The sequence below is a fragment of the Lygodium microphyllum genome, chromosome 4, assembly GCF_053477565.2.
Source record: "Lygodium microphyllum isolate KBCC chromosome 4, Lygodium_microphyllum_v1.1.10, whole genome shotgun sequence".
In the NCBI taxonomy this organism is placed as follows: domain Eukaryota; kingdom Viridiplantae; phylum Streptophyta; class Polypodiopsida; order Schizaeales; family Lygodiaceae; genus Lygodium; species Lygodium microphyllum.
The window spans coordinates 178,786,217-178,858,305 of NC_141138.1; the positions used below are offsets into that span (position 1 = coordinate 178,786,217).

The following is a 72,089-nucleotide window of genomic DNA, read 5'->3' on the forward strand; positions in this document are numbered from 1 at the left end:
AGGACATCACTATCAATCCAACTACGGTACTAGACATAAGTAATAAATTTCCAATTTGATAGATGCTTGCTTTGATTCTGTTAAAAAGCTAATTCCCACAGGAAGCCATTAAACTGAAAATACAAGAAATAGACATAAAATGCCAAGAAACCATGGCCAAGGTGGCTAGGCATTAAATGATATTACCAATGTTGGCTGAGAATCAAATGATGAGTGGCTGCAGCATGGTATGCACCCCAAGCTATGGTTGCCAAGAATATTCACCCTCTTCGATGGTGGGAGGTTGAGACCTGAAACATGTAATGTTTGTAAAATGGCAAAAACATGTTCACATGTTACACCTCCACCTTTTATACTTACCCTAGACTAAGGTATTTATGCTTTATTGCAAGCCATCCCGGCCTAAAAGAGCTTTGTCCTCAAAGATAGAATTGGGATAATTTACAAGGAAAGATTACAAGGATATCTTTGTAAGTGATGAATCCATGCTATAATGAAACTCCAAGATAAAGAAGATCTCATACGTCAATGAAGTACAAGTATGAAATTTGAATATACTGTTGGAAACTATCCAAAACAGGCTACTGCGCAAGATTGGCCACAACTTGAAGAAGAAATGTTCAATCACAATGTATGAGCTATAGAAATGTAGAGGACAATCCCTACTATCCAGTCATGCCATAAAAATCCAATTTTGATGACCATAGAACAATTATTTTTATGACATAAATGTAATACAACAAGTATCCTGTTCAAATATTACTCTGTTTCCTGCAAAAGCCATGGGAAAGAATCAAGGTGTGATGATGGTTTCCAAGTAGACTCCTCCATGGGCAAACCTCGCCATTTAATAAGGTATTCCAACAGCAAACAGCTCCTTAAAACCTTTTCTCTTTTGCCAATAACCTTTTTAGGCTCATAAATGATAAGACCATCTTCATCCATTGGAGATAACTCTTCTAAAACCTTTATGGCTCGACCCACATATTTCTTAAGTTGGAAAACATGGAAGGTAGAATGAATCCTTGTTGAAGAAGGAAAATCAATCTTGTATGCAAGTTCACCAACTCCTTTGAGGATTTGATAAGTCCCATAATAACGATGAGGCAACTTATTATGACCACTTTAAGAGAAGCATACCTAGATTTAGGCAATTTGAGAAATACCCAATCTCCTTCTTCAAACTCCTAATGTCTCCTCTTTTTATCAGCATAAGCATTCATAACATCTTGTGCCTTCCTAATGTTTTCCTTGCATCGATGCAAAAGAGCTTCCATTTTCTCAACTTTAGCCTTGGCTTGTGGATTCACATCTTCATGAAAAAAGGCTGAAGGTATTTGCACTTTGTATCCATAAAGCACTTCAAATGGTGACATGCCAATGCTCATATGATGAGTGTTATTATAACAAAACTTAGTAATATATAACCAATGATTCCACAAATCTTGAGTATCATGGCAAAAATGACAAAGATAGACCTCCAACTATTTATTGACACACTCCGTTTTTCCATCGGTTTGGGGATGATATGACGTGCTAGGAGTCAAAATTGTTCCCATAGAAGTGAATAAACTCCTCCAAAAACTTCCCATGAACTTAGTATCACGATCCGATACTATCTTCAATGGCATACCATGAAGCTTAAAAATACATTCCATGATTTGTTAGCCACTTGCTTTGCTGTAAAGTGACCCTTGGGTGGGATGAAATGAGTTGATTTAGTCAACCGGTCCACCACCATATAAATGTTATTCCACCCATTCTTTGTTGTAAGTAATCCCACAATAAAATCCATTGTAATATCAGTCCACTTGCCTTGAGGAATAAGAAGTGTCTGAAGTAAACCACCCGGTAGAAGAGAGGAATCTTTATTTTGTTGACACGGAAGACATTGCACAACATAATCCTTAACATCCCTTCAAATTCCCTTCCAATAGAAAATCTTATGGATATTGTCAAATGTTTTGAACAACCCATGGTGTCCCGCTAAAGGTGAAGAGTGCATCTCGTGCAAGATACGGTCTTTGAAAGAAGATTGTGGTGTCAAGAATACTCTACCACAATACAATAAAAGATTGTTGTGCCATTTGAAACTTGGATACTCTTCTTCTTTGCCTTGCTGAAATTCCTTCATCATCTTTGATGCTTGCTCATCAAGCAAATACTCCTCTTGAATGTCATGGATCCAATCCTTATGCATGATTGAAATGGTAGAGATGGAACATGCCCACATTCTTGATAAGGCATCTGCCACCACATTATCTTTTCCAGCCATATAAGATATCTCAAAGTCATATCCTTGAAGAGTACCTAACCATCTTCATTACTTGGGCGATAAATTTGGCTGTGAAAGGAAGTATTTCAACATATGATAATCATTTTTGACCTTGAAATGGCTGCCATAGATGTAATGATGCAACTTTTTGATAGCATGCAATATTTCTAACATCTCTTGCTCATAAACATGTAATTGATGCTCCTTGTCATCAAGATTTTGGCTCTCATAAGCTATGACTCCATGATCTTAACATAAAACAGTCCCAATTCCTCTTCCACTAGCATCTATACATATGATAGACTCCTTAGAGAAATCCGGGAATACAAGGATGGGTTCCTAAAAGAAACTTTGAAACTTTGATCGGCGATGGAGTCCCAAAAGAAAGCTTCCTTTTTTAAAATATCCGTCAATAGAGCTATCACATGAGCATAATTCTTGATGAACATTCCTATAGAAGGATGATAATCCAAGGAATCCTCTCAAAGAGGTTGTATTCATAGGAGTAGCCCATTCTTTAACACATTTTACCTTATTGGGGTCCACTTCTAATCTCTTGCTTTCCCCCAACAACATGAGCTAAGTATTCAACTTCATATTCCATGAAAGAACACTTCGTCATCTTGGAAAAGAGTGTGTGTCATCGTAATGTGGCAAAGACCTCTCTCATATGCTTCAAATTCTCATCCTTGGATTTGCTATAGATTAGGATATCATCAAAGAAGACAAGGACTAGTTTGAACAAGAAGTACTGCAATATTTTATTCATGAGGGCTTGAAAAGTAGCACATGCATTGGAAAGTCTAAGTGGCAGAACTAAGAAGTGGTATAACCCTCTTTCAATCCTAAAGGCTGTTTTGAACTCATCTCCTTCCTTCATTCGAATTTGATGATAACCCGATCGAAGATCTATTTTGGTGACGACCTTGGCATCTCAAATTTCATCCAAAAGATCATCAATTTGGGGAATAGGATACCTATTCTTGACCGTTGACTTGTTCAAATCCCGATAATCAATACACATGCAAAATGATCCATCCTTCTTTTTGACTAAGAGCATGGGAGAGGCAAATGGTGATTGACTTTGCTGAATTAAACCCATTTGCAGCAATTCTTTGACTTATCACTCCACTTCTTCCCTTTCAAACTTGGACAAGCAATAGGGAGGTTTGTTGATGGGCTTTGTATTTTTAGGCAACAAATCAATAGGATGGTCAACCTCTTGCTTTGGAGGTGAAGATGATGGTGGCTGAAATAAATCCTTGTATTCCTCCAATAGCTCTTCCAATCTTGGATTCCTTTTCTTTGAAGAAGAAGATGGTTGATTTGTTGATTGTCCTTCATCTACTTTTGCAAGAAAAAGAGTAAAGATGCATAACTTTGCATTGATTTCTTTTGGCAATTTCTTCGTGGAGATTAGTTCTATTTGTTTCTAGCCTATGCCTTTCAACTCTATGTGCTGTCCTTGCCAATTAAACTCCATTATCATTTTCTCCAAGTACAAGGTAAATTTTCCAAGTGTTTTCAGCCAATTACAACCAATGACAATGTCAATAGGCCCCATATCCAAAGTGATCAAATTTGCTTTTATTGTGCAAGAGGGAAATAACTCAATTGAAGTACATGGAACACTTCTATACTAGACTCATATGCACCATTGGCAACTTGTATCTGCAAGGAAGAATCCATATCAATGGGTAGCAACTTCAGCCCATTCAAAGATTTGGTGTTGAGGAAGCTATGAGTGCTACCCATATCCACTAGAATATGTGCAACCTTGACATTAATGAAACCTTTGAGTCTAAGTGTATTTTCCCCTTTGCAACCAATCCATGCATCATGTGAGATGGTATATAAGGAAACATGAGAATCATGATTACCACCTAGATCAAAAGGAAATCCATCCATGGAATCATAGAAATCTTCGTTTGTGGCATGCTCTTCTTCATGAATATCTTCAACCATTTGGTATGTATCAACATATAGTAAATTTCTATCTTGATCTTCTTCTTCTTCAACTTCCACTTCTTGAGTGATCACCATGTTGAGTTTTGAGTTCTTAGCTTTACACTTCAGCTTGTGATCTTATGATCACTTCTCCCCATATTTGAAGCATAATCCTTTTGCATGCATTTCCCTAAGCTTGTCATGAGGAAGGTAGTTGATGTTAGAACTATTCTGGGAGAGTTTAGGAGCATTTTCAGCACTTGAGAAAGTACCTCTTGGCTCAGCCACATTTCTGAAAATTTTCCCCTATTTTTGTACAAATTTTCCTTCCTGCCTAAAGACATAAATAGTGGAAAATGTTGGCACTTTGCTGTTATAATTGTTTTGACTATTATAACCTCTGTTTTCTTGCGTAAGAGAGTCTCTTGATTGGCTGAAAACTTGCCCATACTTTGTAGGTTGATTGGAATTAGTTCTTCCCATACTCATTTGCTAGAAATTTCTTGCATCTCTCTTGTACTTCAAGGAGTATCTTTTAGCCAATTGTATGGCCTCACGTAATGTTTTTGGCTGTTGAGCTCCTACCTCTGTTTATTCAGCTTAGCAAAATCTCAACATATATAAAAAGATTCAAGTATGTGTTGGAATAGTCTCTAACGGACATTCCTCTTTGAGTGCATGCATACCATCTTCTTTGAAGCCTTTCTTTTTCCAAAGGGGACACAAAGACATCAATCACTGTTTGCTTGAACTCCTCCCAAGAGTCAAAAGTTTTCCAAATCTTGTGCATGTAATGCCACCAAGTATGGGCGTAACCTTCAAGATGTAGAGCCATGAAATAAATCTTGGCCTCTTCACTTCTAAGATAAAGGGTGAAGTACAATTCAAGCTTATTGATCCACTCCTCCCATTCTGAAGATGAAGCATTATATCCTTTGAAATTAGTGATATTTATCTTTTCCTTATATTCTTTTTCATTGTAAGATGGCTACCCATGAGAGTGTTGTCTCCTTGAATCTTTATTCCGTGAATTTTGTTTAAAAGTAGGTGGTCCAAAACCATGAGATGAGGGTTGTCCATTTGAAACATGCTCTTGGCTTGGAATGTCATGGGTTGATCTTCGCTTATCATGCTCTCCACGTTCATGAACTTGATTGTTGAATGCATTTTCTTTTTGTGCATTTGAGGGCTCATGATAAAAATTCTGATAGAAGGGGTCACATCCATGATAATCATTGTCCCATCGAGTGTTGTCATGTTTCCCTTCATGTCTATGATTATCCTTTGGACTGCTAAACTGAGGCCTTGGGGTATGAATACCATGAATTTGTGAAGGATGATGGTTGCCCCTCACTCTAGATGGCTCTCCCCTTTCAAAATTGTGCATTAATGGCTGAGAATTTTCTTTGCTTGGATGGAAAGGATTACCAACAAAGGGAATTTCATGTAAGTCTTCAATAGTTTGAGGTTCCTTTTGTGACTTGCTTCCAAATTTTTTTATGGCTGAGATGAGTTCTTGGAATAAAGATTTCTTGCTTTGCTACAAATCAGAGATTAATTGATATGTCCCAACTCTTTTGACAATAAAAGATAATCATTCCATGCATGCTCTTCATGTATGTCATGTTGTCCTTGATGTGTGCAGTAATTAATCCCAATGCTTAATTCTTCATCTATTTGATCAAAATTATGGGCTTCATTTGTGTACTTTTTATCCTCTTGAAAGTATCTGACACCATCATTCGATGCCTTAGTAATGGGATCTTTCTTATTATTCCTAGCCATTAGGAGATAGTGATGATGTAGTAGATAGTTTGCCACTTAATCCCCTATTTCTCTCAGAATATAGAACCAATCACAATGATTAATAGCTCTATGGGAATCTTATTATATGAATATGTACCATATTTCAAAAGATATGGACTTGGTTTGGATATTTTGGGTGGAATAACGTGAAACAGTGTCCCCCTATATGTTGTATGGGTGTTGTCTCAACATACCTAGTGTCACAAAATCAGCAATAACTTGATCTCCCAATGTTGGATCACAAATTTTTTTGATTGAAATTGAAGCTTAGATTCTCTCTTCAAATGGAGCTATCAAGTTCCAAATTTGGATGAGGACAGAGTTTGCTGTGATTGAATCTTCAGGTCTAAACAAGAAATTCCAACACCTTATCCACCACCTGTAAGTACCATGTTTGACCCTGTAGGAATACCCTGAGTGGAGAAAACCCTTGTAAACCACTGTAGAAACCAAGAGAGGGTTATGGGGCACCTGTAGGACTCACGAATAACTTGTCGATTGGTATATGGATGCTGTTTGATCTGTAAAAACTCTGTCTAACACCTGTAGGTACCCTGAAAATAAGAGATGCCCTGCACCTCTTCCAATGGTCCTTCAACCACTTATGGAACCCTGGATATAGCTTATCAATGTTGTAGTAATGCCAAAATTTGATAATGGGGAATGTACCTACACCTAAATTTGAAAATTGCATGGGCTCCGAGACAAGAGGGGTGTGCAAAGTTCAACCTCATGCCGGGTTGTACACCCCTTCAGGGTCGGGAAGGGAAGGTCACCTCTCTTTTGTCTTCCTGACTTGCCTGACATCCACTTTTTGTCATGGGAACCAACATGGAAAGTACATTCTAATGGCTAATCACACAAGGATGCTATGCATTAACTGAAAAAGCCTTTAAATTCTTTAATGAAATGCAAGTGGGTATTGGGAAATGACTGAATTGAAAGGGCTATGGATAGGGCATTACCCTTTTGTAGTGTTTCACTACTTTTAGAATATTTCCACTTACCATTTTCATCATTATTTCAATCCTATAGCATCAATGTTCAATCATCCAACAAAAAATCCAAGTCTAGTAGGCAGGGAGTAGTATTTATGCAATCAATTAAGCTTCAACATTTGAATGGGCAGGAAAGAAACTTATCAAGCAATCATAATCAGTCTTGAATTGAATTCTACATGCCTTTCAATAAGAATTAAGAGGTTATATTACACTCAATCTCTCTTATGAACAATGGGACTAGTCAAACTTGAAGAATTTCTTTAATTTAAGCCCAATCTTTGAAGAATACCTTCAATTGAACCTTCTTCGGGTTGTAGACAAAAAAGCCCCATGATTTGAATTTTGTAATATTCCCATTCGAAAAATATTACTAAACCCGACCTCCCACGCACCATGTAAAACTCATGCAAAGGTTATCTTCAGTGCTGCCGACAGTTAATCTGTAACCGCACGCGAGAAATTGAGAACTCCGTCTTGGCAAAGCGAGGATGCGGATTCAAACCCACATAGCCGCGGGGAAAAATCATCATGGGAGGAGGTTAAGAGGATAATGTGCAATTAATTTCAAAATTTTTAATACCTTTATCCCTTTTCCCCCCAACCAATACATGGCTGGAGGAGAAGGAGTGTGGGGGGATGGGCTAGTAGTGGGCTGCATGAGGAGGGGGGGGGGGGGGGGGGGAGAGCCATGCAATGGCCATGTGGGGGAGGTCCCCTCTCCCCCCTTGACCTATAAAAACCACCCTTAGGGGGGGTAAGAAGGGAGAGGGAAGGACTGCGGTAGCTACGTGGAGAGTGAGGACGAGGTTGCTGACGTCGCCGTGCTGAAGGAGCCACCGTCGAAGGAGCTGTTAGCCGCTGGGCTGGGGGGGACGCTGCCGCATGTGGTGTTGACAGTCGCCGCCCAGCCCTCACGCCATCCTTCTCTGCCACGACAATTTCATATTGGCCCTCCCTCTTCCACGCGGTTCTGCCCAACCAAAATCTTCTTAGAAGCTTCTTTAGTAAGCTTCTAAGGGGGCTTTCCTAAGCTCCCTTCCCACTAATCCCCCATAAGCCATTCCTAGCCCGGGATTTGAAAGCCTCCATTCCCACAAGGCCCCTTCACAAGAGCCCTTTCATGAACCCCCTCTTTTTCCAAAAAAGGCCCAAGCTCCAACCCCTAAGGCCTTCCATAAGCCAAATCCTGCAAGCCGGTACCTCTTTCAAGGATCTGTACTTCAAAGGGGATCTCCGCGTACGAGGGAGACAGGAAAATATCTTAAGGATACGTACCAAGGCAAGTAAATTCGTAAACTGCAAAGGCAAACCAGAAGCCGAAATCATGTCTACGATGGCCCCTAAAAAGTCATAAGGCGCGCTTGCAGGAGGTTCATCTCCTACTATTCACGTGGATATTTCCCCGAGCCCACAAGTCCAGGTTTTCTTTCTATTTTTATTTCACGTAGAAGTATTGCATTATGCACGATATTCGCTTGAACTAGGATGCACTTATGCATGTCAAATCCACCTAGCTAAACGCAATTGGAAATAAATTGGCTATTTAGAATTTACTAGAATTAACTCATGATATGAAATTGGTCATTGGTACTTTCAATGGAATGAGTTAACAGGGTATGGCCCTAACCCAAGGACAAAAGGGTTAACAAAAAAACCCTAGGGGATCAAACTTTGAATGGGATTTGGTCACAACTCAAGGTGAGGCTGGAGTGCAAAAATTCAATTGGCCAAAGCATCTCAGATTATAAAGGGAGTCAGAAAAGGACTACCTGTCTACTTAATTAAGCTCAACAAGTTAGATCAGAAGCAAGAGTCTAGTGAAGAACCTTCTTGGCTAAAGGAATATGCTGACGTATTTCCTGAAGAGTTGACAGAACTCCCGCGTCAAAGAGAAGTGGATCATGAGATCAAGCTAGCACCAGGAGCTGCGCCAATTGCAAAGAGACCTTATAGAATGTCTATCCTGGAAGCAATTGAGCTGAAGAAACAACTCAAGCAACTGCTAGATCAGGGCTATATCCGTCCTAACAGTTCACCATGGGGAGCTCCAGTACTGTTCCAGAAAAAGAAAGATGGAACACTTTGACTATGTATTGATTACAGAGGGTTGAATCAATCAACTGTCAAGAACAAGTACCCTATTCCTAGAATAGATGAGCTTCTTAATCGTCTTCAGGGTGCGAAGATCTTCTCCAAGATTGATCTCAGGTCTGATTACTATCAGATAAGGATCAAGGAAGAAGATATCCCAAAGACGGCCTTCAACACAAGATATGGACACTTTGAGTTCCTAGTTATGTCATTCGGGCTTACGAATGTGCCTGCTACCTTCAACAGGCTAATGCAGGATATCTTTAGGCCATATCTTGATGACTTCGTGCTGGTCTTCTTCGACGACACTCTAGTCTATTCTAAACAGAAAGAAGATCATGAACCCCAACTTCGGATTGTCCTTGAGACAATGAGGTCACATAAGCTATATGCTAAGATGAAGAAGTGTGCATTCTTCAAACATCAGATTGAATATCTGGGATTCATCATATCAGCAGACGGAATCTTAGTGGATCCAGCCAAGGTCAGAGATGTGCTAGAATGGCCAATACCAACAACTGTCAAAGAAATATGCAGCTTTCTTGGATTGACAGGATGGTATAGGGTCTTCATAAAAAACTATGCTTTGATTGCAACACCTCTGATGACGGACTTACTGAAGAAGCAAACATCCATTGGATGGTCAACTCCCGAACAAACCAGCTTTGATAGATTGAAGCAAAGTTTGGTATCAGCACCTATCCTAAAACTTCCAGACCTCAATAAGAAGTTCGAGGTAGTAACAGATGCTAGCACGCTTGCCTTAGGTTGTGTGCTCATGCAGGAAGGTCATCCTGTAGCATACTCTTCAAGAAAATTGAAGAGTCATGAGAAGAATTATGCTACGCATGATCTAGAATTGTTAGCTGTCATCCATGCTCTAAAGCTTTGGAGACACTACCTGTTGGGTAACAAGTTTACTCTAGTGACTGATCATAAGAGTCTCAAGTGGATCTTTATCTAGAACGAGCTCAGCATAAGGCAACGTTGGTGGATTGAAGTGTTGTAGGAGTATGATTTTGAAATCAAGTACCGACTAGGAAAAGAGAATGTAGTTGCCGATGCACTTAGTCGTCGCAAGGCATTCCTTAACTCATTAATATTGCAAAATCCATCAACAGCTAGATCTCTAGCTACAAATGTATCTATGCCAAACAATCCAATACTTGAGTTAGCTAGAGAGAAAGCATGCTATGATCCAGTCTATCAAAAGATGCTAAGGGAAATCTCTATCAAGGATCAGGACCAAAAGTTGCATGCTAAGTATCATGAATTCTTTATCAATAGTGGACTTGTCTACTATAGAACGAGGTTGTGTATACCGGCAAGCCAATCACTTAAGCAGAAGATATTGTGGGAAGCTCATGATTCCCCTTTCTCGGGACATCCTGGCTATGCCAGAACTCTCAATGCAGTTAGGAAGAGCTACCATTGGGAGAGGCTTAAAGGTGACATTCTCAAATATGTCACTGAGTGTTTGTCTTGTCAACGTATCAAAGCCAAACATGTCAAGATGCCAGGGAAGTTGCAACCACTTGACATTCCCCAAATGAAATGGGAATTCATCAGTATGGACTTTCTAGTTGGCCTACCCCAAGATCAGGGGGAATACAACTCCATCATGGTTGTGATTGACATGCTTACTAAGGTTGCACACCTTATTCCAGTAAAGACAAACTATAAAACCTCAGACATTGCAAGGTTGTTTATCAAGGAGATATTCAAGCTACATGGGCTACCTAGAAGAATCATTAGTGATCGTGATTCTCTCTTCACATCACACTTCTGGAGAGCTATCTTTGCAGCCATTGGGACTCAACTCTGCTTTAGCACAGCTTACCATCCCCAAACGGATGGCCAAACAGAGTGACTCAATCAAGTTATCGAGGATATGCTTAGGGCACACTGCTGTCGTGAGCCAAAGAGGTGGATTCAATACTTGCCTTTGGTTGAATTTGCCTACAATGCTTCTTACCAACAAAGCGTTCAGATGACCCCTTTCCAAGCATTGTACAGTCATGACTGTCGAAGTCCCCTAAACTTCTCAGATCCAACCTTGAGGGTTGAAGCTTCAAGGCAGATGTTGGAAGAGATGGATGACCAAATAAAGTCAATAAGACAGGACATCCAAGCCGCCAAGGATAGGCAGAAGGCATACGCGGATTTAAAGCGTCAAGATAGAATCTTCGAGGAAGGAGACATGGTCTTCATTTGTGTATATCCAAAGAAGAGTTCCCTATCCTTAGGAGATTGCATGAAGCTAAGTCCAAGGTGTTGTGGACCGTACAGGATCCTCAAGTGCCTAGGACCTAATGCCTATAGGTTGCAACTCCCTAAGAACCTAAAGGTTCATAATGTATTCCATATCAGCCTATTGAAAAAGTATGTACCCAATCCTAACCATGTACTTGATGACCAACAAGTTGTAATGCCTAGTCAAGGAGTCCTTGAACTAAGGCCTGACAGGATCTTAGATGTTAGGGAGAGAAACCTGAGATCCAGAACCTTGAGAGAATACCTCGTCCAGTGGAAAGATTATCCCAAGGAGGATGCCACTTGGATAGATGAAATCTCTCTCAACCATCAATATCCCCAGTTTATCTCGAGATGAGGACATCTCGATTCCTCCAAGGGGGAGAGAATGTAATATTCCGATTTGCTAAAAAACATGCATGAACCGCCTCTAGAAGGCAAGGCCAAAAATGATAAGTCATGAGGATAATTAAATGATTATATGGCAATTTTTTTAAAATAATAATCCCTCTCTCCTCCAACAGACTATCGTGCTGGAGGAGAAGGGAATAGCAAGAGCCACTAAGCTCCTTGCTGGAGCTCGAAAGGGGGGGAGGCCATGCGAAATGGCACATGGAGGGAAGGAGGTTACCTCTCCCTCTCCCATATAAACCCCCTGTGGGGAATAAACGAGAGAAGGAGACGGCTGAATCTCTGTTGTGAGCTGAAGGGCCGTGTGACTGCGTGAGCTAGGAGAGGCTATGGAGGGTTCAGACGGTAAATTGAGAGGCATTGATGCTGGAAATTGAGAAGGCGATCCTGAGAGGAAGTAGGAAGCTAGTCGTCCTGCCATCCAGAGGGGGGCCGTGAGGTAGCTGACTTTGCCACCGAGATTGGAGGGAGGAGTCATCAGGCTGCTGGTCTGCCGTGGAGAAGAAGAAGAATCGTGGAGCCGCCTGCCAATTGTCAGTTCGCTTGCGCCCGTCTCCTAGCCAAAAACGCCATGTGCTTCTTTCCAGAAGCTTCTTGGAAGCTTCCAAGGGTGGGCGTCCTAAGCCCCCTTTCACACTACACCCCCATTCCTCCTTGTGGGCTTCCTCTTAGTCCTTGTCCATGTGGGCTTGGTAAACCCCCCCTCTCGAATCTAAAGCCCTATTGGGGTCCTCATACTCCCTCCCCCCCCCCCCACGCAAAATCCCCTTCAAAGGTCTTATACACCCCCTCTTTTCCCCCCTTTTTCCCCCTTTTGCCCACCTAGGGCATCCTAAAAAAACTACCCCCGTGATCAAATAAAAAGCCCCATTCCCGTGGCTTTAATAAGCCTTAATCTCAAAAGGTTTTCCTACCCACCTTCCCAGGATTTTAAACCCTTCCCGTGCGTTTCCCCCCCTCCACGGAGATATCCCTTTTTAAGGACTTTTATACCCATTGCCCTTTTTTTCAATCTATTAAGTCCAGTTAGTACCCCCTTTCCCATGGGTCCTATCCGAGGCCTTTAAAAAGTCTCATTAAGCTTTTTCCCTTGGATTTCCTTCAATCTCCTAGTTAGCCCGAGTGCTAAACCCCTTTCTGTGTATACAATTTGTACCAAAGTTTCCACGAAAGGAAGAAAAAAATTTCATAAAGGACGGTGGAATTACAAAGGGAGTTTCGCAAAGCCACATCCAAGACGGAAAGGCCGCATTCGCGATGGCTACTAAGAAAGCTCAAGGCGCAACCGTAGGAGGATCGTCTCCTAACAACCATGTGGACATTTCACCATAAGTACATGTTTTTTTTTTCTAATTTTTGATTTACGTCGTTGTAATCCAATCGTGCATGGATCATTTTTAGAGATAGGATGCATCTTTCGATTTAAATACTTTGACTAATTTAAGGGAAAGAGCTTTGCGATGAAAGAATTCGGTCATTAGTATTTTCAATAAAACGAACAAAATAAAGCAAGCAAAGATTTCTATGCATGTCTAGCAAGTGGGTTTATTGCATTAATTAGATTAATTAATACCCATCTTTACTAAACGGAATTATGATAGTACACTTTAGCATGGCAGGAATAAACCGCATATCGCATTATTGAAATTTTTTTTTTGAAAGGATTCTTAAAGAAAGCTATTAGCAACCGTAGCAAATTGCTAGGACTGCATGAAGAAGATTTAACTATAGGCAAGTGACCTAAAAACTCAAAATCAACGAAAGGTGGTGTAAGTTTTGCATACAACAAATTCATTCGGAAATGAAAGTAGAAAAATGCTGCATGTTTTAGCATGAATCTTGTTTGCATGTTATAGGATGATCAATTGGAATTAGGCTATAACTTAACCTATGCTTGACCTTAAACCAAAAAGTTAGGGTTTGCAAATCAACCTACACGTAGACAATGAATCATGTGGTTACGGAAATGGTAGTGTAATTATCTTCAAGAATAGACAGGTTAAATTGGTTTAAACCTAAACATCTAAACCGTGACACATTTAGAAAGAGTTAATTCAATGCAACATATTCCAAAGAACTAACTAGGATTTAACACGTGACCTAGTCGCTCGTATTTCCAAAGCTGAAACTTCTATATCCTAAAGACTTGCCCATATTCACGGAATGTAGGGACCGTAGGACATACTCGCAAGAAAAGATCTAGGGTTTTTACCCTAAGAATCTCTTGCTAAAAAGATGAAACTCGGAACCCTAGGACCAACAATGTCGGCCTAATGCAAATAGGAACAGATTGTCATATCTAATCATGATACCATGATTAGAAGATGCCATTGATGGGTAGAATAGTCCCATGGATTAGGTGTAACACTTGGCAACAAATTGCAGAGACGCATGATCTTGTGATTGGATCACAAGGGAATGGCCAATTCCTTGGAATGAGATTGGCAGATTCTTACGCAAGTTTATCTTGCAAGAGGATGAATAATTGTCCTGATATAGTACCTTTCTTGGGTAAAGTGACCAAGATACAGGGATTAGATATTTGCTTCGAAGCAAAAGACCAATCAATGACTCTGAATAACATATGAACTTAAGGTATTGACTAAGTTGGGTTAATAGGGTACGGCACTAACCCAGGGTATAGGGGATCATGCCAAGTCGCAATTAATCCCGGATGGAATGCTGGATGCATACGGAAAGAAGGATTCACTCCTTAGCAGTTGGCCAAAAATAAATCAACCAATGGAATTGATTGTGCTTGTAATAGTTTTAAGAGCATTGTTTTTCTTTGTTTGCTCAAAGAATTAAAGGATGAAAAGATATCTAATGCTTCAGGTTGAAGGCCTGAAGAGGGAGAGGCAGCTTCAGTTACCCCTGACTGCCTGCTTGACCCTAACCAAAGAAAAAATATGAAGGTAGGAGTTGAAGGTTACCTCTTTGCCAATGATTTTTTTAAAATACATATTTTTGAAAATTGATCATTATTTGGCAACAAGGTCCTCAACTTGAAAGGTAGCTTATCACATATTGCTATATACTTTTTATGGAAGTTTATGGATATCCATAACTTTTCTCTATAGAAATAGGCATTTTAGGTTATCAAAACTCAAATTTTATGCCAAAATGTTTAATTTTAAGTTATCATTATGAATTTAGAGGCTAAAACATAATCCTACTTTTTAGTTGCTTTGTTCAAGGGCTGATATTTTTTGCCTAAAATTGAAATGCCTAAAAGAAAAACATTGCTCTTGGCTTGAGGAAGATATGGCAAAATGAAGTCTTACATGGATGAAAATACCACATCAAGGTAATAAAGGAGAAAAAAAAAGAAATAAAATGAAGAAAATCAACCATAGAAGCTCGCATTCTCTTGAGAAAATGTAGAAGTAAAATGAGAAGAACAAGAAAAATATTGGTTTAGCAAGTTCCTTGCTCAATGTTAAAATAAGCATGATCTTTTCTAAATTATATCGAGTTAGAATTTCTAGTTTAATGGCATCATATGCACATCAAAATTTTACTTTGATTTTACTGACCAGTATTTTGACGTGTATACTAACAATGTAAAAATTTTTATGCTCTTAGAATTTCTCATTAGTATAATGTTCATCCCTTATAATATTAATACCTTAGTATCTTGGTAAATGAGCATTGTAAACATCTCTCTCTCTCTCTCTCTCTCTCTCTCTCTCTATCTCTCTCTCTCTCTCTCTCTCTCTCTCTCTCTCAAAACGTCTCAACATTGTTTTTGCATCTTGGTTAGGTTAAGTTAACTTTAGATAGCACTTCTTCTTCTTCTTCTTCTTCTTCTTCATTTTAACACATCACGGTAAGCCCACTTTGCATCTAGGTCAGGTTATTTCTGAAATTAACATTGAGGAGCTCCTCTTTTTCTTCTTCTTCTTCTTTTCAATGCACTAGTTGAGCCCAACCATGAGTATACTATTAAGTTGTTGAAGCTAGAAGAGGAAAATTATTATTCAAAAACACATGCATATCCAAAATTTGAAGGTTTCAAGAGTAAGGGGAGCTATAGGAGAAGACAATGGTGCACATCTTCCATTTTTTCCCCAAAGAGACATGTGCTTTCAACATCGATACAACTAGGAGCCAGTCTTATTCAAGATACAAGAAAGGGAGAAACTTGTGGGATCAATATTGATTTTTTAACTGAAGAGGTGGTATTATTCAAGGATGCAAAATACTTAGAGAAGTCTACACATGGACCCACATAGTGTCGAACTTCCAGTTATAGAGGATGTAGGTGCCGTCCTCAGTCTCGGGCACACGAGAGGAGAAACCCACATATGACTGCTCAGCCACATAATCAGCCAAGCGGAAAGGGGCATATGAGATGTAGAGCTTGGCCTTGGCTTTATTGGCACCCGTGCCATCTGGAGTGAGCTTCTGGATGCGGACCTGGTATAAGCAATATTTGATATCAAACAAATAGAAGGTTAGTGCCATTTTCCTTGTAAGTGTGGAGTCACTCCATGCACTCAAAGAAAGTCCATATCTAGCAATTTACCTTTCAAAGTAAAGGCTATTGCATTTTTTGTAAATGAGGAGGCAAAAGACCAGGCCATGCCATGCAAACTTGTGGTTATTTGACTTTGAGGAAGTGAGAGAGGCTATGGCATGGCCCTACTTTGGCCTTTAAACTTTCTTAAGTAGACCGAGCCTTAAAATTACATACATATTTTATGTTAATATTGGTATGCATAGTTATATATGGTGCATGTGTGTTTGTGTGCGCTTTATATGTTTGGTCTTAGGGTTGTGTTATGCCTAGCTTAGACCAGATGTTTGGAGGAGTTGGACGAGTAAAATTAACAAGGTGTAACATGTCTTTTTTTCCCCTTTTTAAGCTTTCCCATCGCTTGCTTAAAATATGGTTACCTTTACTTTGAAATATGGTTATCTTAGGGTCACATCATGCCTAGCTCAAACTAGATGTTTGCAAGAGTCTTGTGAGTAAAATTAACATGGGGTGAAATGTTTTCTTGTCCCTTTGAGTTTTTTCCCCTCACTATGCTTAAAACATGATTATCTTTACTTTGAAAGTCTAATCAGGATTCTATGCGTGACATTACTGCCCAGTGCCCTCCCCCCTCTTGGCTTCTCTCTCTCTCTCTCTCTCCACAGCCAAGGTTTGTCATGAACATAGAACTGACCTGGAGCCTCTTGAGAGGGGCGTCGTAATCAATGAAGACAGCCAGCTTCCGATCGACGAACGTCTTGAAATCGCCAGCAGGGCTGGTGACGACAGACTTGACGCTATTGATGTCAAGGCCGACATGCGGGATCTGGGGGTCCGGGAATGTGATCCCCGAGGAGCTGCCCCTCGAGATGTCCAACTCCACCGCCACTGTCTGAGTGCTCTTACCTCGTAGCGACGCCCCCGTCTTCGCGTCGATCTCGAACAGCCCAAAACTCTCAGCCCCGCTCGTACCTACCTTCTAGTCCGGTGTTATGGCGAATGCCCTGTCGGATCAGAAGGTTATTACATAAACTGAGCTGCCATAGCTAGCAAGGTAAGGCTACACAGCAGGAATGATAGTGCCAAAACAGCCTGCAATATAAGCTAATCATACAACACCAGTCTTTGGCTCTCTATCATAAGATTAACAATCACAAAATGAAAGACTAAAGCATCGATTTACAACCAGAAAAAGCTTCAAAGTATTCTTTTTTGTTGCAGTTGATGGCATGTTTCAATGCATTCATGCAACTAAGACGTCAGAAGATCTTGCTGCTACTGCAGCTCCGGCTTCTTCAGGAGTTTAGATTTGAGAAATTCCTTTTAGATTACAACCTACAAGGATTTTAGCTTGTAAAGTGAATGTATAGATTAGTGTAATTTTCTGAAAATATATGTCCAAATTTGGTGATTTATCAGATTAAAAAGAGTCCAATAGGAATTGTACATGTTTCTCAAAAATATTTTTCCCGAGCACTGCTCTCTGGGTAGTGGCCTCATTCGAAAAGCTGCGATGTCATATTTCGATGCATTCGTGCAATTTAAACTATGATGCTTTTTGGCATGCAAAGGCAGTCCATAAATGCATCACAGGCAAAATACTAGGGCTATGCTTGTTAAAGAGTCTTACTAAGAGCTTATGCGCATGATATATATGGTTTAGACAAATTTCCATTATAATTCTCACATTGTGAATTAAGTTTTAGACAAAATCTCGTCATAATTCTCACATTGTGAATTACTATAGATATCGTAAGCTTATGCTTGGGAGAGACTGCATATCCAGCTAAGTCCAGTTGGGGGCGGGAGTCTGCTGGCCCAAGGTAGAGGACCAGCAGCCCGTTGCCCCAACTGCATTTAGCTAGGGATGGGAGGCTGGCATGATGTTGAGAAGCTCACGATGTTGAGAACTATGCGAGGATTGATGGGAGGCTGGCTGGTATGCTTCCTAGATAGGTATAGAGTGCCGAAGCTCATGATGTTGAGCACTATATGACGATTGATGGGGCTAGCAGGTGCATCTTGCCCCCAAGTGCACCTTTCCTAGGCATGTGGTGCCTCCCTCGGCGCAGAAAATCTCATGATGTTGAATACTACACGAGAGGATCGATGGCTTACCAGCCTCCCCCGAATGAGAAGAAGTTGCCCGACTCGATGTGGTCGCTGCTGCGCTGGAACTGGATGGTCAAGGAGGTGGAGAAGGAGGCGTCGTGCATGGGGTCGTTCTTGGACCACAGCTGCACCTTCTTCTTGTACTGGTATCGCGCCGATATCACGGCATCATCGAAGGAGAAGATGGCCTCCTCCGCGCCGATGCTGGAGCGAGTGCACACCACCGAGGGGTCGGTCACACCGGAGCTGCCGTCCAGGCTGCAGTTGATGGGGGCGGACGTGGGGAAGCGCGTGAATGACAGGTGGACGTCCGGGGGCGGCTTAGCGGCCAATGCGACGTTGTAGCTAATCATGGTGGCCGCCGCCAGCATTACCGCTAGTTGCAGTACAAAGAGCCGCATACCGTAAAGATGAGCACCCATGATTCCTAGACCTAATATATATATATAATGGTGGGAAATTGTATCACAAAAGAGAGAGATCGACAATTCCAGACAGTCAGTGATCTTACCGCATGGGGAATAATATAGACAATGGAAGAGATCTGCGAGCGCCTTTGAGTCTCGATAGAGTGCTATTGGTAAACCTCTGGATAGAGTACTTTTGGGAGAAGGTAAATATACTAGAGTCTATATCTGCGTTGTACGTTTGTCTCACGACAATATCCTTCTTATATAGCCGAGAGTCTATATCTACGTTGTACGTTTGTCTCATCGTTGAGTACTATGACTTCCTGTGTGCGCTTATCTGCACACAGGAAGTCTATATCTCCGTTGTATATGTTTGTCTCATCGTTGACCGTGACTTCCTGTGTAAATATCGGCAGAAGGTAAATATATTACAGAACTGTTTTGTGAGCCTGACAGTATCCCTCTTATACAGCCGAGAGTCTATATCTCCGTTGTACGTTTGTCTCATCATTGAGCATGACTTGCTGTGTTCGCTTAAGTGCACCGGCCAATTCAAGTTGATCCTCTTGGAAAAACCGGCTGTCGACCATTCCAAACATGCTGATGTGGCGGTCAGAGCGCAGTCCGTTGACCAAAATGCCATGCTGGAAGGGCCCCACCCTTTGACACCTCTTCCACAAAGAGCTTATCCGGAGGCCTAGTTGACAAATGCCCCTCACCTCCCTCCTATGAGAACCCTGCTGGTGGCCGATCTGTAAAGTGCAGAGATCTCGAAAATCCAAGCCTGGGGGAAACCTAATCTCACCATGGTACCCTCTAGGAAATCCCAGTCCACCCTGTCATAGGCTTTCTCAAAATCCAAGAGTAGTACAGCCAGTCTTTGCCCACTGTGCTAGGCCCACTCTGTTGCCTCAAAGAAGATGAATACATTGTCCAAGATGCTTCTATCCTAGACAAAGTGTGTTTGTGTGTCATGGATGATGTCTAGAAGCAAGGGGTGTAGTCGCCTACCAATCATCTTTGCCAGTGCCTTATAGGCCATTGACAGTAAGGTGATCGGTCTCCACTGGGAAAGCTCCAATCGGTCTTCCCCTTTGGGGAGAAGACTGATAAGGCCTGTTGATAGACTCCCTCGCATTTGTCCTGAAGTGAAAATCTCCTGAAAGGCCAACAGTAGGGGGTCCTTCACCACTTCCTAGAAGGTAGTGGAGAAAGCCTTAGAGAGGCCATTCTCTCTCGGGCATTTCTGCCCGTCCTGTGAATGGAAAGCTTCCTCTAGTTCCTTCTCTGTGAAGGGGGCTAGGAGGGAGCGCCCCATCTCCTCTGTGACAAGGGACGGGATATTATCCCAGACCTGCTGTCTACATCGTTGTTCTCTAGCTGAGGTTGTCTCATGCTGGAAGAGGCGACGATAGTAGTCGGTGGCAATCTCCATCACCTCGTCTGGGCTAGAACGGATCCTCCCATACTGATCTCGGAGGCTGTGTATCAGCTCTCTTGAGGTGTGAGGCTGGTGCACATGAAAAAACTCCCTGCACATCGTGTCCCCCTTCCGTGCCCAGAAAGTTGCTGAGGTGCGGAAAGAGAACTCAGAGTGCATGTCCTCTAGGCGAGCAATGGCTGCTCGCGTACACACCTCTTGTGCGTGGAGAGTGGGATCCCCTGGTGCCACCTGTAATAATCTCTGCGTGGTTGCAAGGTCCCGCCGAAGTGCTCTCTCCTCCTCCCAGCTCTACTGCCTGGCTTGTATGGCTGCCTCTTGGCAAATCCTGCTCGACCCAGCTAGGGCCTCTGCGACCTCCTTTGCGATCTGGCCCCTCCTGCCCCACTCTCTGGTCCAAATCTACTCTATTTGTCTCGTCACCTCCTCCCTCTTGTAGATTGAGTCAGGGATCCGACAAGAACATGAATCTAGGGTAGATGCTGGGGGATCTAGTGTCAGGAGAACTGGGCAATGATCGGACAACGTGGTGGCCGCCAATCTGCCCTCCCCGAGAGCCTCCCCACTCTCCCATATAAAACCTGTCCAACTGCTCTAGCAGGGCTTCTCATCTAGCCGTCTGTATCCCCAAGAGAAGTCCAACGACCTCTCCCTCCTGTGGAAGGCAAGGTCTCTCCAGGCATCGCGTGCTCCTACTGCCGATAGAAATACCTCCCATGTCTCCTGCTCCTCCTTGGCCATGCCCTGGTAGTTTCTCCCTCTTCCCTACTGGTCCTCCAAAGCCTCTAGGTTGTTGAAGTCTCCTCCAACAATCCAGGAATCCACCTCTGGGAGTCCTTCCACGATCTCCACCTAGAACCTGCTGCGTGCCCTAACCTCCGTAGAGGCATAGATATTAAGGACTCCAAGGCTCGAGTCCCCAATATCCAATCTGATCCATAGCACCCTCCCTGCCACTATCATCCCGTGGTCTCGAACACAATCGGTAAGACGGTAAGACTCGGACCAATAGAGGTGCACACGCCTCCACTCCTACCGTGGGCTCCTATGGCATGCTCCTAGTAAGTGTGCGAGCTGCCTGGGAGTACCTTCCCTACCCGTTGGGCTTGGGCGAGGGTGAGCTTGTGCTCCTGTAGAAGTAAGATGTCAATCCATCCGGCCATGGCAGGCTGCAGGTCCTGTCGAATAATCAATTTCTTGGAACCATGTGCCCCACTGTAGTGGAGGCTATTCACATTACAGGATGCAAGGTGTAAGCTCATAGGGAAACCTGTGATTGCCCGAACAGGCATCTGTTCGGTGTGGAGGCTGTTGATGACGAGGAGGAGCTATGAGGCATGTAGGTGCGCTTTGCTGCCAGTCTAGACGGCGAGCTTCATTTCCCCACGGTGGCGCTCGCCTGGACTATAGGGGTGATAGAAGTTCCAGGTGGTACTATCAATGCATCTATCAGCCATGTGGAGAGTCGAGACTCTGTGCACTGGTAGAAACGGGCCGCTTGTGCCAGGGGCCACTCAATCACATCCAGAGGGGCTCGAAAGATAATGCTCAGGTGAGGGACCTCGGCACCAGCCCACCAGTTAATGTCGATCATGCAACTAGGCCACTACTGTGCAAACAATGCTAGTCCTTCTCTCATCCACTAGGACACGTGGTCCACCACCTGACTCTTCAACTCTTTCTCTATCTGTGTCATCATCCACTCCCCTGAGTGAGAGGACCGAAGAAAAAAAGCGTAGTTTGGTCCATCCGGTGGTGCTAGAAGATGGATCTTGCCCCTCCTTGACTTACGAACCATGAAGATCCCCACCTCTAGAGGTAGTGGGAACTCTCCGCGCTCCGCAACTCTCAAGTAAGACCATGGGCCACTGCGGGAGAACTCCTGTGGCAACAGGTGTGCCCGTCTTGGGAACGAGTGACGAGCGGTAGGGGTGGATGAGCTGGTGGCTGTATGGGAAGGGGAGGACTGCTGGTGCGAAGAGGGTGTAGGCATGTGTGGCTCATCACCTCCTATGGGGGGAGGGGGGGTGGGTTTGGGGGGATCGCCTGAACCAAGTGCGGATCTGGGGGCGTGCTCGGTATGGGAGGTGGTGGGGGGGAGGATGATCGAGGGATGGTGGGATGGACGGAAGTACATGGCGAGTGTGGGGGGGGATTGGTGGTCCTGGAAGTGGGGGGTTGTGGGTCAGGGTCAGTTGGGGGGGGGCATGGGATGTGGAGGGCGGTGGGTGTGGGGCCTGTGGGGACTCAGGAGAGGTAGTGTGTGGCGCTGGCAGTGGATGTGGTCCTGTTGGGTGGGGCGGGTAGGGGAGGGCTGTGTGGTGCTCTGTCGAGGGGGCGTCACTCGCCCTCCTACTCCCTGCTGAGGCTGGGTCTGAGACACTGGCTATGCCCCCCCTTGCCGTCTCCCTCTCTGTCATCCTTGGAACCATGTAAAGCCATCAGCGTCCACTTGTGGGCCTGTCGGCGGAGCCACCTTGGCTCCGAAACGCGTGCAACCTGTTGCCTAATGCCCAAAGTCGTGGCAGTGTAGGCACTGCCCTGGCTGCCCCGTCACAAGGACTTGCTACCTAAAGGAGTGCTCGCTCGCCTCAATCTCTAGGAGCTGTGGGATATTCTTGACCTCTTTCATTGCCACCCGTACCTTTGGGACTTCTGTCACTGTCACTGCATCCACAAAGGACGCGGGGAGGATAGTGTTGAAGAGCCGACTAAAGTCTTTCACCAACTGGCGATACTCTATCGCCAGGCTGGGGAAAAGAAGGGTGATTGGGTGCCGGAGAAACTTGTTGGTGGAGTGCAAACGCCTCCACAGTAAAGCCGTTGTACCAAGGGACCATGTATATGAACCCCTTCGTGGATGCATATGGTGAACTGGCGAGTAACTCACGAGCTGCATCCGTTGAACTGAGCCGGACCATGAAGATCGGTGGGCCCATTAGGACCATGTTGGATGCATTCGGAAAGAAGGATTCATTTCTTAGCAGTTGGCCAAATAAACGACCACTAGAAATGCTTGTGCTTGTAACAGTTTAGGAGCACTGTTTGCATTGTTTGCTCAAGGAACTAAAGGATGGAAAGATATTTAATGCTTCAGGTTGAAGGCCTGAAGGGAGAGGCAGCTTCAGTTACCCACGATTGTCTGCCTAACCCTAACCAAGGGGGTTGTTAGCTGCACCGCGAACGTGGACCGAACCCGTTGCGTGAGGTCTCTCCATTGATCGCTACTTGGAGTAGGAGGACGCTTGGGTGCCAAGGGGCTCTGGCCGTAAATCCCTTTGCCTTCCAGGCCCTATACAAGAGGCCAACGTGACTCGGGATTGGATCTCGAGGCCCACATAGTAGTCTATGGGCGGAAACTTGGATTAGTAATCCATGTGGATTGCTGGATAGCCTTCGGGTGGATTATGGATAGCCTTCCGATGGATTATGGATTAGCCTGTTGGCTGGACTTTATGGATGTATTTCAAAGATAAATAAGATAACCTATTGTAAAGGAACTTGTTTGACACTGCTTTTCTATGTCAAGTGCTAAGATTAAGGAAGCTGCTTGATGCATGTCCAACTAAATGTGGTAGGTAATTAGACAACTAAAGCAACCTTGAGGAAAGTGCGGTGGATGTGGCCATGGGTCCATCCTACAAATGGGTGGTCCTGGTTGGCTGGGAACTTTTCTCAATCGTAATGGACAACAAGGAGATCTTCTCAAAGGAAATGAATAGCAAGGGTGTTGACCTAGATTTATTTACTAGAATTCTGATTTATGCCACTACAACATATACATGCTATAACGACGTTTATAACGAGGTTTTCTTTATATATAAAAAATATCCCCATCATCACTATTAGCATCGCTACAAAACAATCGCTATTTGCCTCGCTATTTTCGTTACTAATTTTGTCGGTATTAGCATCGCGACGCTAAGGCGACGAAATTAGCAACGAAAATAGCGACGGTTACAAAGGAATTTCCGATGCTAATACCGACGATCGCACAATTATTTTCCGACGCTGATACCGATGGTTGCAGAGAATAAAAATTTTTTGTGGCAGAGCTGCAAATGCAGCCCTGCCATAGTTAGAGCCACACAGGGCTAAGAGACAATTCCTGCTGTCAAAGAAGTTAGACAATTGATCCCAAATAATGACAAGACTTCGCAAACAAGTACTTTCATGACATTAATTAACACAAATGTTCACTACATTGATAAAGAAAATAACAGAACTTAAATTAAGAAGTGCTACTGCGACAAAGCAAATATGGAGTCACGCTACAACATATAAGTCCGAATTATATACACTTTGCTATTACATATGGAGGATAGAGGCCATAAGGCCTCACATAATACAAGATGGGGAGTAATCCTATGTAGCCTAATCTGCTCTCTACGACTCATCCGCATCAGAAAACTCCTCTCGCTGTAGTGGCATATCGAAGGGAGTTTGCAAAACAGCAAATACATATATAATTGTGAGTACCAAATACAAACTGACATATAATGACAGATTTCTCAAATTAGGAATGATATTTATTACTACTTACCGGTCCTCCGCGAGCATAGAGCTTCTCGATCAGGGCACTCAAGCCATGCTTCTCCCCGTATGTCACCTCTAGTGCAGTCGGGTCGCGATTCGTAAAACCTTGCTGTGGCACACAAACATTGAAAAACAACGTACTTGAGATTCATGTTCAAAATACATACATCAACATGGATATCATTAAATTAGAGTACTCTACCCTATTAATACTTCCAAAATCTGCCAGGAATGTTACGTGGCCGCCGCTACCAAGGTGATGCACCGATCCTGCATCCAAGCACGCCTTTGCTGCATCCTTCTGCTGCTTCCACTTGTCTGGAGTGGATGTCGCCTTATCCTAGAGATTACTCAAGTCCTCTGTATCTAGCCACTCCAGCTTTGATTTGCCCTGCTTGATTACTTCACGTGCATCAGACCGCCTATGCGACTGATAGTCACGCATACGCATCATCATCTACCATCTCGAAAATCTATCATTGCTAGAGGGCTGAGGGAACTCTTGATACAATGTATTGATTATGTACTCCTTTCTAGCATCTAGGATCTCCTTCCACTTGTCTGTAATGTTGTGCCAAAATACTTGTTGGCACAACTCATGCATCCTAGAGATAATAGCTTTTCCATCATCATTCATGTATAAATCGCCAGAGGCCTTATCTATGAGATACGAGTAACCTGCAAGATTTTGCAAATGGGTACTTTCATGACATTAATACAAATGTGTCAAACACAACTTGAATTGATAAGTGCTACTGCGAAAAAGGATGCAAAAATACATACCTGCAGGAGTGGGTTTCGTGTACTTCTTGTCGACCTTGGGAGTGATCGGTGGGGTGCGTGAAGGAGTGGGAGTAGTAGACGTGTGCCCGGCATCGCCAGTGAAAGACGGTGTCGACTCCCTAGTGGCAGTGTGAGTGGGAGAGACTGCATCTTTATCCCCACAATAGGAGCTACCTCCTCCTCGACTACGTGACTCTGAAGCAAAGCGAGACTTGCGACTGTGTCTACTGGAGACCGAAGCATCGGACCGTCTAGAGTCTCTGCCGATCGTGCTGAGGTGGAATGGGAAAGCTATGCATCGGCTCTATCTCTCACCCATGCTAGCTGCTCCGGTGAGAAACACGCTAGCATCGCGTCAATGTCGTCATCTGTAAAACCCCGACTCATCCTGCCGTCCATGCCCAAATCCTAAACCTGCACATACAAGGAAAAATAAGTTAATTAGATAATGAATTGCAAGACATAATAAAACTAAGACTTAATTTGCAAGACTTCATTTTAAAATAATAATAAAAATTAGATAATACAAAACACCATACTCCAAAAACATACAAACTGTCCTAACCGATTTGCAAAAAGTGGCATTGCTGTAGTGGGAGGAACATTTTGATTGAGTCACTTTTGTTTAGGGTTCCGCAATCTCATCTTGACATAGCTCAGTATACACCGGGAGATCTATACCAAATTCTCCACAAAATGAGGACTCTGCTTCATTTTCAAAAAATCCATCCTCTATCTCCTCTATCTCCATAGGTGAGATGTCTTGGTCCTCCAGGCGGGTTCATCCTAGTTTCTTGTATGCCATCTGTCATTGCCGCTATTAAAGGTGTCTCTTCTACAATCGGTACGGGGGTTCTAGCAAACACGGAGATACTCCTAATTGTCATGGGAATGACATACCACCATTGAGGTTGTTGTGGATTAAGGAAAAAGATGACCTGATCCATATTACGATTAGTATAAAAGTCCACTGTGAGATTGCTAAAATGCGTCAAGTATTAGGGACTCTTACCTGCTCACAGTGATTTGGCAAAACAAATGTATCAGTCAAATCGGTTCACTTCTTCGTTGAGTCAATCTCAACAAAGCCACTTGGCCCTCGCCGAACAATTGCACCTGCTCCATCGAGAGTAACCTTGAACCATTGTACATCAAATATGGTCACGGAGAAACTTCGATAGTCCACTGCAAGGATACTCTGTAAACATCCGAAATACTCCATCTCTACAAACTACACGGTTTGGATCTGTGACACGTCGTCGGCTTTCCTCCTCAAACATTGCCATCACTCCACAGTCCATTATCGAGCGTAACTTGTCGATGTGCTCTACTTTGAAATGTTGTCCACGTGACCATGCTACACTATGGACCTTATACTGGGAGAAGAACAAGTATATTAGTTAAGATTTGCAGTATAGATTGTAATTTCTTGGGATTGCGTACCTTGGGATTGCATCCATACCTTGGGATCGCATCCACGTGAGAAGTCCCACTCTTTTTCAGTAACTGTTTCTCTATCTTGAGATGCTTTGGTTGGGGCCTCATGTAGCCATCTAGTGGACATGAGTAGAGGAATCTTCTCTAAGCCCTTCGGATATCGAATGGGTTGTTGCCGCATACTCCGTCGAAAGTCAAATCTTGCAGACTCGCTCAGCTCGAGCATCCTCATACTGTTGAAGCCACTTCTCCATCATAGCGCTATGCAGCATACAAAATCGGTTCACCTTGGACTCCATGGATCCGTCCATCTTCTTCTCTATTCCATTTCCCACTAGGACATCTCCATTTAGACGATCATCCTCCTTAAGTGACCATATCAAGCCTTTGTCCCGGTCCATAGTGGACAACCACTCAGAAATGTACACTAAGGCCTCCGATACTAACCAACCTTCAGCCATGCTACCCTCAGGAGGAGCCCGTTGCCACACAAATCCCTTTAAGGTCTTCATGAACTGTTCAAGGAAAAACATCCATCGACTATGGACTGGACCTGCAACCTGCAATTCATCTACAATATGCACTAGAAGATGGGTTTGTATCGTGAGCATGCTAGTGGGAAGATACTTCTCCAAAAGACAAGCAGTCTCTACTGCCATGCATTTCGCGGATTCAATTGATGATGTGTGAATCTCTTTTTGGGAGACAAACTGAACCAACTCGGACAATTTGTAAATGGCTGTCCGTACCTCCGATGTCAAAGACCTCGGGATTGCGATCGGAAATACGAACTGTGAAAACCATGTAATTAATATTGTGTATAAAAAAACGGAGATTTTGAAATGTAATATGCAGAATCATGCCATGTGCAGCCTCATACCGTACATACCTGACACATCTTATGCCAATCATGGGATTTGAGTCTTGTCAGTTGGTCATCCTTTGTGAATGCTGTCTTGAGAGAACGCATTAGGCCAGTCGGTGTGCTAAAGGACTTGATGTTTTCCTTTACTCGTCGCACTTCATTGCGAGACAAAACCCAAGGAGCGCGCGGCAATTGCACTTGACCGTTGATGCTGCTTACAGGCCAATATGGTTCCATCTTTCCCACTGCTTTCAAATCCATCCTCGCTCCTAGTGTGTCTCGCTGCCCAGTGAGGTGGTCCCATAGCAAGCTACCCACATTCTTAAAAATGTGCATGGGATCTAAAAGGTGATTAATTTTCAGTTTTTTCTAATAAGTCAGCTCATAGAAAATTGAGAAGCATCGCATTCCACTGGGAAGTGAGTCTTGGTCCACCATCCTGCGATCAAACCAGCTCAGTGCGTTCATTCTCGCAGGAGGGCGACCAAGAAATCCTTCTCTCATGACATGACCCTCTGGCAAAAATGTCCGATGTCCCTCAAATACCATCTTCTTCATAGATTTTGACATATGAGAATCCAACCTTAGTCCACACAGAGGACATGCATGGTAACATGACGTGACTAGCCCTGCAGAACACACATGTAAAATGAGGCATGTCATAACACCAACATCGCTCAAAGAAAACTAGCAAAATAAGAAAACACGCTTTACCAGAGCATTCTCCATAACTTGGAAAGTCATGCATGGCCCACATAAGAATTGCCCTTATAGTTGCGGATCGCCTACCAATATGTTTGCTCATGTCCTCCACTACAATTCCCTCCCAGAACTCCTTTAGCTCATCAATCAGTGGAGAGAGGTAGACATCCATATTCTTGACTTTATATCATCCAGGCATAAGCAAGCTGAGCAAAAGGTGTCCTTTCTTGGTGGAAAGCCATGGCGGTATATTGTAGTTAACAAGGACCACGAGCCATACACTATAGGAGGTGGAACGTAAACCAAAAGGATTTAACCCATCCATGGCAAGACCGAATCATAGATTCCTCGCCTCCTTTGCAAAGTCACGGAAAGTCTCGTCAATGTGATGCCATGCTTTTGAGTCAGCTGGTATATGCTGTACACCATTAGTGGATCGATTTTCCGCATGCCATGTAGTCAACTTTGCAAAACTCTTGGTCCGAAAAATGTGATGAACACGCGGTATCAGCGGAAAGTGCCTCAAAACCTTCTGCGGAACAGTCTGTCCTTGCAAGTCATTTCGATACCTGTCCGCACCACACTTGGGACATGTGGCCAACAATTCAAACTCTCCCCGGAAGAGAACACAATCATTGGGGCAAGCATGAATGCAATTATAATCCATGCCTAGCTTTCGCAGCACTTGTCTTGCATCATCACGAGACTCAAGCATCATGTTTTGGGTAGGCAAAATGTAAGATTTCAATGTTCTACAAATCGCAATGAAGTACCGTATTAGAGTACTACATAGCACATTTTAATGGCTTTCAATAAAGAATCATATACATCATAATATACCTGAATAGCTTTGTCATACTCGCATCGCTCCATCCATACTTTGTTTGTATGCTCAACAATGCAAGAAGTGTCTTCAAACGGGATACCTGACTCCCATCATACAATGGAATGGCAGCCTTCGCAATTAAAGGATCTTGGGATTCCGAGTCCGTCGAAAGCAATGATTCGATCATGTCCTCTAACTCGGGCTCCAAAAAAGCAGGAGGATCGTCCATGTCTCCAGCATTCTCACCCATAGAAGGGGGTTGAGAGTTATCACCTTCTATGAGACAGCTAGTTATCTCGGACGGCATTTGTATAGAGTGCGGATGAACCCGTCTTACTGGACGCAAGAGATCTGCGGACTACAATGTATCGACATGGCCCTGACCCTGTAAAGGATGTTAAGGAGCTAACTTCTAAGAGAACCCCAAACTATTATACTTAAATCAATCACATCTCATATAGTACGTAATGAGAGAGAACTTACCGCAATCTCATAATTCAAAACTGCTTGGTCGATTATCTCAACTCAAAACTCTCCATACCATTGCACATGCTCTATGGACAAACGACGTTTCTGACAAATGGCCAATTTGCATTGCGTGCATGGACATGGGACACGTTGATTGAGCCAAGCCTCACGATCACCACCATGTTGGTCGTGAGTGCTAGACATCTTGACTGCGATGTAATGGATGATAATTTAATAATGATCCTATATTGTATATTGGGACCACTCCACTATATATATTTCAGGTCTTTTTTTAAAATTTTCGTACCTATCTCTTTGAGTTCGGCTCTAAACTTATCTATCTTTGAGGTCGGCTCTAAACTATGCTCACACACATACATTTTCGTACCTACATTGCAAAGAATAAAAACCAACACAAGAAAAATTTTGAAAATACTCGCTTCCATTTCTCTCTCTTTCAACACTTCCTAACCCCTACATTGCAAAGCAACACAAAGCAACACAAAGATCGAAGAGAAACCAACACTTTCTAACCGACATTGCAAAGCAAAACAAAGATTGTAAAGAAACCAAAACAGGGCATACTGTCATGCTCTCTTCTTCTTCCACGACCTCTTCATGCGGGCGAAGCTTCTCTTCTCGCGTGTAGCTCGCGGCTTGCTTCCTTGCTCACCTCCCTTTCTCTTTCTCTCCGCCTTCGCGCGCTCATTTCAAAGAAACGTTCGGGTTTTGGCGAAATGTTACCACAGTAAGTCGTCACTATTAGCATCGCTAAAAATGTCACTATTTGCGTTGCTAAATAGCGACACTAATAGCGACGTTTTTAGCGACGCTAATACCGACACTGAAAAAAAACGTCGCTAGTTAGCGTCCCTATATGTGTGTACCCTTGTAGTGTGCTGTTTTAGGGGAATGGAATGGCACTATGTGTTATGGACAGAGAGGTCGAGCCTTGTATCCCTCTCATTTCCCATTCTCCTTGAACCAAGTGCAGCGTGAATCTGCTTCGTCCCTGGCATTTTTGCGTAAAGTAGTCCGGTTGGGGTTTGATGCTAGCTATCGTTTAGGAAAATGACCATTAGGGGAAGCCCTGATTCAGGTTGGGTCCTAAGTGGGAATGACTGGAATACTTCCACTACATGGCAGACGCTGAAAGTTCTAGATCGCAAACCCCATAACATTCCATGGGAGTGCCGAGCGGAGCTCTCTAGACTCTCTTTCGGATGGACTGCTAAGACGTGTCATGAAAGGGAGCAAGTGGACACGTTACAGTTGGTATCAGAGTGAACCAACGAAGGATTTGTTTTTATAATAAATCTTAATAAGAAGATATAAAGAAAATGTTGCTATTAAGAACATTTCCTTACTTTCGATGCTGTCTTGCAGAATTATGAAGCATGGAACATGTTCTTAGTGTTCCGAGTCATGTTTATGACCGCCCGCGATGCATTCATCTAATTATCAACAAAGGATCGATATGATGAACATCCTAGACCATATTTATAATCCATCACCTTTGTACGTGGAACGGAGGTGGACAGGTGACTCAGGAATCTACTACATAGCTGCCCACCGGTTTGCGTACCTTCGAACCAACCTAAAGAGATTTAAGTGGTTGGAGGACCTCAAGATCGTGAAGCTATTCATTTTTGTTGAAGCTCACATAAACACTTTACATATCGAAGGTCGAAGGGTCGAGCTGAACTCATATGTACACGAGGAAGTGACCCGCATAATCCCCACTGACAGGATCAAGGTGTTGGGATGCTATGATAAGAATGGGTGCCAAAGGAAAGGATACCCTAATCTTCCGATGACTTATCGATTCCTAAAGATCCATGACCCAAAACCATACTATTATCCTGTTTCCGTGGCTAAATGTAACACAAAATTATTCTCCCCGAACTAATGTAACAGTTGCTCTATCATCCCAGGAAATATTGTACTCCGAAAGGGCTATGCCCATATAAATGAAATAAGACTTCTTTTTATCAATGTTTGTCTGTCTATGAGAATTGATAAAAAGTTAAGTGGCTTGGTTTCTTGGCTGAAAGTTGAATTGGGGTATGAGATATAATCATAACGATTAGCGAGTTATAAACGTTAAGAACCCTCTATCTAGGCACAACGCCAGGTACAAATTTCTAGTCTATCCCCTACATCAAGTACGACTGTGATTCAGGAGAAGTATTTTCTTCTCAAGCAGATCAAGCCTCTGGAATTTGACAGGAAAGGTAGGACTGTCCAAGCAGATGCTGAAATTTGGATAGAGTCCATGGAAGATTACTTTGAAGTAGCCGGTGTACTGCACTTGCCAACTAGGCTATACTCGCCAAGCTGAAGCTCACTAGCAAAGCCAGGCTTTGGTGGAAGCAATGGTGCAGATATCAAGGGATCTCGGAAGGATCCGTTACCTAGGAAAAGCCGAAGAAAGCTGTGCAAGGAAGATACTTACCACCTGCGTAGCGCACGTAGAAAATGAATGAGTTCTACGAGCTGAAACAGTTGGGTCTAACTCTTGACGCATACTACTCAAAGTTTGTCTCACTTCTCAAGTGCGCCATAGATGGATATGACACAGCAAGTGTCAAAATTTTGTGCCAGTTTAAATCCACCTGTGAATACCCGCCTCGAATCTATGCGCCCAACAGATCCACAGGACGCATTCATTCGAGTTGCACCCATAATTCAGGAGGTGCATGCTAGGCCAAGACGTAACAAGACTTGGTCTTTTAATGATCAGAACAGAGGATCATATAGGCCCCAAGCTAAGAGAGTTCAAGGTCAAAACAGAGGATTAAGAAAGAAAGCAAGGACCAATAATGTCAATAACTTTGTCCCTACCCAAAGCAATGGCCGCAATCTCCTCTGTTTCCACTGCAATGAGCCCGGTCATTTCAAAAGGCAATGTCCCAAGCTTGATGGAGGACAACGTCAAGCTCCTTTCCAAGGAACCGACCGTGGCCAGGGGGCCGCCACCCGAGGCAGAAGAAGAACCGACTGTGTTGCCAACAGGGAAATATGCGAAGAAGAAAATCTAAACATGAAAGCAGAGTTTGAAAGGGCGACAGTCCATGCCACCCTTCACAAGAAAGGCCCGAATCGCCAGTTTTCGCTCATGAACCTAGGTATCCATGAGTGTTTGCTCGGAATGGATGGGCTTAAACCTAATGACGCCCACATTCATTGTGGAAAGGGCAAAGTTTCCTTTCAAAACTCTGAAGGGGAATTGGTCACAACTTAAGGAGAGGCTGGAAAGCCAAAAATTCAATTGGCCAAAGCATAACGGATTATAAAGGGAGTTAGAAAGGGACTACCTGTCTACTTGATTAAGCTCAATAAGCTTGATCACAAGCAGGAGTCTAGTGAAGGACCTTCATTGCTAAGGGATTATGTGGACGTATTCCCTAAAGAACTGACAAAACTTCCACCCCAAAGGGAAGTGGATCATGAGATCAAGCTAGTGCCAGGAGCTGCACCAATTGCAAAGAGGCCTTATAGAATATCCATTCTAGAAGCAATTGAGCTGAAGGAGCAACACAAGAAACTATTGGATTAGGGTTGCATCCATCTTAGCAGTTCACCATGGGGAGCTCCAATGTTGTTCCAGAAGAAGAAACTTGGAACACTTCGACTGTGCATTGATTACAGAGGGTTGAATCAATCAACCGTTAAGAACAAGTACCCTATTCCTAGAATAGACAAGCTTCTTGACATCTTTAGGATGCGAAGATTTTCTCCAAGATTGATCTCAGGTCTCGTTACTATCAGATAAGGATCAAGGAAGAAGATATCCCAAAGACGGCCTTCAACATAAGATAGGGACACTTTGAGTCCCTAGTCATGTCATTCGGGCTAACGAATGCACCTGCCACCTTCAACAGGTTAATGTAGGATATCTTTAGGCCATATCTTAATGTCTTCATACTCGTCTTCTTTGATGATACCCTAGTCTATTCCAAACAGGAAGAAGATCATGAACCCTAGCTTCGCATTGTCCTTGAGACAATGAGGGCACACAAGCTCTATGTTAAGACGAAGAAGTATGCATTCTTCAAATGTCAGATTGAATATCTAGGATTCATTGGATCAGCGGAAGGAATCTCAGTGGATCCGGCTTAAGTTAAAGATGTTCTAGAATGGCCAATACCAAAAACTGTCAAAGAAATACACAGTTTTCTTGGATTGAGAGGATGGTATAGGGTCTTTATCAAAGACTATGCTTTGATTGGAGCACCTCTAAGGGATTTACTGAAGAAACAAACATCCATTGCATGGTCAACTGCCGAACAATCTAGTTTTGATAGGTTAAAGCAAAGTTTGGTATCAGCACCTATCCTGAAACTTTCGGACCTCAGTAAGGAGTTCGAAGTAGTAACTGATGCTAGCACGCTTGCCTTAGGATGTGTGCTCATGCAAGAAGGTCATCCTATAGCATACTCATCAAGGAAACTGAAGAGCCACGAGAGGAATTATGCTACCGATGATCTAGAACTATTAGCTGACATCCATGCTCTAAAGCTTTGGAGACACTACCTGTTGGGTAACAAGTCTACTCTAGTGACGGATCATAAAAGTCTCAAGTGTATCTTTACCCATAACGAGCTCAATATGAGGCAATGTCGATGGATTGAAGTACTGGAGAAGTATGATTTTGAAATCAAATACCAACCTAGAAAGGAGAAAGTAGTTGCCGATGCACTCAGTCAAGGCATTCCTTAATTCTCTAATCTTACAAAATCCATCAACAGCTACATCTCTAGCCACAAAGGTATCCATGCCAAACAACCCAATACTTGAGCTAGCTAGAGAAGAAGCATGCCATGATCCATCCTATCAAAAGATGCTAAGGAAGATCCCTATCAAGGATCAGGATCAAAAGCTACATGCTAAGTATCATGAATTCTCAGTCAATAGTGGACTTGTCTACTATAGAACAAGATTATATATACCGGCAAGCCAATCACTCAAGCAGAAGATACTGTGGGAAGATCATGATTCCCCTTTCTCACGACATCCTGGCTATGCCAAGACTCTCAATGTAGTTAGGAAGAGCTACTATTGGGAGAGGCTTAAAGGTGACATTCTCAAATATGTCACTGAGTGTTTGTCTTGTCAGCGTATTAAAGCTGAACATGTGAAAATGCCAGGAAAGTTGCAACCACTTGACATTCCCCAAATGAAATGGGAATTCATCTGTATGGACTTTGTTGTTGGCCTACCCCAAGTTCAGGAAGGATAAAACTCTATCATGGTTGTGGTTGATATGCTTACTAAGGTTGCACACCTTATTCCTGTTAAGACAAACTATAAAGCCTCAGACATTGCACAGTTGTTTATCAAGGAGATATTCAAGCTACATGGGTTGCCCAAAAGAATCATTAGTGATTGTGATTCTCTCTTCACATTGACGAAGGAAATTCAGTATGGCAGCCTCTATACTATGCCAAACTCCATTTTGCCACAAAGTGAATGAGGTAAGGGCACCACCTAGTCATGGAAGAGCGGACTAGGACGCCATGCAAGAGGGAGAGGAGATTGTGAGGAGAAGAGAGGAAAATTAAGAGAGGGAGAGAGAGAGTGAGAGAGAGAGTGAGAACTAAAAAAAAATAGATGAATCAATAAACTTAAGAGATGGAGAACCCTCGTGACATAACCAATATACACAATATGGACACCAATATCATGGGCTTATTACATTGTAGAGCATACATAAGCTATAGCAAGGGAAGGAATTGCATAAGCTCATGAGAGAGAATGGGGAAGGCTCAATAGGACTGAAGAAGGCCTTTTGGCTCTCTCTCTTCTTGAAAATTACAAAGGAGAAGGCCTCTTTATATAGGCCTTGAGGGTGTTTAGGGAGGAGGTTAAGATATAATAGGAATTATCACCACCAAAGCTGCATTAAGGCGGTTCCACCAATGTGGAAGCTCCATCTAGATGTTTTGTTGACCAATTTGTACTTAATCAAGCTCCATCATAGGTGAGTTGTCTCCATTCTCCCCCCATAGCTTGACTCCAAAAGCTCTCCTATAAAAAATATAGAGAATCTTCATAAAATAAGATCATATCTAGCAATAATGGAGAGAGAATAGTGAGAATTCATACATTACTACTACAATTAAGGATTGTTTGAGGGTGATTTAGGAGGGTAATTCTAATGGTTTATTAGCTTGAGAGAGAGGAGAAGTGAGGGGAAAGGGTTGGGAGTCTAATGAATGATGTTTTATGGAAGTGTTAAGTGTGGGGAAGAAAGTGTGGGTGTGTATAAAATTGGGAGGTGGTCTCCACCGCAGTTGGAAAAAGTTGGCGTCCACCATTTTGGCCATATCTCTCGACTTGTAGCTCCAAAAACTTATAAAAAAATACCAGCCAAAACTTCAGCTCGCGCGCTATAACTTTCATGTTGAAAAGTTTTTTTGGATTGGAATGGAAGTATTTTAAAAAAATCTTACAAAATCATGTGCCTGATTTTTCTTCCACTAGTGCTTCCAAGAAGAGTCCCATTTGGTTGAATTATCATAAGGCTCCAAAGTCATGACATTATGAGCATCGCATGCCCTTTGGATGGCTCCAAATCCATTTCATATCTTTTCTTTTCATATTATATATTTTTTCTTCACCTTCCTCCATTGATCTTTACTCTTCACCCCCCCTTGGTAAACCGGTCCATGAAATATTTCCATCCAGTGATTTCTTGGATTTCCCAAGAGGTTATTCCCATCCTCTTCTTTATTTCAAAGCTCCAAATGTACAAAAAATCAACAAAGTGTTAGACAAATATTTTTTTGTGATTTTCTCGGATCATATAGCCCCCCCAACCTGGCTAGAGGTATTTATGTCTCTAGACACTCTTTGGTATCTTCAGCTGAACCCAACCTGATGTGATAGGGTTTTAAGCGCCATCCATTTACCCTGGTCTTGTGAACTTTTCCCTCAATGTCTTGAAGTTTGTAGGAGCCATTGTTGAATTTTTTTGTGACCCAAAACGGTTCCTCCCACTGGTAGAGAAACTTGCCATCCTTTCTTTTATCAAAGCGATTGTCATATCGAAGCACTAAAGATCCCTCCTGGATGTTTTTATCTGTTAGCTTCATGTTGAACTTTTCTCTACGCTTCTCAGCTTCCTGGGAGTAGTGGTTGATGTCTTCCTCATGATCCAATTATAGCCTCTCTAGGTCCAGTAATCTTTGATGTAACTTGTCCTTTTGAGAGCCTACTGTGCCACCTAATACCCGAAGGCTAGCTAATTTCACCTCAATAGGCAAAAGAGCCTCTTGTCCATAAAGTAGATGAAAAGGTGTGAGTCCTAACATGGTTTTGAAGGAGGTTCTGCAAGCCCATAGAGCTCCATTAAGGTGCTTGTCCCAATCCCGGGGCCTTGAATGTACCTGTTTGCTGATGATTTTACAAATCATTCCATTTACCTTTTCCACCAATCCATTTCATTGAGGGTAGTAAGGGGTAGAGTATCGTCGTTGAATATTTAGCTTTTGCATGAGTTCACCCACCACATTAGCTCCAAACCCTGGTCTTCTATCTGATAGTATTTCAAGATGGGTACCAAACCTACAACAAATGTGGTCAAAGATGAAGTTTCTCACTTTCTTAGCAGTGATTCTTCTAGTTGGCATAGCCTCGGCCCATCTAGTCATGTAATCTACCCCCATGATAATATACTTTTTTCCTGATGGAGTGCGTGATAGAGGCCCTATGGCATCAATTCCCCTCTTCTCAAAGGGTCCATAGACCTTGATTGGGGTTTGGGGTTCTGCTATGAGCCGTCGTGGTCCTGATTTCTAACATTCTTCACATGTTTGACACTAATATTTGACATCTCGGTGTAGACTGGGCCAAGTAAAGCCGGCTTGTAGAACCTTTCTACTTGTGATGTCATGTGCAAAGTGGCCTCCACACACATCATCATGGCAAGCTTTTAAGATTTCTTCAATTTTCCATTTTGAAGGCACTTTCCTAAGCACACCATCCTTACCAAGACAATAAAAATTATCATTTATCATGCGATATCTTGTAGCCTTCCGAGCTAGCCACTGTCTTTCTCCCTTAGTCAGGTATTTGGGAGCTTCTCCTTGCTCTAAGAGATGTAGAATATCTTCTAAGTCTTCCTTGCCTTGTCGAAGTGGCGATTTCATAGCCACTGCTCCTACCATTGACTCATTCAGCTTTGATGATGCTAGATGGTCAGCATCTTTGTTCTGGTCTCTTGGCACATGATGTACTTGTGCCTCCCTAAATCTTCTCATAAGAGATTTGGCCTCTCTAATTTTAATAGAGAGGTTTGTATTTTTGCATGCCCATGTACCTTGCATCTGCCTTACCAATAGTATGGATTCTCCAAAAGCATTCAATCTCTCGATTGAATTACTAAGACACCAACAAAGACCATGAATTAAAGCTCGATATTCTGCCTCATTGTTAGAGTGGACACCTTCCAAGGTGATTCCTTCACCATAGATTTTCTCTCCTAAAGGAGAGAAAACAACGATGCCTGCGGCTGCCTTATCCTTAGTTCTCTTGTATTCACCATCAAAGTAGAGGCTATAAGCATCTACAAGAGTTTTTATGGATGGGGGTGGTGGAAGGTTCTTTCTTTTCACCATGAGATTTTTCTCATAGCACCTATTTGTCAAAATATTAGCCAAGCATACCCGAGTTGTTTTTTCAACCTGCATTGTATAATCAAACTCTTGAAGTCGAACCACCCACTTTGCTATTTTGTCAGAGATTTCCATATGTTGTAGTACATAGGGAAATATATCCTCCACAGTGATGATCACAAACCTCTTTGAAAGTAAATATGTCCAAAATTTGGTTACTGCAAACATGAGGGCCAACACTAGTTGTTCCATGGAGGTGTAAGCCTTCTCTGAGGCTTTCATGAGGCGGTTGGCAAAATACGCAGACCTCATGAAGGATGTTTTTGGATCTTTTTGTAGGAGAGAAGGACCAATGGCCTCTTCTCCCACACTAGGGTTTACAAAGAATGTTTCTTCCCAACAAGGTTGGAGGATTATAGGAAGTGACCCCAACATTTTCTTTATCTCCTTAAAATTTCCTTCACTTTGTTCACTCCATACAAGTGTTTCTTGGCGTGCTAGTTGCTGCAGGGGATATATGGCCTGAGAGAGTAAGTGTATAAATCTACCCAAATATCTTAGCTTTTGTAAGAAGGAGACTAATTGTTTGATGGAGGTTGGGGAAGGTAGAGCTAGCAATGTTTCTACCTTATTTGGATCTATCTCAATTCCTTCAATTGACACTACATGCCCTAGTAGTGTAACCTTGCTTTCTCCAATGTGACATTTATCCTTATTTAGTTGTCCACCCAACCTAGCTAAGCAAGTAAATCCTTCATCAACCTTGCGTAGATGTATGTTCCTTGAGCTGTAAATACAAAAGTCATCTATGAAAACCCTTATGGACTTACTAAAGCAAGGTTGGAAAACCATATTCATGAATCGTTGAAAGGTTTCTGCGGCATTTGTGAGACCAAAGGGCATGACCCAAAAGGCAAAACAGCCCCATGGTGTGATGAAAGTGGTATTTTTTGATCCTCCTCTGCAATGCGAATTTGGAAGTAGCCAGAGTAGCCATCACACACCGTATACCGCTCATGTCCCGCTACTTCATTCAATATTTCATCTTGAAATGGGAGAGGGAAGTGGTCCCTCTTTGTTGCAGCATTTAGTGGCTTGTAATCTATGAATACTCACCACTTACCATTTTTCTTTGGCCTCACTACTACTGGGGAGACCCATTCTGAATCTTCCACTGAGTATATGAATCCTGCATTCAAGAGTCTCTTCACCTCCGTCAACAGTGCACCCTGTTGCACAACTCCCAGTCTTCTCAATCTTTGTACTATAGGTTTGCTTCCTTCTTTGAGTTTGATGTGATGCTTCACTGCAGTGACACCTGTAATGTGAGTATAATCAGAAATAAAAAATGATGCATGCTTCTTGAGAACGTTCACATAACCCTCCCTTTCTTCATCCTTTATATCCTTGGATATCATCTTCTCTAGGCTAGCATCCCACACATCTTCTCCTTGGATTCTTGGGTTGTCTTCTGATGAGGTAGGTTCCTTTAAGGTGACGCCCATAAATTTGAGAGTTCTATCACTCTCAATTTGAACTCTCTTCCTCTTCTACCGATGAGGAACATCCACTTGAGCTCCACTTAATCGGTAGACGTTTCTAGTTCAAGGTTCTCTTGATGCCCACTCTTCAAGTTGTAAACCACCTTTTGATTGTGGCCACCCACCTTACGTGGCCTCAACTCCAGATCTCTTGTTGCCCAATCTTGCCTAGCTCATATGCCCATAAGCCAAGGTCTCCCTAGGATGAGGGGATATCCTTCTCGCTTTACTAGCATCACATAAACATCCACTGCTGCAGTAATTCCAAAAACAAAAACTCTCAAAGCTTTCACTACACCCACATATGTGACTGCATCATTGTTGGCCATCTTTGCCCTAAAGGTTGAGGATTCCATTACTTCTAAACCTAATTGATGCATAAGCTTTTCTATCATGACACAGACCTTTGCTCCACTATCTATGTATGTTTTTGGAATTCGTTGACCTTTGATTTGAGCCTCCACTAAAGGCACTATATCTTTGAGGCCATCTGCCTTCATTGCACTAACCATTTTACCTTGCCTTGCCCTTGTGCTTACCATTTTTGACCATTGTCGTCGTAGCTTTGGAGAGGCATGAAGTAGTTGTGGCCAAGTAATTTTTGGCCCTTGAGAGCTCACGTCTGCTACCAGATCATAAGGTTGTGTCCGAGAACCCAAAGGGAAGTTGGAGATATCAATTTTAGACCTAGCTCCAGTCTTTCTCTTTTTCCCTTCATCTCTAGGTGCCCGTGATGTACTTGCCTCATTGATTGCTTCCTTGCTTGCCTCAATTTGGACACGTACCCTCTTGATAGGCATGGTCTCTACTACATCTACCTTCATCTAACCTCTCGCTATTTCTTCTTGGAGCCTTCTATCCCTGACCACCTCCTCTATTTTTATGACATTAACATTTGGTTAAACAGCAGGGGTTTCAGCTTGAACATAAGGTGGTTGTAAAATTGCAGGTCGTGATTGCTCTTGCTCTTGAGTCGTAGCATGAGGAGGGCTTACTTGTTGTCGAGGACCTCTGGCAGGGTGATCATATCTTCTAGGGTGAGGACAATTGTATATGCCATGTCCATTTTCTCCACAGTTGTAACACAACATCTCCCTTTCTTGTCACCACATTTGTGGTCGATTCCCACCATTCCCCTCGATAGGTCTTCTTGCACCTTGCACAAGATTCACTCTCAAACCCTCTAGTTGATTAGTAAGATTGTTTATTTGTTGGATCATGTCTTCTTGACCTCTAACAAGGCTCGGTGCATTAGATGCATTTGGGGGAACTTGAGAGGCCTCCATAGTTGTGATGTTGTTTCCCAAAACTGCTTGGCTAGCTTGGGCTTGGTAGAGAATCTTTCGATTCTTTTCCCTAGTGATTCTCAAAGCATCTTCAAAAGTGTTTGGAAATTTCACCTTTACCTTCTCCCTGAGCAAGGGATACAAACCTGAAATAAATCGACCCTTTTGAAGGCAGTTTGGAGCTCTCTCTCCAGGGTTCAGTGAGTTTGACCACTGCCCCCAAAGCTTCAAAAACCCTTCCTCATAAGTTGCATAACCATAAGGATCACTTTGATGAAGGGCCAAAAGCCGTTGCCACACCTCTTCAGCTGAGTTAGTTTGTTGAAATCTATGCAAGAAAGCGGCCTTCAATCCTTTCCATTCAGCTCTTTGGGACAGATTTAGAGTTTGGAACCACATTCTAGCTTCTTCCTTGAGCACCAAAGGAAAAACCCTCAACTTTAATGCTTCATCATCCCTCCCAGAGACAAGGAAGGCCATCTCAAGGTTGTCCAAAAAATCCACTGCATTTTCCCCATTGTGTCCAAAGAAGCTTGGGAATGCCATGTTGCCTTAGTAGAATACAAAGATAAACACGTCTATACTTAAGTTGTATTTTATGAGGGGAAGGATGAATGGGTTCACAGATGCATTGATTTCAGCAAGATGTCTAGGCCCCAATATGCTTCTAATAATGCCTTGGAATCTAAGCTTTGTGCTGGCTACAATATGCATAATTTGCATAGCAAGTGGATGGATAGGTCCATACAACTCGTTGTGATTCATGAGAAACTATTATAATAAGATAAAGACATGTACATTGAAGGATGCATTGTAGTCTAGCATTGGGAAGATTATAGGTTCTGGTGATACAAGAATCTCCCTTAATCTTTCAGCCCCAAAGTACATGACAAGACGCTGCTGGAAGAAAATCTTCTTGCTGATGCATACATTAACTTGGATGTTTTGTACAGACTGGAAGGTGTAGAAATTCGGGCCATTATTATTATTCATGAGTGGAAACTGCTTAACCGAGTAGAGGGAATGCACTTTCTTGAACTATGAAGGATTTCTCCCAGAGTGTTTCTTTTTGGAACCCACCAACTTTGCTATATAGAGAATTTGCTCACCAGTGATTGTTCTTGCCTTAGTGTGTCCATCCTCGGCGACATATATTTCATAAGGTGTGATGGCCACCTTTTTAACCACACCCAACCTTCGAGCTAACAACAGTTGAAGGTGGTCTTCATACTTTTCACTTCTACAAAACTCCACACCGTTCATGCATAGTTGTCCTCCTTTGATGTGGATTAGGCCAAAGAGAGAGAGGGATTTGATGATTTGGAGATGAGGACCTCTCGAAAGGGCCTTCACTTTGTTTGTAAAACACTCATCACAATTATGAGAACCTAGCAATTGATGGCAACATGATTTTTTTCGTTGTGAAATAATGGAATTTCTAAGGTGAATACCTTTTACTTGCATACGTGCCATCATCCGATAGGCATACTTCCTTTCTTGGGATTTCTTGGGAGACCATTGTGGGAGTCGTGAACTTCGACCAGCTTCAAAAAGAGTTGGTGAAGGCATTGGAGAAGAGCCACTTGGAGCACTTGTTGTAGAGGATGCACCACCATGTGTTGTATCGTCCCGCATGGATGAGAATGTCCTCAGTGAGGGCACCAATTTATGATGAAGGAAATTCGGTATGGCAGCCTCTATACTATGCCAAACTCCCTTTTGCCACAAAGTGAATGAGATAAGGGCACCACCTAGTCATAGAAGAGCGGACTAGGATGCCATGCAAGAGGGAGAGGAGATTGTGAGGGAGAAGAGAGGAAAATTAAGAGAGGGAGAGAGAGAGTGAGTGAGAGAGAGAGAATTACAAAAAAATAGATGAATCAATAAACTTAAGAGATGGAGAACCCTCGGGACATAACCAATATACACAATATGGACACCAATATCATGGGTTTATTACATTGTAGAGCATACATAAGCTATAGCAAGGGAAGGAATTGCATAAGCTCATGAGAGAGAATGATGAAGGCTCAATAGGGCTGAAGAAGGCATCTTGGCTCTCTCTATTCTTGCAAATTACAAAGGCGAAGGCCTCTTTATATAGGCCTTGAGGGTGTTTAGGGAGGAGGTTAAGATATAATAGAAACTATCACCACCAAAGTTGCATTAAGACGGTTCCACCAATGTGGAAGCTCCATCTAGATGTTTTGTTGACCAATTTGTACTTAATCAAGCTCCATCATAGGTGAGTTGTCTCCATTCTCCCCCCATAGCTTGAGTCCAAAAGCTCTCCTATAAAAAAATATAGAGAATCTTCATAAAATAAGAACATATCTAGCAATAATGGAGAGAGAGTAGTGAGAATTCATACATTACTACTACAATTAAGGATGGTTTGAGGGTGTTTTAGGAGGGTAATTCTAATGGTTTATTAGCTTGAGAGAGAGGAGAAGTGAGGGGAAAGGGTTGGGAGTCTAATGAATGATGTCTTATGGAAGTGTTAAGTGTGGGGAAGAAAGTGTGGGTGTGTATAAAATTGGGAGGTGGTCTCCACCGCAGTTGGAAAAAATTGGCATCCACTATTTTGGCCATATCTCCCAAGTTGTAGCTCCAAAAACTTATAAAAAAATACCAGTCAAAACTTCAGCTCACGCGCTACAACTTTCATGTTGAAAAGTTTTTTTGAATCGGAGTGGAAGTATTTTAAAAAAATATTACAAAATCATGTGCCTGATTTTTCTTCCACTAATGCTTCCAAGAAGGGTCCTATTTGGTTGAATTATCATAAGACTCCAAAGTCATGACATTATGAGCCTCACATGCCCTTTGGATGGCTCCAAATCCATTTCATATATTTTCTTTTCACATTATATATTTTTCCTTCACCTTCCTCCATTGATCTTTACTCTTCACCCCCCTTGGTAAACCGGTCCATGAAATATTTCCATCCAGTGATTTCTTGGATTTCCCAAGAGGTTGTTCCCATCCTCTTCTTTATTTTAAAGCTCCAAATGTACAAAAAATCAACAAAGCGTTAGACAAATATTTTTTTGTGATTTTCTCAGATCAACATCACACTTCTAGAGAGCTATCTTTGAAGCCATTGAGACTCAACTCTGTTTTAGTATAACCTACCATCCCCAAACTAATGGCCAAATGGAGCGATTCAATCAAGTCATCAAGGATATGCTAAGGGCACACTACTGCCATGAACCAAAAAGGTGGATTTAATACTTGCCTTTGGTTGAATTTGCCTACAATGCTTCTTACCAACAAAGCATTCAGATGACCCCTTTTCAAGCATTGTATGGGCATGACTGTCAAAGTCCCCTAAACTTCTCAGATCCAATGTTGAGGGTTGAAGCTTCAAGGCAGATGCTAGAAGAGATGGATGACCAAATGAAGTCAATTAGACACGACATCCAAGCCGCCAAGGATAGACAGAAGGCATATGCGGATTTGGAGCGTCAAGATAGAACCTTTGAGGAAGGAGACATGGTCTTCATTCGTGTACGGCCAAAGAAGATTTCCCTATTCTTAGGAGATTGCAAGAAGCTAAGTCCTAGATATTGTGGACCATATAAGATCCTCAAGTGCCTAGTGTTGAGAGAGAGAGAGAGTACGAGAGAGATACACAAGACATGCTCCCAAAGAATGATTCATATTGATGTAGAGTTAGTATATATAGGTGAGACCCAAGTCAAATGAGAGATGATATATATAGTTGTAACATCCCCACTCAAACAAAGGTCTCTAGCTGCGAGTGAAAAAACCCTTAGGGAGAACAAGGGAAAAACCCGAGCCCCTACACATACCTACAATACAAAAATGATTTACTATAAAGTTTTCTTGAATACAATGATACATGCCTCAATCAGTGAGACAAGAACTTGGAACAATACCAAGTTCATGTCTTAATGAGCTAAAGCGAGCTTCACTAAGAGCTTTTGTGAAGATGTCTGCAACCATTTGATCACTGGGACAATGCTCCACCATAATGGAACCTTTCTTGACTTCATGTCGAACATAATGATAATGAATAGCAATATGCTTTGATTTACTATGTTGTATATAGTCTTTGGTAAGACTAATAGCACTTTGGTTATCGCATCGAAGAGGTGTACTAGATGATGAAGGATGTCCCAAATCTGCAAGTAGTTGTCGAAGCCAAACTAGCTCGCGAGCTGCTAATGATGCAGCAACATATTTGGCTTCAGTTGTAGAAACCGCAACACATCGTTGTTTCTTGCTGGACCAAGAAACCAAACATCCATTTACAAAGAAACAATTCCCACTTGTAGATCGCATGGATAAGTGTGAACTTGCCCAATCAACGTCTGTATATCCAATAAGGTCAAGAGAAGTTGAAGAAGATAAAGAAGAATCCTCTCGATGACGATAAATAAGACCAAATTCCTTAGTACCCTTGAGGTACTTAAGAATACGTTTTGCAGCACTCCAATAAATAGTGGAAGGGGAAGAAAGATACTGTCCCAAAAAGTTAGCTGCAAATAAAATATCTGGTCTTGTGTTTAAACCAATAAATTGAAGACAACCAACAAGATTAGCAAAAGGTTGATGAATGGCTGATTCTAGCAGAGTGTGCATTTGTCAACCCAAACTTCTTAACAATATCATTAATAAACTTTGTCTGGCGAAGAAGAAGAATGCCTTGTTGTCGGTGTCGTTGAACTTGAATACCCAAACAAGAATGTATCTCACCAAGATCCACCATTTCAAATGCAGTCAATAAAAGCTTCTTCATAGCATCCAAGAAAGCAATATTATTTGACACAAGAATAGTATCATCAACATATAGAGCAAGAATAATAAAATATTTGTCCTCCCTTTTGATGTAAAGATTTAGGTCAGCAAAACATGCAACAAAACCTTTAGATGTGAGGAACTGATCAATCTTAATATACCAAGCACGAGAGGCTTGCTTCAATCCATATAATGCACAATGAAGCTGACATACAAGATGCTCCTTTCCTGCAATCATAAAACCTTCAGGTTGCTCCATATAGATTTCTTCTTCAAGATCTCCATTGAGAAAAGCCGTTTTAACATCCATTTGGTGAATTTCTAGATCAAATAGTGTTGCAAAAGCCAAAATCATACGAACAGTTGTGGAGTGCACAACGGGAGAAAATGTTTCTTGATAATCTACTCCTGCAATCTGTGAGTAACCTTTTGCAACAAGTCGTGCTTTGAACTTATCAAACGAGCCATCAACTTTGGTCTTGGTTTTATAAACCCATTTACATTTGATAGGAACACGATTTGGGGGGAGTTCAGTAAGAATCCATGTACCTTTGGAGATTAATGAATCGTACTCAGCTTGCATAGCTTCTTGCCATTGATCCCTTTGAGACGAATTGATAGCTTCCATATACGATATTGGATCCTCTTGGACAGACATAGCATCATCAAAGACATCATATTCAATAGAATAGAATCCATGCTCTATCTCAATAGGAAGATCAACATAGATCTCCAAATTTTCATCAATCTTATTTGGAGGTGAAGGAGGTTTATGATCATCAGAATTAGTAGAATCACAAAGCAAGTAAGGAAATGCACTAAGCAAAGATTGTGTAACAATTCTTCACGTAGCATCATAGTAGATATCTCCCACGGATTTGATAGAATCAACCATATTCTCCAACATCTTCACAAAATCCATCAATAGAACAAAGAAAAAAAAGGAATACACCATCTTTGAATGGAAATCAATCACATATTATTCATCTTCAATGTCTTCATAGTTCTCTCTCTCAATCTCTCACATACAGTTAAACTGTTTTCATAGATTTGACTATCTCTGACTCTCTCTCTCTCTCTCCATCAATAGTACATCATATCCTCACTACAATCACTCAATAATCACTCACAATAATCTTTCTTAGGTCGTGGATACACCTCCCAAGCGGTATGTCAGATGTGAAGGGGCACCAAAGACTTCATAGTGTCCTATGATATCTGGCTTCTGTCACTGTCTTCTGTAACCTTCTGTGAATCTTCTGTAAATCTTCAGCAGTTACCTCTTCACTTATTTTGACTTGAATAGAGCTTCCATTCATCCTTTTCCTAAGACAAGAACACTTCCCAAAACATCCATACATCCATCATAACACTCAACAGAAACAAACAGAACAGACCACAGAACAACAGAGCAACAGAACTTTACAGAAGATCAACAGAACCCATAAAAATCATAAAAACTAAAACAAAACCAATTCAATCTCTCATAAACCTTTTCACACATTTCAATCATCTCTCAAAACATCCATTCAACCATCTTAACTACCAAAATAGAAACAAAACAGAACAAAACAGAAGAAAATCAGGCCTTACAGAACCATATAGAGAGAATTACAGAACTCTTCAGAACAACATATTTCATCAAGAACCAACATAAACCCTTTCAAACATACTCAAACCACTCCAAACACTTCAAAACATCTTCAAACTCAAACAATAAACCACAAAAAACAACCATTCAGCAACAAAAACAACAAAAAATCAGCCCAAAAACCAATAATTTCCACACTCAACACTTTGCCAAGTCCAACTACTAGTGAGGGCTATAGATGTAAGATATTTTCTGAGACCTAGAAAGCATTAAAATCTAATATCTCAAGTCGGCTAAGCAAAGTTACTTTGTTTATGCCTATTAATATATTTATTGATTTCTTCTCTAATATGGAGATAAGAATAACAAAAACCATGCTTTCAGTGAAGAGACTAACATATGATCATGCCATACAATTTGTTGATGAAGGATGGGATACAAGGACAGAAGGAAAAATTATATGTAAGATAGATCAAGACTCTATAGCTTGTAAATATATGATTGCTACTCAAAATTTAATCCTTAGCTTTTACTATAGTTGATGGCATTTTGTTGGTAGTAGTCTAGTTGCTTTAGACCAAAATCTTGCTGATTTCAGCAAAGATCCTATAGTGGATCTTGATATTTGGTTCAACAAGGATATTATTGCAATCTTAAAGATCAGAAAATCATGTATGCTACATCAAGTGAGGATGGATTTACAAAATGAAGACATTGAACTACCATGCTCCTTTGTATTCCAACTTGACAAGAAATGAGTAAGTTTTCACATCATATTATAACTACTTAGATGTATATCAAGATCTCACTTACTAACTAACAAACATTTGCAATTTATTTTTTGCAGATATCGAAAAGGAGAGAAAAGAATATACACTGCAAGGACATTCAAGAAAAGATATCTTTACTGTCAATATAAAATATATGTATAAATTTTGTAGCAGATGTCTATATGTTATCTCTATGAGATATACAAGGGTTGAAGGGAAAATTTCTATATATGAAGGCTTACAAGGCGATATGGCAAAGCTATTTCTTTTTTCTAGAACTATCCTTTCTAGGAGTCCTTTTGCCTTTCTTTGATGCCATGGGTATAGAAGGTGTGGGTAAAGGTGTTGAAGCTATGGCTTCACCTTCCGTGGTTATAGGCACTGCATCTCCTTCATTGTGTAAATCCCCACCAATCTCTGTTGTTGGTTGTATACAATTGACCATTATATACTTCAAGTGCTTTGCTTTGACGTACCAAACATGGTTAGATGCATAGCAATCCTTTAAAAACTGTCACACATTTATAGGAAAAAGAGTTTTAGTTCATTATTGTTCTTACAATAGAATATATTTTTATCATCAATGGACTATTTGCAATGAATATCTATCTTAAAGTTTAGCATCTTTCATATTACCTTTACATGTTTATCATCATTAAAATAAATAAAGTTAACCATTCTTCTAGCATTTGCAATCACCCTCCAGCCACAAGAATGGCTATCATCCTGATGAGGACACTGCAACCACTAAGACAAAGTAAAACTATTAAATTTACGGATGGTCATTCATAGAATAAACTTATGTTTCAATTATTTTAATCAATAACTTACCACAACTTGTCTATATTGCATTGTTGCAAGCAAATTAGACGGCATAGGGGGCCTTTTCTCTAGCTCTTCAATTAATCTTTTTGCACCTCTATATATAAAATATATTGAAATTTAGAGTACTTACAAAAAAAAAGAATTGAAATATCAAGGAGCCCTTGGATAATATAACTTACAATTTAACATTTCCATGGCTTCCTTTCATAGAGTTGATTAAAAAACATTGCTTATCCACACAGTCTATTGCAATCAAGCTCGAATGAGAACTGAAAGCAACCATATCTCAACAAATTATTAGGATAAAATATCAAAAAATCTAATAGAATATTGAATCACTTACTTTTCATTATATGGAATTATAAGGAGCTCCAAAGTATCGAAGTCAATCAGATTGAACCACTGCTCAACCCCTGCACAACAAAACTTGTATCAAGCTCGTTCCTCATAAAGTATGAGATAGATGGATCAAGAGCCTCAATTTTTTGTTGCATATTCAAAGGAAACTCATGCATTACACACCTAGAAAAGGCATAGAAATAGTGAGTATAAACAAGAAAATCTTATTGTTAAAAAAATATCAAAAAGTAGAAGTAATTATGGGTGGATATACCTTAGGCTAGCAAGAATAATACTGTCATTTATTTCTCTTCTTTTATCCTTAAGAATCTGAACACATGTAGTATTAAAGGAGATAATCTCAGTTCTTTTGCCTAAGTCACCAGGTAAGAAACAAAACACATTGAATCCTTTTGGATTAGCTGCTTCAAGAAGGGTGGCCAACTCATTTTCAAAGGGCTCTAGTTGCTCTGCTTCCCTTTCTTTAACCCTTTGCTTCCTATACTCTCTCCATTTATCTGCTTGTTCCTCTTTAGCTAAGGGCAATCATGAGCGTCGTACAATATCTTCTGCTTAAGTGACTGGCTTGCTAGTATACATGCTCTCATTCTATAGTAGACAAGTCCACTATTGACAGAGAATTCATGATACTCAGCCTGTAGCTTTTATTCCTGGTCCTTGATAGAGATTTCCCTTAGCATCTTTTGATAGGCTGGATCATGGCATGCTTCTTCTCTAGCTAGCTCAAGTATTGGGTTGTTTAGCATGGACACCTTTGTAGCTAGAGATCTAGCTATTGATGGATTTTGCAAGATTAGTGAATTAAGGAATGCCTTGCGTCTGAGTGCATCAGCAACTACATTCTCCTTTCCAGGTCGGTACTCGATCTCAAGGTCATACTCCTCCAGTACTTCAATCCACTGACATTGCCTCATGTTGAGCTTGTTCTAGGTAAAGTTCCACTTGAGACTTTTATTGATCAGTCACTAGTGTAAACTTGTTACCCAGCAAGTAGTGTCTCCAAAGCTTGACAACTAAAAGTTCAAGATCATGGGTAGCATAATTCTTCTCATGGCTCTTCAGTTTCTTGAAGATTATGCTACACGATGACTTTCCTACATGAGCACACATCCTAAGGCAAGCATGCTAGTATCAATTACTACCTCAAACTCCTTACTGTGGTCTAGAAGTTTTAGGATCTGTGCTGATACCAAACTTTGCTTCAACCTATCAAAGCTAGTTTGTTCGGTAGTTGACCATGGAATGGACGTTTTCTTCTTCAGTAAGTCTGTCAAAGGTGCTACAATCAAAACATAGTTTTTGATGAAGACCCTATACCATCTTGTCAATCCAAGAAAGCTATGTATCTCTTTGACGGATACTGGTATTGGCCATTCAAGCACATCTCTGACCTTGGCTCGGTCTACTGATATTCCTTCTGATGATACTATGAATCCCAGATATTCAATCTGACGCTTGAAGAATGCACACTTCTTCATTTTTGCATACAGCATATGAGACCTCATTGTCTCAAGGACAATCCGAAGTTGAGGTTCATGATCTTCTTCCTATTTGGAATAGACTAGAGTGTCATCAAAGAAGACGAGCATGAAGTTATCAAGATAAGGTCTATAGGGTTTTCATGATTGGTCATTAGCTAACAGCAACTAGCGTCAAACCCGAGCGAACTACTTTACGCAGAAAGGCCAGGTCCGAAGCTGATTCACGCTGCACTTGGTTCAAGGAGAATGGGAAACGAGAGGGATGCAAGGCTCAACCTCTCTGCCATAAGGCATAGTCCCATTCCGTTCCCCGAAAACAACGTAAATCGGGTAAGACATAACTCTAGGTCATCGTTCTCATTATTCGTTTTGATGATCATTCTGCTGTTCTTCGAGATTTTTGAGAAAAGTTTCCGGCTAACCGGGACCACCCAGCCGTAGGATGGACCCATGGCCCATCCTCCGTACTTTCCTCGATTTGTTTTAGTTATGTAATTATCTAACACATTAATTTGACATATAACAATCAGCTTCTTTAATTAATCCTGTTAAGCACTGGTTCCTTCACGTAATCTTATCACGTGACATAGAAAAACAATATCAAGCAAGTTCTTTTTTTAACATTACATCAGTTTATCTTTGAAATACAAGGAGTTCCGCCTGTAGGCTTGTCCATAATCCGCCCGAAGGCTATCCAGTAATCCCCAAGGATCACTATTCCAAGCTTCCACCCGTAAACTAGTATGCGGGCCTCGAGATCCAATCCCGAGTCACGTTAGCCTCTTGTGTAGGACCGGAAGGCGAGGGATTTACGGCGAGAGCCCCCCCTGGCACCCAAGCGTCCTCCTGCTCCAAGTAGAACTCAACGGAGAGACCTCTCGCGGCGGGTTTGGTCCACGTTTCTGGCGCGGTCAACAACCCCCTTGGTTAGGGTCAGGCAGGCAGTCGGGGGTAACTAAAGCTGCCTCTCCCTTCAGGCCTTCAACCTGAAGCATTAGATATCTTTTCATCCTTTAGTTCCTTGAGCAAACAATGCAAACAGTGCTTTCTAAACTGTTACAAGCACAATCAATTCCAGTGGTCGCTTATTTGGCCAATTGTCAAGGAGTGAATCTTTCTCTCCGAATGCATCCAGCACTCGATCCAGGATCAATTGTGACTTGGCAAGATCCCCAAGGGTTTGTTTGTTGACCCTATATCCTTGGGTTAGGGCCGTACCCTACTAACCCAACTTAACCAATACCTTAAGTTCTATTAACAATAAATATGTTATTCCAATTTACTAATTGGTCTTTTGCTTCCAAGTAAATATCTAATCCTCGTATCTTGGTTACTTTACCCAAGAAAGGTACTATATTACGACGATTATTTCTCCTCTTGCAAGATAAACTTGTGTAAGAATCTGCCAATCTCATTCCGAGGAATTGGCCATTCCCTTTTTATCAAATCACAAGATCATGTGACTTTGCAACCTATTGCGCGAGTGTCGCATAAAAATCATGGGACTATTTTACCCATCGAATGGCATTGTCTAATCACGAAATCATGATTAGATAGGAAACAGGGTTAGGGTATCTTCATAACAATCCGTTCCTGATTGCACTAGGTTGATATTGTCGGTCCTAAAGGTCCAAATCCAAATCAAGTTTCATTCTTTTAGCGAGCGATCCTTAGGGTAAAAACCCTAGATCGTTTCTCGCAAGTGTGTCCTATTGTCCCTACATTCCGTGAATGAGGGTAAGTCTTTAGGGTATAAGAGTTTCAACTTGGCAATAAGTGCGACTAGGTCATGTCCTCAACGTGCTAAACCCTAGTTAGCACTTAGGATATGTTGCATCGATTTAACCAGTCCTAAGCAAGTCCTTTGCGGTTTAGGTGTTTAGGGTAAAACACTATCCTTGTCTATTCATGAAGATATTGTCTTGATCAAAGAGAAGAAAAACTAGTTGCATTACAATACCATACACGATTCATTGCCTACCTATGATTAGATTTACAACTCCTAACTTTTCTTGTTAAGATCAAAGCGTATGTTAAGTTACGACATAATTTCCATTGATGCATTCATGATTCATGCTACTAAGCTTTTAGGGTTTTATGTTAAAACAAACCATGCAATCTTTCCCTAATTTCATTTCTGAATGAAATATTCGTATGCTGAATGAGCATTACACAACCTTTCTCTAACTACTTACGTAGTTGATGGAGATTTATGCCAATTGACTAGAGTTTAACCTACTTCATGCAGCCCTAGAATCATTTCCATGCCTTGCAAATTCCTACAGTTGTCAGCAATCTTCTTTAATGAATCATTACTAAGAAAGATTCGTCTAATAATGCGATATGTGATTTAATATTTCCATGCATAGTCAAAGGTGTACTATAATAATTCCAACTTTGTAAATGATAATCGTTGTTTGTTCTAGATTCGTTACTTTGCAATGCACAGAAGCCACTCGCTAAAAATGTATAAACATCTTTCGTTCATTTCCTTAAAAAAATACAATTGACCAATCTTCATTCGTGAGTTATTTCCTTTAAAATAGCCAATGTATTTCAATCATAAAAGTGCATCCTAATTCCATAAATTATCCATGCACAATTGCAATACTTCGACGTAAACTAAAATTTGGAAGAAAACCTGGACTTGTGGGTTCGGGGAGATGCCCACGTGTAAGCTCGGGGAGGAACCTCCCACAGGTGCGCCTTGCGACTTCTTGGGAGGCATCATGGATGACTTCAACTCCGCGGATTACCCTCACTTCCACATGTTCTCCGAATAGCCTCAAGAATTTCCTTCTCCCTCATATGCAGGAGATTCCTTCATCAAATTTTGGATCTTTAAAAAAAACCGGGGGCTTTTGGGCTTATGGGAAGGCTTGTGGGATTGGAGCTTTGCTTGTGGGAATGGAGCTTTTATGAGCCCGGTTTAAAAAAATGGGGAGGGTGCGTAGGAACAAGGCCCAAGCCTTATTCCTTTAGAAGCTTCTTGGAGAAGCTTCTGATCCTCTCAGAAAGCGTGGGGATTAAGGTTATGATTGGGGGGTCATAAAAAGGTCGAAAGATGAGGACGAGTGGGGAAAGATGGACTTGCTGAGCAAACGTGGAACCACGGGCGGCAGAATTGATGCGACGGTGGCTGCAGGCAAGAGGTGGCGGAGAAATGCATTGGCAGGGTCAGTAATCTCCCCCCCTCTCCACGACCGTGGAGCTGCAGTGGCAGCGTTCTCCCCTTCCTTAATGCGGCAGCCTTCACAGCACGGTCCTTCTTCCCTTCGTATGTCCAATCCTCCCCACGTTTTTGTCCACAGGGCGGCAGCTGTTCGTCTGTTCCCCCTTTCTCCCTCACATAGCCATGGTTTTTATAGGTAGAGGGAGAGGTACCTCCCTCCCTCCACGCGGCCTGGCTGCATGGCATTCACCCCTTGCACGAGCTCCAGCGAGGAGCTTAATCATCCACGCCACTCTCCCTCTCCTCCAGCATGACCGTCGGCTAGGGAGAGGGGATAATTTTGAAACAAAAATTACGATAATTCCAACAATTATCCTTTTGGCCTCCTACCAAGAGGAAGTTCTTATGAAGAACGCGGGTTAGGCATCGGAAATATTACAGGCACTGCAATCAAACCATAGTCTTTGATAGAGACCCTATACCATCCTGTCAATCCAAGAAAACTGTGTATTTCTTTGACAGTTGTTGGTGTTGGCCATTCCAAAACTTCTCTGACCTTGGTCAGATCCAGTGAAATTTCTTTAGATAATACTATGAATCCCAGATATTCAATTTGTCATTTGAAAAACACACACTTATTCTTTTTGGCATAAAGCTTGTTGAAGGTAGTAGGTTGAAGGTAGCCTCCATTAGCGTGTTGAAGGTAGTAGGTGCATTCGTCAGTCCGAATGACATGACCAGGAACTCAAAGTATCCATATATTGTGCTGAATGCCATCTTTGGGATATCTTCTTCCTTGATCCTTATCTGATAGTATCCAGACCTGAGATCAATCTTGGAGAAGATCTTCGCACCTTGAAGACAGGGTCAAGAAGTTTATCTATTCTAGGAATAGGATATTTGTTCTTAATGGTTGATTGATTCAACCCTCTGTAATCAATACATAGCTGAAGCATTCCATCTTTCTTCTTTTGGAATAGCACTGGAGCTCCCCATGGTGAACTACTAGCACGGATGTAGCCTTGATCTAACAATTGCTTGAGTTGCTCCTTTAGCTCAATCGCTTCCGAGATGGACATTCTATATGGTCTCTTTGCGATTGGTGCAGCTCCTAGTACTAGCTTGATTTCGTGATCAACTTCCCTTTGAGGAGGAAGATCTATCAGCTCTTCAGGAAATATGTCTGCATACTCCTTTAGCCAAGAAGGTTCTTCCCTAGACTCCTGATTTTGATCTAGCTTATTTAGCTTAATCAAATAGACACACTACAAGGGATCGGGCTCATACCCGCGCTCCTAGCCGCACAAAATGACTTGGGAAAAAAAGTGTCGGGCCCGTGTAATAGCGCGTGTATCATCGCGGCCAGAGACATGCGTGTAAAAGCGCGTGTACAATGACAGCCAGTCGCGCGAATACACGACCCCATACACGCGTTCTGCGCAGTTTTGCTGCAAATTTACACGCGAATCTAACAGACTATCCGCGCAAATATACGCGATTTTGACAGATGACACGTGCTTATACACGCGATTACAGAGGGAAAAAAAAAATCCAGAGAGTGCCTTTGGGTGCCTGGATGCTGTTCCAGCATCCAGCCACCCAAAGGCACTCTCTGGATTTTTTTTTTGGTGCATTGCACCATAAAAAAAGAGCGATTTAGATTTCAAGACACGAATCAAGACTCACTCTCTATGAATACACGATTCAATATTACTATCTAAAACTTAATACACGAATCAAGACTCACGATTCAATACATTGTCAATACACGATACATTTGTGTATAAGGGAGTCCATATGTCAAAATAGCCCATGGCTTTAATTAGGAACAAATATATACAAAGTCAAATAGGGAGCTAGGTGCAAAAAAGCCCATGGCTTCAGTTACAAAAAAATTTTGTACAACCACATCCTACAGTATTCTGAAAGCTAATCAGAGGATGATGAGGACCCTGTGCTCTCTCCATGATCAGAGGAGCTCGCATCGGTATATTCCGATGAGTGGTGCTCGCCTCCACCAGGAGCAGTGGCACGAACATCAGCAGTGGCAGCTGAATCATCAGGGGTAGGAGCATCAGCAGCTTGTGCCTGTTCAAGAAATATACCGTATGTAAGTAAACATATATATGCAATTAAATAAACCGAAATCATTCATTTAGAGTTTTCAAGTACCTGTCGACCGTATGGTCTCATGGCCGCGTCAAACTGTGCATCCGTAATACGTCCCTCGTTTCTGAAGATGGCCCACGTGTCACGTCTGCTATTGCGGCGAGCATACCCAGTCTCGTGGGCTGTGGGCCTCCTCCCCATAACCCGTCGCTGTAACATAATCAAGATAGTTTGTAAGATCAAAACAATCATAGAATCAATGAATTTGGCAAACAATCAAATAAAGAGGCAAGTTACTTACGAACTCTGCCTCCCACGACTCGACACCGCCAGATCCGAAATGCGACGATCCAATGGTCTCCATCTGGATCTGTCGTGCCTCCACATGCTGCCTGCTCTTCACGCCTCCCTCTGCGCGCTTCTTTGCCTCCTTCCACTCGCGTTTGTGGGCAGTGGCAGGTTTCTCACAAGGATAGCCACCCGCAGCTACATTCACCCCATCATCGTACGCGAGTTTCTTAAGGTGAGATCTTTTATTACTTAAGATCTCCCTTATTCGCGTCCTTCCCCATACATCCGAGAATGTCGCTCGTGGGGGATTGGGGTACCGACTATGTACACTATCTAGGACCTCCCTAACTAACCGGCTATCCTGATCTTTAAATTTTACAAAACAGTTTCTATACATGTTTGAAACTACCCCCCGCATATACTCCATCACCTCTTTCCCTCTCGCATCCATGACTACCCCGCCCCTATCCGTAACATCGTAGAAAATCTCTCCCTCCACCTCTCTCGCCTCCTCCGACTCCTCACTGTCTCCTCGTACATGCCTCCCTCCATGCCCTCTCTCACCGCGTGCCCTACTACCCCCCCACCAAAGCACCCGCCGCATAATCCTCCACTCCCGCTCTCCCTACTGCGGCATCGGCTCTCATCTGTACTGCGGGAGTAGCCATGACTAGGGGTGGCTGCACGTGACTGTGTACGTGACTGTGGCTGTGAGGGAGCACGTGATGGTGGCCGTGAGCCCTCAGGTGACGGTACAGAGGAGGGTGTGCGTGAGTGTGTCCGTGCAGGGGTGTGTCTCCTCGGTGAGCGTGTATGCGCAGGGGTACGTCTCGCCGAACTCGCAGGCGTAGACGGCAGTGGAGAGGCTTGTGTACTTGGGGGCGCGGTGTGACCTGGGAGTCTAGGAGGAGGATGGGCATACATATACTCTGTCAGCTCCACTGGATTAGGATGGCGCCCAAAATGGTTTATCATCTCCATCATCCAAGTGGCGTATGCCAACGGATCGGAGGAAGAGCCTGGATCCATGAAGAATCTGCAAAGCGTCGAAATTCTGCCTCAATGAACCAAGCAAAACATGCATATAAAAAATAAACATATCTCCTACAATATATCTCCTCAATATATCTCCTACAATATATAACCTACAACATATATCTACCATTCTAGAAAATAAACATATCTCTTACAATACCAAACATCGAATTAGTAGAAGATCATAAGCCAAAAGAAGAAGTTCATTTCGAATTAGTGACGAAATTCATGAAAAACAAAAACTCTTTCCTCTATCTTGACAGACATTGTCCATCAAGGGAGAAATGACTAAACACATACACAAGGGTTCCTTCTTCTCTCTTTCCTCTATCTTGACGGATGTCGTTTGTCAAGAAATAAATAGTTAAGCACATATACAATGTGTGTGAATTCTATCCTCTGTCGCTTTCAAGTACACATAGCACGGGTGGAAAGAAAGAAAGCGACAGATTTGCCAAAACAAACAGACGACAACCAACCTCTTTGAAAAGTCTTTGAAAAGTGAGTTCGTTGATTCTTGCTTCTCTCTCCCTTTCTGTGTTGTCTGCACCCTTTGCTTCTTTTGGGTAGTCCAAGAGGGAGAAGGCTGGTTGGAAGAGGCAGGTTCGGGGGTTTGGAAGAGCTGGAGGCAGAGGTACTGTAGCGACAAAGAAAGAAGAAGAAGAAGTGTTTTGAAAGAGGGCTTTTGAAAGAAAGAAAGCGACGCGCGCGGTAGGTAAACGCAAAAAGCACGCGCCTGTACACGCGACACAGAGACTGTTTATACTTTTTTTTAAAACTGATTGTTCTTGTGTATCCATTGTTTTGTGCATAGGATGTGTATGATTTCACTAAAAACTGATCCTACTTCTGTATTGGTTATTTTGGACATAGCATGTCATCATCCTCTTCAAGCAGTTCTGGTGAGGATGAGACAATGCGTCATCGTGATCGCGACGTGTGACTGGCACAAAGGATCAAGTGTACGTGTAATCGATGTCAAGGGTGCATTGTACGAGCGCGTCGAATTACATTGAATCACATCTTGATGTATGGAGAATGGATTCAAACAGGTTTAGAGGTGAGAAGATGTGAATTGAAAGTATTAAAATAACTCATGGTGTGCAAATTAATGGAGCGCGTTGTAATATATATACTGTGATTGAAGCAGGATGCAGTACCACACCCTAACATGGTGCCATACGCACGGCGAGAGCATGCAAAGCGTCGACGAGATGATGCTGGAGCTTCGGGATCTGTTGTCGGAGATGAGTGGGAAAGGGATGACAATAGCCCTGCACCCCACGAAGTTGTGGAAGAGGAAGTGTTTGATGACATGGTGCGGAATCTTTTTAGGGATGATTGCAAAGGTGTGGACGACAATGATATGGAACAAGAGCATCTCTACAACGCTTCATCGACACCGGTTTTTGAAGGGTGCACATTCTCTATTTTACGTGCTTCACTTCAACTGCTCAATATACAAACAGTTTATGGATGGAGCAATGCAAGTCTTGACGCATTATTGAAGTAAGCATTGTAACTTGCAAATTTGAGTTAGTGGTTTTTGGTTTATAGTATAGGGTTTAGGGTTATGGGCTAATTGATGATATTGGATGCAGGCTATTATCAAACATGCTTCCAAAGGGGAATAGACTACCCACCTCAAGAGACAAAGCGAGGCGCTATGTGACATCTCTTGGAGGATTGGATTATGATCGCATACATGCATGCGTCAATGATTGCATTCTCTTTCTTGGGATGCATAAGGAGGCTCGACAGTGTCCCACTTGTGGTGAAGCAAGGTATAGAACAGATGTGAAGAGTTTTGATGTACCTCGTAAAGTCTTGCGACACTTTCCTATAATTCCTCGCATCAAACACATGTTCAAGTGCAAATCCATAGCAGAGCTCATGTCATGGCATTCCTCGCATCGATCGGATGATGGCATGTGGAGAATTCCTGCAGACACTCCTGCTTGGAAGCATATTGAAGATGAGTGGCCCAGCTTTAAAACAGAGCCCAGAAACTTGAGACTTGGCCTAGGTATGGATGGAGTGAATCCGTTTGGTTTCAAGAGCACCGCATACAGCGTGTGGCCGGTTGTGTTGGTGAATTACAACCTTCCACCATCAATGGCGATCAAGAAGGGACATCTTATGTTATCCCTTCTGATTCCAGGGAAACATAAAGTCAAGCATATGGATGTTTATCTTGAACCATTGATTGATGAGTTGGAGGAACTATGGAGAGGTGTTGCGGTAGTGGACATTAGTAGGCCTCCCTCCTCTCGACACTTCGACTTAAAAGCAGTGTTGATGTGGACAATGCATGACTTTCCAGGATACAGTGATTGTTCTGGTAAGAATTCTAACTACCTCCCGACTCTAATACTACTAGCTATATCAATTATAACTATTGACTTTATTATTCTAACTTTTTTTTTATTTTAACAGGTTTGAGGACATCGGGTAAACATGCATGTCCTATATGTGGCCCTTCATTGGTACATGAGTATGCTGATGGTTTGTGTAAGACCATATTCGATAATCATCATCGATTTCTCCCATCAGATCTCCCTAAATATGCTCCTAGTAAGAGGAACATTCATCCACAGACACTTCGTGCAAAAGATTGGAAGCGTATTTGGGAGTCTTCAAATGTTCTTCCTCCAGATGGCATGAACAGGTACATCTCCATTGTTTTCAATCTTGTTTTGTGTAGTCTCTAAAGTTGGAATAAAGATGACAGTCTGCAATCCCTTGTGTAGGTACTCCATTTTTTTCCGGCTACCATATTGGACCCATCTCAAGATCAACCATCTTCTTGATCCCATGCACATCTTCAAGAATGTGGGATCTAGTATTTGGGAACATGTTATTGGTAAAAGAGACAATGTTAGCGTACGGGAGGACTTGCAGGTCGCAGGACGTATGCGTCAAGCTTGGCCACGAGAGGAGGGTGGGCACGTTCGTCTTCCGCCTGCTCCCTGGATTATATCAAAGAAGGAGGAGAAGCAGGTAAAGCAAGCCATCACCACTTTGCGTACTCCCACTGGATGCATGAGATCGTTGAAGGGAGCGTTTACAACCACTAAGAAAAGAGGGGTTGAGCAACTACATGGGTTGAAGTCCCACGATTGGCACAAGATGCTCCAAGTAAGTGTTTTCCAATTATTGTAGGTTGAAATTAAATTTTGTAATGCCCTAACCCAAATATACATGTGCTCTTATGTGCGCAGTTCATACTACCTACTAGCATCGACCATTGTGCAGACAGGAGTTTGAAAAGATGTATTTATAAGATGGGCGAGCTTGTGAGGTATGTAAATCCCATGTAAGATCACCCTTCATTATACCTTGCAAAATGAATGTGCATGAGGTATAACGTACTGTGCATTTATTTTTCAGATATGTTAGTTCCAAAGCAATTGATCCAGCCACATTGGATGATGCGCGTGTTATGGCAGTGGAGGTGGTTTGTATGGTAGAGGAGACTTTTCCGCGAACCATTCTCACAAGTCAACTACATCTCATTGTGCATTTAGTGGATGAAATTGCTTTATGTGGCACTGTGCATGCCCGTTGGATGTTCTTCCTAGAGCGCTTCATGAAGACCTTAAAAGACTTTGTGAGGCAAAGTGCAAGGCCCGAAGGAAGCATGGCTAAGGGTTGGTTGATACAAGAGTCTCTTGTATATATATCAGAATTTCTTGATCAGGTGGATAGCTCTTTGCCGCGACTATGGAGCAATGAAGAGGACTTGAGGATGACGTCTATTGTGCCTCAAGGAAAAGGACAGAGCAAAGTAATTGAGAGAACATTGATTGATGATCTTAATTTCACTTGCATCCTTAATAGTGATGTGATGAGCAGATGGGTTACAAGATACGAGGATGCAAAGACAAAAAGGCAAGCAGACAGAGCTCTCTTTCGGAGGCAACATGGCTCTCGTAAGGCGTACCCTAAGCATCTAGCAACACTTCCGAATGATATTCATGTTGATTGGTTGCATGAGGAAATGGAGAGAGCAGAGAGAGATGAGGGGCTGCATATCACGGCGGAAGAATGGGAGTATGCACGAGGATGCATGTTAAAGGTACATAGAACAAATGTAAATTTGCATTCTTTGTAAGTGATTGGCTTTTCATATTTATTCACATTAATTGGTTAAATAGATATTGCTTATATTTTGGTCCAGTGCACTATGTTCAATGCTATATGGTGTGAAGGCAAGCATTTTTGAACACAAAGAATAGATGAAAAGAGGAATACACAAGATTGCGGTGTCATTAGTAGCTTTGAGGGAGCCAATGGAAAAATGGATGATTATTGTGGCACAATCCAAGACATATACAGACTTGACTTTCGCCGCTTCTTTGTGTATGTTTTGGATGTCAAATGGCAAATGAACGTGGTGGAAAAAGGGCCTAACGCAACGATAAAACGCCATGCAAGTGGCTATGTAACTATTGACTCTACAAAGTTTTGGCAAACAAAGAAAGATAGGCTCGTATTGCCACAACAATGTGAGCAGGTATGCATTTTTTTACAAATGTGTTTCATGTACATATATATCTAAGCTCGCGCACCCCTTGACTTTTGATATGCTAATTAATTAATGAATTATGTGTATTTGAGCAGGTTATCTATCTGCCAATGGTGCATGACAGTAAATGGTGGTATGTCATCCCTATTGCACCACGTTCCAAAGTAATGTATAATACATTCACTGATATGGAGCATATGGAGGATGTGGCAAGCCGCAAAGAAGATGATGTCGAACATGCCAATGTAGATGATCATGATAATGAGGATGAGCGTGCCATTTCTCATGATCATGAGGATGACCCTTCCATTGAGGATGATGGTGATGATGATGAGAATGATCAAGGCATCGGTACCATTATCAATGGGCAAAATAGCGATAGTAGAATAAATTTAATCGTAGCCTTACAAATTGATCAAATGGATATTGATGTTGATCGTTTGGCAAGGATGGATCTTATTGAAGATGAGATCAAACCCTAACCAATCCATCACTGTATTGTTCCAAATTCATGACATTTCTATTGTATACTTTGTCTTTCAATAACCATATGAAGATATATTTTTCAATATATTACGTTGTTGTAAGTGCATGTAGTGGGATTTTGTAATGGTTTGTAAACACTGCAATGCACAATGACATTTTTAAAACTTAATGGTTTTCTGTTTTGAAAAGAAATGGATTTCTGTAGTTAGGCTCTGTGTCGTGTGTAACAGAGCGTGTATTATGACAGACTTAACGCGCAAATACACGCGCCCTCACATGCAATTATACACGCGCCTGATACTGCTGTAACTATACACGACCATACACGCGCTCGTAACTTGGCGCATATACACGCGCTGTTACATGCATGTATACACGCGCTCGATATTGCTGTAAGTATAAACGACCATACACGCACCCGTAACTTTTCGCGTGTAATGGACGCGTGTATGGCGGCATTGTGTTGTAGTGATAGGTAGCCCTTTTCTAACTCCTTTTACTATCCAGGATGCTTTGGCCAGTTGAATTCTTGGCTTACCTTGAGTTGTGACCAATTCCCCTTCACAATTTCGAAAGGAAACTTGGCCCTTTCCACAATGAATGTGAGCATCATTAGGTTTAAGCCAATCCATTCTGAGCAAACACTCATGGATACCTAGGTTCATAACCTTGGATCTGACCGAAGTTGACTTTCCACCCAGTAGGAATCTCACATTGCATTACATGGCCAATTCAGCTTTCAGCCAAGTGACCTAATCACTTATCTTCTTTATCAATACTCATAGTCAAGGCAATCATTCATAAAAAAAGTCTATTTCATTCATATGGGCATAGCCCTTTCGAGTACAATCATTTTTGGAAAATTGAAACAAGCTGGTACATCAGTTCGAGGAGAATAAGATTGTGTTACATTCAGCTACGGGAACTCAGTAATAGTATGGATTGGGGTCATGGATTTTCAGGAATTGATAGGTCATAGGAAGATTAGGGTATCCTTTCCTTTGATACTTGTTCTTTTCATAATGTCCCAACACCTTGATCCTCTCAACAGGGATTATTCGAGTCACTTTTTCGTACACATATGTGTATATGTGTTCTGCTTGACCTTCCGATCGACGACATGTAGGGTTGTGTTTGTGTGAGTTTCAACAAAAATGAACAGCTTCACGATATTTAAGTCCTCCAACCACTTGATTCTCTTTAAGTTGGTTCGAAGGTATGCAAATCAGTGGGCAACTATGTAATAGATTCCTGAATCACCCGTCCATCTCCGTTTCACGTACAGGGTTGAAGGATTGTAGATGTGGTCTAGGATATTCATCATATCGATCCTCCGTTGATAATCCGAAGCACGTATCGCAGTCATAGACATAACCTGGAACACTAAGAATCTGTTCCATGCTTCGCGACTTTGCAAGTCAACATTGATAAGTAAGTAAGGAAATGTTCTTAATAGCAACATTTGCTCTACTTCACCTCATTAAGTTTTCTTGTAAATATTAGTTCTTCGTTGGTTCGCTCTGATACCAACTGTAACGTGTCCACCTGTTGACTTGTAGGACACGTCTTAGTAGCCCATTGGGAAGATAGTCCAGAAAGCACCGCCCAGTACTCCCATGGAATGTCATGGGGTTTGTGATCTAGGTCTTTCCGAGTCTGCCACGAAGCGGAAGCATTCCGGCTGTTCCCACTTAGGACCGACCTGAATCAAGGTTTCCCTAAGGGTCAAATTCCTAGGCGAACAACGTTACGCAGAAACATCAGGGTCGAAGCGGATTCATACTGCACTTGGTTCAAGGAGAATGGGAAACAAGAGGGATGCAAGGCTCGACCTCTCTGCCCGTAAGGCATAGTCCCATTCCGTTCCCCTAAAAAACAACATAAAATGGGACTCTAGTATCCTAGATTCTAGGTCATCGTTCCTTGCTGTCAATTTCCTTCGAGAAAAGTTCCCGGCCAATCGGGACCACCCATCCGTAGGACGGACTCATGGCCACATCCACCGCACTTTCCTCAGAGTTGCTTTATTTGTCTAATTACCTACCACATTTAGTTGGACACACATAAAACAGCTTCCTTAATTAGCCAATTAGCCACTAGTTCCTTCACGTAATCTTAGCACTAACATAGAAAAACAATGTCAAGCAAGTTCCTTTTCAACAATTGATCTTATTTATCAGTCTTGGAATACATCATATAATCCAGCCGGAAGGCTAATCCATAAATTTGTCCGAAGGCTTTCCATAATCCGCTCGAAGGCAATCCATAATCCGCCCGAAGGCAATCTAGCAATCCTCAGGGATCGCTATTCCAAGTTTCCACCCGTAGACTAGTATGCGGGCCTCGAGATCCAATCTCGAGTCACGTCGGCCTCTTGTGCAGGACACAAAGGCAAGGGATTTACGGCCAGAGCCCCCTAGCACCCAAGCATCCTCCTGCTCCAAGTAGCACCCACGGAGAGACCTCTCAAGGCAGGTTTGGTCCATGTTCCTGGTGCAGCTAACAACCCCCTTGGTTAGGGTCAGGCGGACAGTCGAGGGTAACTGATGCTGCCTCTCCCTTCAGGCCTTCAACCTGAAGCATTAATTATTTTTCCATATTTAGTTCATTGAGCAAAGAAGTACAAACAGTGCTCCTAACTGTATAAACACAATCAATCTAGTGGTCATTTGTTTGGCCCACTGCTAAGGTATGAATCCTTCTCTTCGAAAGCATCCAACATTCAATCCGGGAGGATCAATTGCGACTTGGCACAATCCCGAAGGCTTTGTTTGTTTACCCTTTTATCCTTAGGTTAGGGTTTATACCCTGTTAACCCAAATTAACAAACACCTTAGGTTCCTTAAACTAAGACAGTGAATCTTGGGCAACCTCGTCGCCCCAACTTGATTGGTCAATTTCTTGCTAGGTAATTCATAGTTAACCTAACTTGGGAACTCAGCCTCACAGAAGGTGATATTGCAGGATGACTACTCATCCTCTTGCAAATTAACTTGTACTTAGATCCTACCAACCCTCGTTCTAAAGAGTTGCAAATCTATCTTGTGACTTAAACACAAAGCCATGTGATATTGCAACTTGTTGCATGAGACAAATGTCTCATCTAACTTGTGGGATTGTTTCTCCCATCAAGCGACGTTCCTTAGTCAAGAAATATGTTTAGTGAAGATGTACGGTTTGGGAGTCCTCTTGACCCAACCCAACCCTAACCTTACTAGGCCAATAACGTTTCGCCCTAGGGTTTCTAAACTCAACGGAAGTCTAGTATTTGACCAAATGATCCTTAGGGTAAAACCCTAGATCATTCTTGTATTTTAGCTAACCCTAACATTTCGTGAATGTGGGTAGGACCTTTGGGATCAAAAGTCTTGACTTGGCATCCCAAGTGCGATACTAGGCAGAATTTTTAACGTACTAAACCCTACCTAGCACTTTGAAGTGTTTGTCGTATCGACTAGTTATGCTTTTATGAATCCCTTGAGGGTTATGCCATTACAAGCGATTTACCTAAAATGATCTAATGGTCTTGCGACAAGAATGATCTTCTCTTAGAGCGATGCAAATACTTGTCCTAAGAGATGCAAATAAATAAATTCAAGATACAAAATTCCGTGTAAGTATGCGAATCATAGATTTTTCCTTCAATGCAACTATAGGGTTTGCAATTGACCATTTCTTTTCCTTGCTAAAATCTATAATGATGCAATGGAACCAAGCTTTAATGATTGACAATTTAGGACTAACTCGTATAGAAACCTATGTTGAGTTTCAACAAAAACTATACCTATAAACCCTTTTTCCAATGCATTGAATTCATGGTTTAATACGAAATGCATCTTTTTCTAAAAAAAATTTGATAAAGAAGTTTATGCATGATGAATGTCATTCGACTATTGTTGACTTAATCCATTCTATGGCAATTAATTCAACTTAAAATGCACGCATCCTCGCATGCAACATGAAAGTTCATGGTTTCCTTTTCATGCCATGCAATTCTTGGATAACATTCAAATTAACCTTTTATACGAATCATGTCCATGGATTTAAATCATAAGTGCAACATGCGACAAACCCTATCCTTCTTAGCATGATCCCTCTTCTAATTTATGCATTATACATTCAAGGAGATTGCAACTTGGAAGTGCAAGCATCTTTCAAAGGAATGACATGCACTAAGCTTCGTAATGAATGGATAATTGCGTTTAAAATTTCCAAATGCATTTAACCCGACTACGTATATTAAAGACATGCATTCTTCCCATGAAAATTAAGCATGCCTAATGCATTCCTTTTATGAGGAATTAATCTTCTAAGAACCTGGGTATGAGGACTCGTAGTGATGTCCACGCGTAAAGTTGGGTTGGAGGCTCCCACATGTGCACCTTGCGTCTTTTGTTTGGGAGCCATCGATGACGTAGACTCTTGACTCCGCAACTCGTCCTTGCCTTTATCCGATCTATGAACTTCCTCCAGCCTTTGGCAAATCAGTCTCAAAATCTACCTACTCCCTCCCTTGTGCAGAAATTTTCTTTACAAGGCGTGATTGTAAATAATCTGGGGAAGGTCGTGTGCATAAGGCTTATGGAAGCCTCACTTTAGAAGCTTTTATAATTCTATCTCAGAAACGTGACATGGAGTGGGGTGGAAATGATTGGGGAGGAGGGATGAAGGCGACGATTGAGGTGAGGATGACGATAATGATGATGGTGATGGGGGTGGGGTAGGCGGCAGCAGCGCTGCAGCAAGCAAACTTCATGATGGCGATGGCGGGCAGCACGACTGCCTCCTCTTCTCTCCTCTCTCCCCTTTCCTAGAGCTTAGGGAGGGGTTTTTTTTATAGGGCTAAGGGGGGGAGGGATAGCCTCTCATGAGTCGGGCTGCATGCCACTCCCCATGCCCTCCATGACTCATGCTTTCTCACATTCCCTCTCCCTGCCATGCATCGGCTGAGGGAAAGGGGTTATCATAAAAAAATTTGCAAAATTCTTATCCATTATCCACTTGCCTTTCCCGTGAAGGGTGTTCTCGTGCGGCTTGCGGGTTTTTGCCTCGGCCTTATTTGCACAACGCGGTTGGGGTTTATTATCACGTGCATGGGGTAAGGACTTAGCCACTGACATTATTCCATTGCACGTGGGGTAAGGACTTAGCCACTGACATTATTCGATTGCGGGAGATGACTTAGCACTACTTTTGCACGGGGCGTATAGTGGTCAAAATTCATTAATACTTCGTGTGGAAATATTACAGTTATTCAAAGTAGACATGAAAGTGATGTTGGAGGTGATGAAAGTAGTGATTCAAAAAATTCCTGCCATAATGAGGAAGATACAGAATGGGAAGCTAGCCTTCTCTCTAGGGATGTTGACTTCTTTGGGTTGTCAATCGAGGGTTCAAAAAGAGAGGAAGAAGTGTTAAATATTGCTACAGGAAGTACATACTTCATGCAGGAAACATGTGATCTGCAACATGAAATGAATGTTGGACTACTTAAGCTTATGAATATGCTGGGAAATGACTTGACTAATGATGAAAGAGATGAATATTCATGCATTTTTTAGATATATTCAAAATTGTTTGCTACAGAATATCACCAATTAAGGGGTACTAACAGCATTATGCGCCATATCAAATTGAAAGAAGGGTATAAACCAGTGGCTCAAAAACTTAGGAGACTTGGTACAATTTAGGAAAATAAACTTAAAGTTAAAATTGAGAAGTTGCTTGATGCTAAATTTATCTATCCCATTGATGATGCTGAGTGGGTGTCTCTTGCTGTAATCAGACCAAAGAAGAATGTAAAGTGGAGAGTATGTGTTGATTTCAAGCCTCTTAATGCAGCTACTAAGAGGGACTACTATCCTCTTCCGTTTCACGATGAGATCTTAGATCAAGTGGCTAGTCATGAATTTTACAGTGTGTGCAATGGATATTCTGGATATTTCCAAATGAGATTAGCAAAAGAAGATCAGAAGAAAACAACATTCATTACCCCATGGGGATGCTTTTGTTTTAGAGTGATGCCCTTTGGTCTGATGAATGCATACACTAGCTTTTCAAGATGGCTTAGTTGGGTAATTTTCCCCTTTCATTGGAAAATCTTTGTGGGTGTTTATGGATGACTTTTGTGTGTACAACTCAAGGGCATTACACTCTCAAAAACGTGATGAAGTTTTCTACAGACTTGATGAGGATGGGGGTCAGCTAAACCCCGATAAATGTAAAATAGCAAGAACTAGAGTGATACTCTTCGGTCATGAAGTGTCTACTAATGGTATTTCACTTAAGCCTAGTAAAGTGGAGGCTTCACTTCTTATGGATTCTCCAAAAACTTTAAAAGGTATGATGAGCTTTGTTCACAAGTTGAGGTATCTATCAAGATCATTCCATATGCTCGCTAAATATATATATCCTTTACAAAAAGAAACTCAAAGGGATCCTTTAGTTTAAATGCAAGTTGAGGAGGATGCATTCTTGCAGATTGAAGAAAAAGTAAGCACTTTGCTAGTTCTTATGCCTCCAAACTGGGATGAACCTTTCTTCGTTAGTATCAGTGTTGGGGAAAATGCAATGGGAGCCATTTTAATGTAGAAGGAAAAAGGGATTGCTTATATGAGGCCGGTGTTTTATATAAGTAGATCCATTGGAGCGACTAAAAAAGCTTGGATGGAAGAAGAATTGTTTGTATGGGGGCTGGTATATGCAATTAAAAGATGGAAATCATACTTGATTCAAAACCACTTGTAGTACTTACTGGTTCCGAATTGCTTCCATAGGTTTTGCGAACTGCTGAAAATGCTCCAAGAGTTACTAAGTGGCTGTTGGCTTTGCAAGAATCTGAATTTACATGTTTGAAGGAGGATACTTTAAGAGCTACCTTGGCAGATATCTTTTCTAAAGAACATGTTGAAAGTGCAGTTGTTTTAAGATGAATGCTAATTCTGCATCCGTAAATTTATGAGGAGATGCAGGATAAAGATGCTATCTTGTTTTTCTAAGGCAGTTATAGAAGAGTGCTAGAAAAGGGAGGATTGGGTTTTGTCATTATGGATGGTGAAAATCGAGAAGTCTTTTTTGGAAGTCAAGAAAGTAAAGATATACAAAGTAACAATGAAGTTGAATATGCGAGTTTACATGCTGCCCTAAAACAGTGTATTCAGTTGGGATACAAGAAGATAGTTGCAAAAGAAGATGCTATGTTGGTTGTCAGATAGGTTCAAAATGTTTGGAATGCCAATAAAGATATTTTGAGGGGCTGGCTATTTAAGATAAAAGGGCTCATGAGGCAGCTGCAAAAATTTGAAATTTGGCATATTGGTAGTGAGAACAACCATAGAGCTATTGAATTGGCTGAAAATGCTCTTTCCCAGTATGTGGCTGCCATGAGGGTGGATAATTGTAGATATGAGGGTAGGGAAAGCCTTCACCTGATTGAAGATTTTCTAAAAACTAGAGAGTTAAAGTAATTGGCTGATAAATACAAAAGGTATGCCATTATAAAAAAGGCTAGGGCATATGTGCTCATAAATGATCAATTGTACATGAAGGGGATTCATAATATACTGAGAAGGGTGCTGGATAGTTTTGAGATTTCTGTTTTCTTATCTTCTTGTCACCAGGAAGAATGTGATGGTCATTTTGGTTTTGAGCTGGAAAATTCTTCTAGAGCAGGACTTACTTGGCCTAGTCTAAGTGTTGATGTTTCTCATTGGTGTAAAAGTTGTCAAGCTTGCCAGTCATATGCCAAAAGGGTACTAATTCCAGAACCTACCAAAGCCATTGTTGCCTATGGACCATTTGAGAAGTGGGGTTTGGATTTTATTGGACCTTTGCCTGGTATAAAAACAGGGACGTCTTACATTATTAGTGCATTTGATTATATGACCAAATGGCTGGAAGCTAAGGCTACGAGGAATTGCAAGAAAGAGGATATAACTCAGTTCCTCATGGAGGACATATGTTGCAGATTCGGAATACAACTAGAAATAGTGACAGATCAAGGTCCTAGTTTCAGAAATAAGCTATTGAGAGAATTAATAGGAAAACTAGACTTGAAATACATATTTGTTGCTTCTTATTATCCTCAGTGCAACAGATTGGTGGAAGCATTCAATTGAACATTGATAAGTGAAAATGAGCGACTGGGGACATGATGCTTCATGAAGTCAAGTGGGGTAGCACATGCAAATATCATTTGTTTGTCTTTCTAACACTTACCCGTAGCGGGAGTCGGGTTGATAAATGAAAATCCCAAGTGGTATCATGCATGTTCGACACGTGGTTGAGATATTTCAATTTTGAGACACGCACTTCATGCAAGAAGAGAAGAAAATGTGTTCTCATTTCTGATTTTGAGTCCCAGAGTGGAATTTTACGTGGCAAGGGGCATGTTTGCCATCTAGCAATTAAGGGGAAGCAAGGGGCAACTTGAAAAATTAAGGGAAAAAGAAAAAACGTGAATAGTTCTTTTTGGGAAAAAAGAGAAGAGAAGTGTTGGACACATTACAACAAAACAAGCATGAGAGAGAGAGAGAGGGGGGGGGAGAAGAAGAATCTTGTAAGCTGAAAAAGGGAGAAATCTGAAGCTCAGAAGAAGAATAATAAATTGCCAGAAGAAAGAGACCGTGAAGTTGAAGTTATTGGACCTAAGAAGGAGGATGGCAGAGCTACTCAAGTCAATGGGCTCATGCCAATTCTCAGTTCTCAGATGATGGTAATAAGAGTCTCCTTTTTTTCTTGTTTTCTTCTACTGCTTTGTGGGGCAGAGAGTTTGCATATCAGTTCTGGTGTAGGGACATTAGTGAAAGACAGCAGAGGGCTGTTCTTATTCACGATGAGAGTGATTTTACTAGTCATTGAGTGAGGCTCCTCGTCAGTAGAGAAGAATGGAAGTGAAAGGTCTCTACATCTGGAGCTGGGTATGTAAGAGGGAATATGTATTATGGCCGAATGTTGAATGCATGATCTCAGGTTATTGGGAAATCTGAAAGGATTTGCAACCAAGAAGATAATGGATCAGAGTTTTCAAAGTTCAAAGCTCCCGCGACTCTTCATCAATGCAAGATCGTGCATTTGGAACAGAGAAGTTGTGTTTTCGTATAAAGCGTGCATGAATTTATAACTTCGGACTGTGCAGACCTATTTCATGATATCAGATCAAGGAATTTGACAGTGACTTGTTCTTAATAATTGTAGATTGAAAAGAGAGCTACAACTTTTTTTTTGAAGCTTGGTGATCCAAGGTCTAGTTAGAAAGTTATGAGTTGTTATGTGTGTAATGCTCTATGAAGCAGTTTCTGTGCTTTATGAGGCAATTTCCATGTTTTATAAGGAAACAGGTGAATTCAACAGCTTCTACAACACCAACTTGGTTTCCCATGGAAGTCAT

The 72,089-nt window shown here is 41.9% G+C and overlaps 1 protein-coding gene and 1 pseudogene across 1 annotated transcript; one reads left to right on the forward strand and one right to left on the reverse strand.

Annotated features, from left to right (window-relative positions):
- Nucleotides 1-19,046: 19,046 nt before the first annotated feature.
- Nucleotides 19,047-41,835, reverse strand: LOC148037963 (uncharacterized). The gene is made up of 3 exons (XM_087677174.1): nt 41,242-41,835; nt 19,284-19,538; nt 19,047-19,184 (listed from the first exon to the last, which is right to left on the reverse strand). Exons 1-3 carry the CDS (start codon nt 41,833-41,835, stop codon nt 19,047-19,049), a joined length of 987 nt encoding a protein of 328 aa, XP_087533300.1.
- A 17,592-nt stretch (nt 41,836-59,427) lies between these two features.
- On the forward strand, nt 59,428-62,697 carry LOC148037964 (uncharacterized; annotated as a pseudogene).
- Nucleotides 62,698-72,089: the final 9,392 nt, after the last annotated feature.

Coding starts and splice junctions, on each gene's coding strand:
- LOC148037963 (XM_087677174.1), bottom strand. CDS start 41,835: ATGGCATTCCCAAGCTTCTTTGGACACAATGGGGAAAATGCAGTGGAT. Junction 19,539..41,241: donor CATCTAATGCACCGAGCCTT/GTTAGAGGTCAA, acceptor TGCACTTTACAG/ATCGGCCACCAGCAGGGTTC. Junction 19,185..19,283: donor TGCTCAATGATGAGACAAAC/GTACAACGGAGA, acceptor ATATTTACACAG/GAAGTCACGGTCAACGATGA.